The sequence below is a fragment of the Zingiber officinale genome, chromosome 4B (assembly GCF_018446385.1).
Source record: "Zingiber officinale cultivar Zhangliang chromosome 4B, Zo_v1.1, whole genome shotgun sequence".
In the NCBI taxonomy this organism is placed as follows: domain Eukaryota; kingdom Viridiplantae; phylum Streptophyta; class Magnoliopsida; order Zingiberales; family Zingiberaceae; genus Zingiber; species Zingiber officinale.
Window position 1 is genome coordinate 50,861,063 of NC_055993.1, and position 60,948 is coordinate 50,922,010.

Below are 60,948 nucleotides of genomic sequence, written 5' to 3' on the forward strand. Positions count from 1 at the left end.
TTCGAATCCAATCTTTTACTTTTGGAATCGATGAGATGATGAAAATAACTTTGGATTGTAGAACAGAGGAGAGAACGTGTAGTATTGGGCACATTTCTCCTTTGAAAAGGGAAAGAAACCACCTTAAATAGTATTGGGCACGGGCCTAGCAAGTCCCGTGCCACGATCGTGTGGCATCCACATGGCCACCCTCTGGTTGGCCTATGGTAAGGTGGCACGGTCATGTGGATTCACACGGCCGTGTATTACTTTGCCTCTAGAAAATCCACACGGTCGTGTGGAATCCACATTGCCATATTGTGGGTCATGTGGAATCTACACGTCCAGATTATGGGTCGTGTGGAATCCATACGGCCAGATTATGGGCCATGTGGATTTATTTGTAAGCATAATTGTGGAGTAACCTAGGTATAGGCTAAGCATAAGTCCTTGTGCACAGTGCAATGAGTGACCTAAGCTTTTCAAGTTTCAATCTCTCGTGTTCCCAACGATAGACATTTACCTGCCACACTTGGTTCATATTTTTTAATCTACCCAAGGTCTCAAAGGCGTACTCGACATAAAGAGAAATATAACATTTATTTCTCTAATAACCTAACTCGGTCTCAAAGGAGTAACTTGTTAGTTTCTACTTGTGAAACTATTTTTTATATCCCTTAATTTTTTTCCTCAAAATAATTACATTATGCAACACTTGAATTTTTTTTTTTTTTTTGCGGTGCCTTAAATGTAGCACTAGCAACCATAGAGATATTTTGATTTTTCTAAGCAAGCTTTCATGATATAAGCATCATCTAGTAACCAAAATATAGTCTAAAAAATCACCATAGAAACTCAAGTACTAAACAGATAGGATGAATCATGACTATTTGAAATATATCTACTATTCAAGTTTAAGTGAAATGAAGGTAAGATCCTTAAGGTTAGGTCAAAACTCAAATCTATATCCTTACAATACTTAGTTCACTTCATACTACTAAAGATAGAGAAAAGAGATACACTAAACATACTAGAACTATCTCCACAACAACATGAATGAAGAAATGAATGTGCTAACCATTTTGTTATTAGACAAGTCAACAGTAATGTGAGGATTGATATTCTCAACATGCCACAAAATAATTTTAAAAAGACAGTTGATCCTATCTGAAGGCGATGAGATGGCACACTAGCTCTGGCGATTGAGGGATGGCAAGCTTCATAAGATCTGAAGGAACTCCTTGGTGACCCTGCACATACACTCAGACGATCCAACAAAGCATTAGTGACCAAGGACCGAAGTGGGAATCCCTGGCTTGGTCCTCCAATTCTCAAGTTAGTTCCTCGCTTGAATGTGGGAGAAGAAGAAAAACAGTAACAGAAAAATGGCAGGAAGTATAGTTTCAGATGCAAATGCTTGTGTTTGTGTACCTTGTCAATGGAGAATATTCCCCTATTTACACCACCTCACATAACCTCCATGATCGTGAGGTGGTCTCTGATTTGTTAGAGTTTTTTAGAAGATGAGAAAAGTACAACCTGAACTTCATGTAATAATTCTTTGAGGAATCTTTTTTCTACCCCAGATGTATCCTCTTTGTCGCTTATGACTTGAATCCTTGATATGATGGCATATGCAAAAGAGTATATCATTGTAATCGCTTAAAGAACAAAGAAGCTTTGAGAGAATATTTCCCGACAGATTTGTCAGACTGTCATAAAGTTGTTGACTGCTTGTCTATTTAGATATATACCGGCTGATTATTAAGCCTAAATATATACCGGTTGATCATTAAGCTCGTCGTAACTTGAGAATACCCCCTTCTTCTTCTGTTGAATATATCTTGGTCAGTCATGCATTAAGAGTACCTTCTGTTAAATATATCTCAGTCGATCATGCATTACGTGTGTCTTCTGTTGAATATATCTCGGCTAGTCATGTATTAGGAATACCTTCTGCTAAATATATCTCGGTCGGTTATGCATTAAGAGTACCTTATGTTGAATATATATCGACTTGTCATGCATTAAGAATACCTTCTGCTGAATATATCTCGACCGATCTTTGCCTGCTTGAGTATATATAAAGAACATTATGTTTAATTGGCCCTTATCTTGTCGATCATATTTTAGAGTCCTGCCGAGTTAAGCCTCTTTAACTCCGACTGACCTTTTCTGACTAAACGAATACATTAGACCTAACATCTTGTGTTCAGTCAGTTTTTATCCGACCTTCATATGATACGGACTTGATAGGTTAGGTCTAGTCGGACTTATGCCCACCCGAGTACATACATAGAACCTTATATTCAATCAACCTTTACACGACTATTCATATATTGAAGGTTCGAAAAGGATACAAGCCTTTAAGCTCGTCCAAATTTATATACATTCGAGCATATGCATGGAAGCCTTCATTCAGTCAACCTAATCATATGTCATAGACTAAATAAGGCTAAATGCCTTTAGGCCTAGCCAGATTTATATCTGTTCGGGCATATGCATGGAAGTCTTCATTCGGTTGACTTGATCATATATCATAGACTAAATAAGGCTAAATACCTTTAGTCCTAGCTGGATTTATGTTCATCCAGATATATGCATGGAAGCCTTCATTCGGTCAGCCTGGGCATATACAGAGAAACTTATATTCAATTGGTCTTCGCCTGGCCAATCGTATGCTATATCTTAGATAAGGCTAAGTATCTTGACACCCGGTTGGTCCTTCCCCTCCTGGTATATACATAACCTTATGCTCGACCGGGTCTAGGCGCCCCTCTTCTTGGCTTTAACTGCCACGTCACTCAAAATACTCGCTCATTATAAACCTTATGCTCGCTCGGCCAGGTTTAAGTTCTATTTGGGCCACAGGCTCAGCGTCAGAGACTCCTGAGTCGCTCGGCCTAGTTTGAGTTATATTTGGGACACGGTCTCAGTGTAAAAGGCCCCTTAGCCGCTCGGTCTAGTTTGAGTTATATTTGAGCTACAGACTCAGTGTTAGAGACTCCCGTGCTACCCATTAGGGGTCGAGCGGTCTTCACTGGTCTTGGACCAGCTTATCGGATCCCTTATCTCCCCCACTCGGGGTCAAGCGATCTCACTGGTCTTGGGCCAGCTTATTGGACTTCTTATCTCTCCCGTTCAGGGTCGAGTGGCCTTTACTATTGGTCCCTTTGGAGGCCGGCAAGAGGGGAGGGGTGAATTGCACTACAAAAATAAACACAAACCTTTCTCAGATTTTCAACTTAATAACAGACACTTGTAATAAAAGAAACAGAGACTAAATAAAGAAATCAGACACAAGAGATTTACTTAGTTTGCAATCAGAGGATTGCTAATTCAAGATGAATACGGTGCACTATATGATGATCATCTTCGGGTGGAGTAGCCTCTTTACAACATTGAGAGTACAGACAGAAAAGTAAAGCACTAAGAAACTGATTACAAGTGAGTTGAATGATTAATGCTATATTTATAGCACTGGTCGGGGCACCCTGAAGGGTCCCGGGCACCCTGGGGGATAAAATGTAATCCCCCAACGTTCAGATCGAGTCAAAACTCGATCTGGTCAAAATCCACTTCCGAGCGCCCGGAATGGTTCCGAGTGCCCGGACCACTTAAGTCAACCCAGTTGACTTTTTGTGGTCCGGTTCAGCTCGTATCGGTCCGAGTCTTGTGTTCCGACTCTGCTAGCTTGGGTGATCTTGGCCATCCGGAATAGGGCTCACCTGAACCCAGGTTCCGGCCTTCTCATCGAGCAGCCTTCCTCCCCGGTTTCTTGTCCCTCGAACGTCGCGTACGTTCTTCTCGCCCACCGGTGTACTCTTCACCGGTCACCTCGTCCCTCGGTTGCACCGAGCCCGTCGGCTCTCTCCCGTGCTGTCCTTCTCGTTAGTCGCGCCTTTCGCTCGACTTCCTGTGCTCCTAAGCTCCTACACACTTAAACACAAGGGTTAAAACAAATAGGACCTAGCTTAACTTGTTTAATCACATCAAAACTCCTTGGGGTTCCAACATTTACTAGTCTTGGAGCAAGCTTATTGGATTCTTTATCTCCCCCGTTCGGGGTCGAGTGGTCTTCACTGGTCTTAGACCAGCTTAACGAATTCCTTATCTCCCCCGTTCATAGTCGAGCTGTCTTCATTGGTCTTATACTAGTTTATCGGATCCCTTATCTCCCCGTTCATGGTCGAGCAGTTACCACTGATCTCAGACCATCTTGTTGAGTTATATATCTCCCCCGTTCAGGGTTGAGTTGTCTCCATGGGTCTCGGACCAGAGTATCTCATGGGGTCTACTCCCGCTCGGCTCACAACTTTCGCTTTCGCGTGCCTTCAATTTCATGGGCTGAGCTCCCATTCAGAGCCGCTCGACTCATGACTTTCGATTTCATATGCCTTCAATTTCACAGGTTATGCTCTCATTCAGTTCTTGGGTTCTACGCCCACTTGGCTCATGACTTTTGCTTCTATGCTCCTTTGATCTGATGGGCTATGTGCTCGTTCAATTCGTGGGATCCATATGTGCTCGACAGTGGGTCAATCATTTGCACTACATCGTCTCCACATTCGTTCGGTCGCCTAATCAGCAGTTGCCCAATCGTTCATTTGACATTCGTATGCTCGACATCACTCGAAATTCACTCAATCGCCTGCTTGGCATTCGCTCGGTACTTGTTTTTCTCACCACTCTACACTGCTACCATTCCTCACGCGATACCACTATTATCTCAACTGTTTACGTGGCATTATATGATGGGTTTAGCGATTTGACTCTACTATCAGGAGCAATTTAGCCTTTACGATAGACTATCTAGTCAGTCGGACTAGCGTCTCCTTTTACTAGACTTGAAGGGGAGGCTTGTGATGCGGATGTATTGAGGGGGTCCAAGGTAATTAGAAAAAAGGATGAGCGTATTTTAGTCATTCTATTATTTAAGACTTTAAGTGGGGGAAAGGAGGCACTGCAGATGGAAGACTTCTTCTTCGTCCTTCTACTACCACAAGGGTGGAAGGTGGGTGGCCGCCCATGCCGCCTCCGGCGTCATTCCCTACGGTCGTCGCCCCTCACAGGGCTAGCTCGTCCTACCTTCTCTAGGCTTACGCTCACTTTTGTCGCCTCACTGCCTCCCATCTCATCGTCTCCTCCTCAGCCAAGGAGGCTGCCGCTAAGCGGCCCCTCTTCTCCCTCTCCTTGCACTGTAGCCTCATTCATCGGCCATCGCCATGCCCCTCGATGCCTCTTTCGACTCCTCACGCCACTACTGCCATACAAACCCATGCGAGGATGCCTCCACTTGTTTTCTCTCTCTCTCATCTGCAACCTGGTTGCAGCCAGTTGGTGCTCGTCGTCTCTTTCATTGCTCACTAGATGCTTCACCATCTCCTCCCTACATACGTGCAACCACTTCCACTATCAGATAGACCTTCGGACGCCAACACCGAACTAGGTCGTCACCTCCCCCTCTCTATGTGCCAGTAGCACATGCTCCACTTCCCTTTATCTCTAAGTTCATCGGCACTCCAACAACCACCCTTCAATAGTTGTCGTCGGCTACTCTCGACCCGTTCCGATGCTGGGGGCATCACTGTCGCACTCTACATTCGTTATCATCGCGTTATAGCTGGTTGCTATCTTCGGCCATAGTCGGTCGCTACATTGCCGCCTCAGCCGGACACTACCTGCGTTTCTCCGTTCGTCGCTGGTACGACCGAGCACGCTAGCGCAAGATCAGTCTTGAGCCACAACTGTCCCCCATCATCATAGGCGGCCTCCGATTTGTGCTATTGTACATTTCTGACGCCGATTCGATATTCGATCCACCTGACCTGAGTATTCGACACTGATCTAGCCTTCGAGCCACCGCTATGTTCCGGCCATCAAGCCGCTATTTCGTTCTCTCCATGTTGTTGTTGTGTTTTGACCTACGCCATTGTTACTATCCGGCTCTGTATCATTGTCATATCTCGACCTACGTGTCGATATCATATCTCGGTCTATATGTCGATGTCATGTTTTGGATCTGTGCCATCTTCTGGATCCATAAGCTGTCAGACTTCTGTTATTTGGATTTTCTCTCAGAGACAAAGCAAAAACATGATTGAATTCCCTACCAGCAAATAACATAGTCTCATGGGAACAATGTGAACATATATTTTTGAAAAAGTTCTTCTCTCCAAACAAAATAGCTCACATGATGAATTTGATTGCTAGCTTCTAACATAATGCGACTAAATCTTTGTATGAAGCTTGGGATAGGTTTAAAGGGATGTTCAGGCTATGTCCCCATCATGGTTTAGAGAAGTGGCTTTGGATACATACTTTTTATAATGACATCAACTATCAAACTAAGGTTCTTTGGACTCCGCAGCAGGTGGAGCACTGACAAACAAAGGATTAGATGAAGCCAAAGAGATTATCGAAAATATAACACCAAACCATCATCAATGGGCTTCGGAGAGAAATGGGAATCTAGTTAAAGCAGTTGGAAAGTATGAGGTTGATGCAATAAGTTTAATCTCTATAAATCTTGATGCCCTCACAAAGAAGTTTGATACCATGAAAGTTAATCCAATGAATGCTCTTTCTACTACTTGTGAATAATGCAGAAGTTTTGAACATAACATGGAAAGTTGCCCACTTGGAGCCATCACTGTGCAATTGACCTAGATTAAACAAGTCAATGCCATAAGTAACTTCCAACAAAGAAAAATAATCTGTATTTCGACACCTACAATCCTAAATGAAGGAATTACCCTAACTTCTCATATAGAAGCAACCAAGAGCAAGGGCAACCAACGCGATATCAACAAGGTAATCAACCATCAAGAATAGAGAAACTCCTTGAGGAGATACTTGCAAATCAAGGAGAAATGAAGAATGATATCAAGCAACTGAATGCAAGGATGGGCAATACTGAAAAGCACTTGAAAATGCTTGATACTCAAATTGCACAAGTTGCAAGTTCATCCTCAAGGATACTCGAAAACTTTCCAAGAAAGCCAGAACAAAATTCAGTGGAACATTGTAACAGAATCGAGTAAAGAAGCGGACAGATCTTGGTAAGGCCCCAAGTGACTGCTAAGGATAAAGGGATAGAATATAATGAAAAATCGTCTTCTTCTAGTTCTTCTGATGGGGTTGTTCGAAAGGAAGAGGAGATTATTACACTGGTTAAAGGGCATCCATCGAAAAGAAATGTGCCACTGATCCCTTTCCCTCAAAGGATCCCAAAAGCATTGAAAGACGTTGAATTTGATAAGTTTTTAGAAAAGATCAAGGAGATATACATTGACATCCCTCTCTTGGATGTCTTGCAATAGATGCCAAAGTTTATAAAGTTCATGAAGGAGATCATCTCTAACAAAAGAAAAAAAAGAGAAAGATTTGAGACTATTGCCTTGATAGAAGAATGTAGCACTTTGATCTTGGATACACTTCCTCTAAAGTTTAAAGACCTAGGAAGTTTCTCTATACCATGTAAAATTGGTACCACTGTTATTGGTAGAGATTTCTGTGACCTTGGTGCTAGAGTGAGTCTTATTTCATAATCCATGTGCATGAGGTTAGGATTTAATAATCTCATATTAACTACTATGGTGCTATAATTAATTGACAGTACCTATAGATATCCTATGAGCATAATAGAAGATGTGTTAGTGGAAGTAGGGGGTCTCACTTTCCCTATAGACTTCATGGCCTTGGACATGGAGGAGGGGACTTGAAGTTTCCACTAATTATTGAAAGACCTTTCCTTGCCATAGCAGACACAGTAATTGATGTAAAGGATGATAAGTTATCTTTAGGTATTGCTAAGGACAAATTAGAATTTGTTTTTTCCAAGAGATCTTCTGAAGTTTTAGCAGCGAAGAGTCTAGATGAAAAAGTTCACCATCACTTGTTAGAGAGATTGCCAGATGAAGCACTAGATCTAGGGGGGAAAAGAAAAACAACCCAACTCCCAAAATGAGAAATATATCATTCTAGCATGGGACCAAATGAAGGAGAGGTCAAATACATTTTGTTTTGATTAAGGGGAGCATTGCCCCTTCAAGGCAAGAGCCCCTAGTTGAGCCAATTGGGGTCGAGATCATGACCTTAAATAAACACTTCTTGGGAAGCAATCCAAGAGTTCTTTTAGTCATATTATTCTATTTTATTTATTTTTTATTATATGAGATTTTAATTCATGTTATTCTTCTATATTTTTGGAATTTTTGCTCTCCATAAGCTGGTCACAAGCTTTTACGTGGCATGGAAACTCCAGAGGAGAAGAAATACGAGGAAAACTATATCGGGAGTGAAAAGAAGCAATATTGCAGACCTCGTGGTGCCTCCTGAAAAAAATATGGGTCGTGTCATTCGATACAATCGTGTGAGGCACCACCAAACCATACATGACATGGTTGCGACAATTGACACGACTGTGTTGGTCATCGCCAAAGAATACATGGGCAGGCTGTGTCATTTGACATGACCGCGTCGGTCCAGAGTCGAGGGATATATACCCTCACACGACCGCCTCGCCTTACAGCACGGGCGTGTGACATAATTCCTCTTCTTCTTTCTCTCTTACATAACTTCTTCTCCTCCACCTCTTTCCCTAACCCTCTTGTCCTATAGATCTAGAAATCTTTGAGATATTCTCTTCTTTCTCTTCCAATTCTCAAGCTTTCTCCACCTACGACTCATTCTAGATCTAGATCTAGACCTCCACACACTCTTCCAAGAACAACACTCTCCTCTAGACTCAAGGCATCATATATGGAATCGTGAAAAGATTGAAGAAGGGAGGTGGATTTGGAGACAGAAACGGAAACGATGATCGTGGTAAGGGCAAGGAAAAGAAATCTGACAAAGGTAAGGGGAGGGCTACATCCAAAGACAAAGAGAAGCAAGAGGCACACACCGAAAGTAACAAAAATAATTATGGTATTATTTTTAAGAATATCATGCAAAAATCTAGATTTGATAATCTCATGTCTCGTAAACTTGTTTATATTCGCTATCTTGATATTATTACCATGGACGTTTTAGGGATTAGGGAAGACATAGGTTGGTTACTTAGTGCTTTAGGTTGGGAGGATATTGTGTACATAAGTCACCCCACCTACCCTCGCCTTGTCCTATAATTCTTAACTTCAATATAGACTCATTTTATTTTTGATGATGATCATGACAGCAGGATTAGCTTTAGATTAATAAACCAAGACCATCTATGGACTCTTTTGGATTTAACGAATGTTTTAACTTGCCTAGCGAGCTTTCGTACATTTAACTACCGATTTAACAATAATTATTTTTGGAACCAACTCACAGATTTAGGTGAAGCCTATGACCCTTTATGATCAAAAGCTTCTCACATTCAAAACCCTGTCTTTCAATACCTTCATGGAATTATGAGCAAAATGGTGTTCGGCAGGGCTAAGAGTGATGGGGTCATAAGAAATTTTGAGCATTACTAATTTTTTGGCCATGTTGAGTAAAATGGACTTTGATTCAGGATTTCATTTTTTGCAGTCGCTTGTTACATTCGGGAAGGCATCTTCGGGCATTATAGTTTTTGGCAAGTTAATAACTCAAATTGTCTTATCCTTAGAATGTGAACTATTTGTCTTAGAGGTTGTTCATGAAAATGACAAAATTGATATTGATAGATGTTTGGCCATGAAAATGATAATTCGAGATAAGAATGGTTTTGCTTTTTCTAAGAGGAATGAATTTCCACTCTCTCTACCTTGCCCCGACCAAACCTTTGTTTGCGACCCCACCAATTGGGTAATAAAGGGCATAACACCTAAACATGCTTTGACCCTCGAGGAACACCTTTATCCCTCGTCCTCTAGATACCCAAAGTCGGTTGGTCAGTCTGATCCGGGGAGATACTCTTTTGCCTATAGTGACCTCGGGTATTCTAAATTTGATTTTCATATTTTTTACGCCTCTTTGAAAACTCTTCACGAGAGGCAACAGTCCACCCATCACTTATTAGAAGGTCATTGTATAATGACGGTGGACTAGTTTCAAGTACATGATCACTTCCAAGTGACGAGAGACTTTTAGGGGAAAGTAGTTGAATTTGTTACGGACTACTATAATGAGCGTGATATAATATAGGAATTTAGGGACGACATGGATATTACTAGACAGTAGGTTGCCACACTTTATTACTATCATGAGTAGATAGGCAACACACCTCAAGTCCATAGATTTCATCCTAGGCGTCGCTCACCAGATCCCAAAGATCAGCCCCCTATGCCTTATCCTCCTCCTTTTTGTTGACCAAGACATGACCCACCACCACCTCCTTATTGATTTTATTGGGTCAATGAAATATCCAAGTCAGGGGTGAGTTGTACCACTATATATATTTGGTTCATTACAATTTTATTACATTTTGATTTCATTAGGTCCTTGTAGTTTGATTTAGTTTGTTTTTAGCCTAATTTCATTATAGAAAATATCATTTCACATTACCACTGACTTGTTCTCAATGTAGAAATTCTAGCACATTTATTCTTCATTCATGTATTCAATACATAGTGTTAGTATGCTTAGTGAATAATTTTTCTCTATCTTTAATAGCAAGAAGTGAGGATTCTGGTTATTCAAAACATTCGAGTGTTGACATAGTTTTAGGATCTCTCTTCACTTTACCAAGTTTGGATAGTAGAGAACTTTGTAAATAGTCATGATTTATAGAACTTGTTAGTATTTGTGTCCTAAGTGTTGGTGCAATATCCCTCAGGTCAAGGGTGACCTGGTTAACCAAGCTGAGTCTTGGTTAGGGTTTAGATGTTTGACAATAAGATATTGTTTGAAGAAGAGTCAAGTAGGTCAAGGTTGACTGGATACTTGACTGGGAAGTCCTAACTGGCAAGTTAGGCAGAAGGAAATCCTGGTGAGTGAAGCCAGGTGAAAGTCCTAGTGAGTGAAGCTAGGCAGAAGGAAATCCTGGTGAGTGAAGCCAGGTGAAAGTCCTAGTGAGTGAAGCTAGGCAGAAGGAAATCCTGGTGAGTGAAGCCAGGTGAAAGTCCTAGTGAGTGAAGCTAGGCAGATGGAAAACCCTAGTGAGTGAAGCTAGGTGAAAGTCCTGGTGAGTGAAGCCAGGCAAGGGAAAATCCAGATGGATCAAGGATGATCGGACATCTGGTGTTGGGAAGTCCAAGTAGGTCAAAGGATTGACTGGATACTTGGCAAGGAAGAAAATCCATATGGGTCAAGGTTGACCAGACATCTGGTGGAAGTTCAAGTAGGTCAAGGGAGTGACCGGATACTTGGCACGACGAGAAAAAGTCCAAGTGGGTCAAAGGGATTGACCGGAAACTTGGTGGGGAGTCCTGGCAGGTCAAGGGAGTGACCAGATGCTAGGCATGATGTACCAACAGGTCAAGGTTGACCGGATATTGGTTAGGGAGGTTCGGGACTTGGTTTTGGGCAAAAACCAAGTGCTGGATCGATCCGTGGATCGATCCAGGCTCTGGATCGATCAGTGGATCGATCCAGGCTCTGGATCGATCAGTGGATCGATCCAGGCTCTGGATCGATCAGTGGATCGATCCAGATTCTTCCCAGCGAACAGAAAGCTTCTGGATCGATCCGTGGATCGATCCAGAGGTCCCGATCGATCAGCCGATCGATCGGGACGATGCTGCTTCGCGCGACAAGCGCTGGATCGATCCGTGGATCGATCCAGACGCTATTTCCAGAGCACAGAGGCGCTCTGGATCGATCCGTGGATCGATCCAAAGCCTCCCCGATCGATTCAGAACATTTGAATCGATCGGGATCCGACCGTTGGCGTCGATAAAGGCCGCAGGCGCTCGATTCCTTCGGTATCACTTCTCCGATTCACTTCAGCTCTTCGCCAGCTTCTCCACAGCTCTCTACAAGCACGTGATCGCCAGTTCTTGAAGGATCTTGGAGGCTTTCCAAGTCAAGAGGCGGATCCATTGCAAGAGGAAGAAACTAGGGTTAGGGTTTGCACTCATTGTAAGCTTGTAAGCTTCTATTTCTTGTACTCATTCCCTCTCTTCTTGTATTGAGTCTTGTAGGGCTTCTCCGCCTTTGGTAGTTACCATAAAGGAGAGTTTATTTAGTGGAGGGTGTGTGTGTGGTGTGGATCCTTGGATTAGTCACCTCCTTTGGAGGTGGATACCAAGTAAAATCCTAGTGTTAGCGTGTTGGTGTTTGTTTCTGTATTTTCCGCTGCACATCTTTGAAGAAACAAGCAACGCCAAGCACCGAGCGAACGCGACGAGCTATTCACCCCCCCCCCCTCTAGCTACTTTTGGTCCTAACAAGTGGTATCAGAGCGAGGCCACTCTTCACCGGAATCATCGCCGGAAGGGTCAAGCTCAACAAGAAAAGCTAGAGGGTGAAGAAGTTGGAGCAAATTCATCAAAGTCAAAGAATTTAAGAAGCTCAACTTCAAGATGCAATTCCAAGATGGACTTAGATTTGACACAAGGGTGGCTCCACCATACACATCTACAAGCTTCGATTCTTGGAAATCAAGAATCGAAAACTTTCTTATGATGGAGATAGAGCAATGGTTTGCTCTTACGGAAGGCTTCGAAGCTCCAATAAATTCCAAGGGCAAAGCTCTAAAGAAAAGCAAATGGAGCCCGGAGCAAGTCCAAAGGTGCGAGGCCAATGACAAAGTGACCAAGCTTTTGGTCAATCTATTGCCAAGCACCATCCTTTGCAAAATTGGAGAATTTGAAGATGCAAGGGAATTATGGAGCAAATTGGCCAAGCTTCATGAAGAGATCCCCTCCACTGCACAAGATCAAGAGGAATCCAAAGAGGGCGACTCATTGGAGCAAGACCAAGAGGAGGACTCCGAGGTTGAGAGATGCTCAACCTCCGAAGAAGAGGAAATTCAAGAAGCTTCATCCTCAAGGGAATGCAACGAAGGGAACAAGGAGGGAGCATACTCCTTGTTTCACATTCAAGATGATGAAGCCTCCACCTCTAGGATTGAGGGGGAGCAACCCTTGGTGACACCGGATCAAGAAGAAGGAGAAGCTTCTACATCCGGGTCAAGAGAAGAAGAGGAGGAAGAAGCTTCTACCTCCACAAGTCAAGAAAGATCAAATGGAGAAGCTTCTACATCCGGAACAAGTGTCATCCCTACACAAAAAGGTATAAATATGTCAATTAATAATAAAAATCATATAATATGTTTTGAGTGTAGGGAAAGTGGGCACTACAAGAGCAAGTGTCCCAAGTTGGCCAAAAAGAAGGGCCAAGTGGCACAAAAGGGCAAGGTGAAGCCCAAGGAGACCATCCCCGGAACAAAGAAGAGCAAGGAGCACATTGTGTGCTTTTTGTGCCAACAAAAGGGGCATTACCGTAGTCAATGCCCCAAGGGGAAGAAGATGGTCAACACTCAAGGAGGCACTAGTCAAGGGGGAGCCTCCAAGGTAAAGAAGAAGGTATCTTTTATTGAGCCTACTCCTTTACATTATGGTAAAAAGCATGGTAGTTCTAACTTTTATCATTTTAATGCAATTTACCATAAGAATAGAAAGCATGAGGGCTTTAAGGAAAAGCATGTGGCCCTACATGCTAAGACTACTACACCTAAGGTTAGGAATGTAGGTAAAAATCTAGGCAATAACTCTAAGGATTTTAGATACAAGCCTAGAAACCAAAATGCTCATGGACTTAATGAAAAACCAAAATCTAAGGACTTAATGATAGAAAATCAAGTCTTGAGGTCAAGACTTGACAAAATGGAAAAGACCCTAAAAAGGATGGAAAATATCCTAAAAGGGCAAAATGAGCAAAACCTAGGGCTAGGAAAATCAAAGTCATCCAATAGCCATAGAGGTTTGGGATACAAACCAAAGGCTAAGAAGGATGTGTCTAGTTATCATAGGGTTCCATATAGTTATGGAACAAACCCTAGGTCTAGTGGTCAAGTCAAGAATACTAGGGAAGTCATCCCTAAGAGTATTTTTGCAACCAAAGTGACTAAGACTTCTAAGAAGTCTAAGAAAGTCACTAACAAGGTCACAAGGGAGGCTATCCCTAGGGTTGACCTAGAAAATGTAACCAAGGCTTCTAAGAAGCCCAACAAGGTCACTAGGAAGGTATCTAGGGAAGTTATCCCTAGTGAGTACCTAGAGCATCCAAGGAGCACCAATAGGTGTTGGGTTCCTAGGAGCATCTTCTCTACCCCATAAATGGGTTAGAGAGTGTCAACTCCAATTAGAAGGGTAGTTAACCCAACTTTGAGGAAATTGACACTCAAGGAGCATTTTCAAGGTTTTTGTTAACCTTTGAAAATGAAATGGAACTATTATTTACTCCTTGAAAGAGTAAAATGTGCCTAGTGGTGAAAATTTGATTTTAATCTTAAAAGGCACATATTGGGAAATTCATAAGAGCTACCAAGTTGGGATTTTGGTATGTTCTTAGGAAATTTAAGGCAATCCGGGCCTTAACTTTAAAGTGCTACTCTTGTGGAAAAATGAAATATGCCAACATTTGAGGAATATGCTTAATTTCAATTGGCATAAATTAATCAAGGGAATTAGAAATGCCAATTTAGGTTTTGGCGCTTTCTTGACGCACTTAAGGGCAATCTAGGTTTAAGTTGTAAGTTTAGCTAAAGTTTTAAGGATACTTAGATAGTTAATCTAGGTATATTTTATTTATGCTAAATCTTGCCATGATTGTTTGCGCATCATATGCCATGACATCATGTCTACTTTTGCATTCATGACTTATTATGAAAAATACAAAAATACCATGTCATGACATTCATACATCATGTAGTTATAGGATATTTACTTTTGAAAAATTATTTCCTTTTGATGTATGCCATAACATTATCATGCATTAGTTTAATTTCTTGTAATTAAGGATAAATGGCATTTAACAACACTTATTAACAAGTGACATCCTAGGTGGATGTCTAATATCTTTGAAATGCCTAGATAGATATGCATGATCCCTAGAATAGGGCAAAACCAAAATCTTACATCTCACAAGGACTATAAGATGACTTGTATGTGTTTTAGTGCACATTAGATACAAGTGAGATGTTAGGAAGATGAACAAAACTCAAAATGTTGATTTAGTGCATTTTTTTTGAGTTTTAGGTTCATCAAAACACATAGATATGTGTTTTCCCATCATTGGGAAAGCTAATGTACAAGTCATGTGCATCAAGCCCAAGGAACATGGTGGGATATTGGTTTTGAAAATGTTTTCAAAATGATTTTGGAAAACCTTGGTGAAGGCTATCTTTTGATAGTAATCACCATTGAATAGTTAGACACAAACTTGAAGAAAACACTAAAGTTTTTGCAAGTTTTCAAGTTTGTGTCAATCTTTGAAAATATGATGTATTTTCATAGAAAACTATTTTTCCATGGTAGTATATGCCCTAAACAATGTCTACACGAAATTTCATAATTTTTGGATTTTTGTAGAATTTTCTAGGGGTTTCTGAAGTTGACTGAAATGGAATTTCAGCAACTATCAGAGCTCTGATCGATCCATGGATCGATTCAGAAGGCATTTCCCGCGAGCAGAAGCTCGCTGGATCGATCAGCCGATCGATCCAGGTATCCTGAATCGATCCATGGATCGATTCAGAAGGCTATTCTCGCGAGCAGTAGCTCGCTAGATCGATCAGCCGATCGATCCACACGTCCTGAATCGATCAGTGGATCGATTCAGCCAGGTTCAATCGATTGGAACCCAACTCCAATCGATCCAAGTTGCTGATTTTGGCTGAGAAAGCCTGATTTCAGCACTTTGAACTTATTTTAGTCTAGGTAACCTTTCCAAACCCCTAAAAATACATTTGTATACATAAAAGGGGTGTTTTCATGTGAAAACAAGGATGGATTGGTTAAGAAAGGCTAAGTTGAAGTTTAGGTTGAGGTTTGTTTCAAATTTTGAACATTTGAACCTCAAAACTTCTAAATCTGGGTTTCCTAAAGGTTTAGGGATTCCAAGTCATTGTTGGTGCAATGACAGAAGTTACCACCATGTCTTTAGGGGGAGGGACTCTTTAAAGACATAAAAATTATTTTTCATGAACCTTGGAAGGTGGTTAACCTTCTGTTGTGAACTTGCTCAAGGTTGAGCATTTAAACTTGAAATGGGGGTAAATGGGGAGTGGATATCCTCATCATTTCAAGTGGCAACTCAAGTGGTTGAAAATGCTCAAGGTTGGGTATTTGTCAACATTGAGTGAGAAGTTAAGGATAATGAAGGGTATGGGACCTTCAATATTGAGTTGATCACATGAGTGAAATTGTGATCACGATGAGCAACTCTTCAGGGGGAGAGTCTTCAACAAATGGAGTTGTTGAAGTGCGCCCAAAATTGGAGCATGGGTTGATGTTTTTTTGTAGTGGGTTGATGTGTGCCAATAGGGGGAGAATGAAAGGAAGTAAGTTAGGTTTTCATTACCTAGAGGGAGTTTGCCCTCTTAGGGGGATAATGAAAAGCTTAATTTATGGGTTCATTACCTAGTGGCATGAAGAAGGAGGCTATAGGATTAGCCTAACTTACATGTGGGATTGTAAGTGTTATTGTGGTATTGTCAAACATCAAAAAGGGGGAGATTGTTGGTGCAATATCCCTCAGGTCAAGGGTGACCTGGTTAACCAAGCTGAGTCTTGGTTAGGGTTTAGATGTTTGACAATAAGATATTGTTTGAAGAAGAGTCAAGTAGGTCAAGGTTGACTGGATACTTGACTGGGAAGTCCTAACTGGCAAGTTAGGCAGAAGGAAATCCTGGTGAGTGAAGCCAGGTGAAAGTCCTAGTGAGTGAAGCTAGGCAGAAGGAAATCCTGGTGAGTGAAGCCAGGTGAAAGTCCTAGTGAGTGAAGCTAGGCAGAAGGAAATCCTGGTGAGTGAAGCCAGGTGAAAGTCCTGGTGAGTGAAGCCAGGCAAGGAAGGAAATCCAGATGGATCAAGGATGATCGGACATCTGGTGTTGGGAAGTCCAAGTAGGTCAAAGGATTGACTGGATACTTGGCAAGAGGAAGTCCGATGGGTCAAGGTTGACCAGACATCTGGTGGAAGTCCAAGTAGGTCAATGGAGTGACCGGATACTTGGCACGACGAGTAAAAGTCCAAGTGGGTCAAAGGGATTGACCGGACACTTGGTGGGGAGTCCTGGCAGGTCAAGGGAGTGACCAGATGCGAGGCATGATGTACCAACAGGTCAAGGTTGACCGGATGTTGGTTAGGGAGGTTTGGGACTTGGTTTTGGGCAAAAACCAAGTGCTGGATCGATCCGTGGATCGATCCAGGCTCTGGATCGATCAGTGGATCGATCCAGATTCTTCCCAGCGAACAGAAAGCTTCTGGATCGATCCGTGGATCGATCCAGAGGTCCCGATCGATCGGGACGATGCTGCTTCGCGCGACAAGCGCTGGATCGATCCGTGGATCGATCCAGACGCTATTTCCAGAGCACAGAGGCGCTCTGGATCGATCCGTGGATCGATCCAAAGCCTCCCCGATCGATTCAGAACATTTGAATCGATCGGGATCCGACCGTTGGCATCGATAAAGGCCGCAGGCGCTCGATTCCTTCGGCATCACTTCTCCGATTCACTTCAGCTCTTCGCCAGCTTCTCCATAGCTCTCTACAAGCACGTGATCGCCAGTTCTTGAAGGATCTTGGAGGCTTTCCAAGTCAAGAGGCGGATCCATTGCAAGAGGAAGAAACTAGGGTTAGGGTTTGCACTCATTGTAAGCTTGTAAGCTTCTATTTCTTGTACTCTTTCCCTCTCTTCTTGTATTGAGTCTTGTAGGGCTTCTCCGCCTTTGGTAGTTACCATAAAGGAGAGTTTATTTAGTGGAGGGTGTGTGTGTGGTGTGGATCCTTGGATTAGTCACCTCCTTTGGAGGTGGATACCAAGTAAAATCCTAGTGTTAGCGTGTTGGTGTTTGTTTCTGTATTTTCCGCTGCACATCTTTGAAGAAACAAGCAACGCCAAGCACCGAGCGAACGCGACGAGCTATTCACCCCCCCTCTAGCTACTTTTGGTCCTAACACTAAGGCGATCTCTCGAACTATATTTTGGTTAGTAATGTGGCTCAAATCAATTTAGCTCATTTGAAAAAAAAAAATCATATCCCTATATTTGCATGTATATACACTTACATTTGTGTTAGTGCTTCACTCCTAAGAGCACCAAAAGAAATTGAATTTAATATGGGATTAAAAATAGTTATCGTGAGTGGAATCTAGTACTTTATCTCTTTGAGACTGAGTTAGATTATTGGAAAAATAAATACTAAGATTCTAACTTCAGAGCATGCCTTTGAGAACTTAGATAGTTTAAGAGGGATGAACCAAGCGTGTGGTAGATAAGTGCCTATTGTCATAATTACAAAGAAATCAATTAGATGATGATTTGACTAGGCATGGAGTTTGAAAGTTGAATAACTTTGGTCACTCATTGCACCAAGCACGGAGAACTACCTCTTAGGCCACACTCAAGATACTTTGATATCATGCTCACCAATAGTACTATTTAATAGTTAGATTAAGTCATTAGGGATTATGATGTGCTACATTGATACATAAGTTTAGATTGCATATTTTTACTTAAGAACAAACAAAAGTTTAAGTCTGAGGTGTGATATGTGTCGGTTATATAGGCATTTAGACCATTATTTATGCACATTCATTTGCACTTTTTGTATTTAATTTATGTTATCACACTCCTTTTTCCTTATTTTATTAGCATGTTACTTGTTTTGTTCGAAGACTTGCTCTTTTCATATTCTTATTGACAGGGCATGATTAGGAGCAAAATTGGACAAAGAACGCGTGATAGAGGGCTTCCAAAACTCAACTATGGGTGGGTCATGCCTTGAGGCACGGGCATGCCATGCATCTAGAAATTCACATGGGTAGGTCGTGCCAATTGGCATGAACATGCCTTTCTCACAAGAGCTCACATGGGCAGGTCGTGTCTATTGACACGGTCATGCCCCCTATTCTAGGAAGCCACACAGGTAGGTTGTGCCTAATGGCACAGCCGTGTCACCTAAAGTCATATCCTATACGGCTTGGCCCTGCCTACCAAGCATGGTCGTTCCTTATGATCCACCACCTACACGGGGAGGTCATGTCAAATGACACGATCATGTACTCCTAAGGCAGGGGTAACACGACCCTGTGTCTATAAAAGTATAAGGATTTTCTCTCTCAAGGGGAGTCCAAGATGGAATAACCGTTAGAGTTCTTTGGTAACTATGAACATTTCGAAACCGTTTTTGACTATCCACTCTTCTCTAGAAGCAAAGAATTGAATCTTTAAGACTTCACACTTATCTTGGTTAAGAGTTTCTATTCCTTTCTCTCTGTTTTTGTTGTAGAATGCTTTTAAAATTGTCTTTGTATCTTGTTTATTTGATTATGAAGTAGATTCCCTTAGTTCTAGGACCAAAGGAGTAATTGTAATGTGACTTGATGTAAAACTCTATGGATATGCCCTTACTTTGCTTCAATGACAAGTTTATATTTGGTTCTTATTTGATTAAATGCATGTGTAAATCTTCATTGCTAATTTAGGTTGTTTAATAGAATGGATGTATGGATTAGTTGTCGCATAGCGGGAATTCTTAAGATTATATGCCCGGTGGTCCTTATGTGACAAAGGGTAACCATTAAACCGAACATCTTGTAGATTTTCTCGAAATGGAAGCCAAATATATGCAAGGAGGAACCTAATTCATCTTAAAGGATTTTCCCAATTCATGCTACTAAGGGTCCTTAGGTGACAATAGGGTAACCATTAAATTGGACTTTCTATGCTATCCTACCTACTTATCAGCATTGGGTATCAATGGGAAAGCACTCCGATAAGACCATCATGGGTATCATCAGTAATTACTTAGATTCCTTGCGAAGCATAAACTTGGGAGAATAGGCAATTAACAATTTATATTTCATTAAGAAACATCATATGAAACCGATATCCGAGAACTTTCTTCCAAAGATGGATTTACCCCAAACAATTCTTCCTCTAGACCTTACTTCCTCACTCTTCTTAGCTTCTATTCTTCCTTAATTTAGTTTGCAAACCAACACCCTTTTCGTTAGTCTAGACAATCTGTTTAGTAACATCCCTAGTGTTTACCATTAGTCCCTGAGGATCGATATTTTTATTACTTCACGATTATTCCATGCACTTGTGGACATCAACAATATGCCCCTCTGCTGACTTTATTTCCAACTTACCCCTCAGATTTGTTTCAACTACACTCGCTTTGTCTCAATTGTAGTCTCCTTTAATTACCTGAGATCCTCTCCTCATGAGGGACCATTCCCAACCTTTAGGTTTATCTTTTAGAGTGACCCTCAGGTTATAGTGATTTCTGTCGCATCCTTGTCATCACTTTGGTTGATACATCTTTAGGATGAGGATCTACTGTAGGGTGACTAGTTGGAGGACAAAGACCTCTTTTCATAATAACAAGTAATTTTTCATTTTGTTTATCTAACTTCAAATTCTGGAGGGTAAAGATTTAGATTAATTTTTCATTTTCAATGCCATCCCGACATCCAACCACTTTAGTCGAGAGGGAGACTAAGGTTTGGATTCTTACAAATGAAGATTTCAGATGGTCGAGAAATGCTAGATGAATGGTGTGACAACAACAGAGCTTCAATCAAAGGATGAGACATTGAGGGAAAATAAGAAGAGAACGAAAACACTACTATAGTTGGAGCTTTGGCCAAGAGGTAGATTAGGGTTTGGATTTTAGGCATTTGAGTTTTCACCAAGAAAAGCTCTGGTTGCTGGGGAAAATGGCAATGACCATAATAGACATTGTCATAATTTTTCCTACTCATGTTTTAAAGGTGCTTTGGTTGCATAGGATGGTTTGGATGAGTATGTGATTAACGCATGAAGTAAAAGAGAGGTATAATAGAAATTATATACATATTTTTGATAAATGTGAAATTTGGAAACACAATTTAAGTATTAGGAAAAATTAATTATGTGGTATACTAAATTATCATATTTTATAAGTAAATACATATGATACAGGTTATGATAGGTCGACCTATCAAATGAAGGAGTCATGATCGGGAAGGATAGGAGAGGTATATAGCCAATGTACCTTCGCGCGCTCGGTCAGGCAAAGTCCAACCGAGCGTAAATGTACTTAGCCTTATAGAAGCATGTAGTATATTACCGGTCGAGTGAAGGCCGAGCGAGCACCAAGGTGCCTTCACGCGCTCGATCAGGCAAGCCTGACTGAGCATAAAGGTACTTAGCCTTATAGAAGCTCGTAGTATATTATCGGCCTTAGTGAAGGTTGAGCGAGCACCAAGGTGCCTTTACGAACTCGATCAGGCAAAGCCCGACCGAGCGTAAAGGCACTTAACCTTATAGAAGTTTGTAGTATATTACTGGTCGAGTGAAGGCCGAGTGAACACCAATGTGCCTTCACGTGCTCGATCAGGCAAAGCCTGATTGAGTATAAAGGTACTTAGCCTTATAGAAGCTCATAGTATATTAACGGTCGAATGAAATCTGAGCGAGCACTAAGGTGCCTTCACGCACTCGGTCAGGCAAAACCTGACCGAGCGTAAAGGTATTTAGCCTTATAAAAGCTCATAGTACATTGTCGACCGAGTGAACGTCGAGTGAGCACCCATGTATATTACCGGCCGAGTGAAAGCTGAGCAAGCACCCATATGCTTGTACGCGCTCGATCAGGCAAAACCCGACCGAGCGTAAAGATACTTAGCCTTATAAAAGTTTGTAGTATATTACCGGTCAAGGGAAGGCCGAGCGAACATTGATATGCTCACATGCGCTTGGATAGGCAATGTCCGATCGAGCGTAAAGACATTTAGCTTTAAGAAAAAAATTTAGTATATCATCGGCCGATTGAAAGCCTAGCAAACACCAGTGTGTGTATATGTGCACGGCCGAGTACAACCCGACTGAGCGTAAGGGCACTCAGCCTTATAAAGTGCATAAACATTCTCGACCGAAACATGCTTAGCAGAAGATATTCTCAATATATACACGACCGACTTGAGCGATCGATCGACACATGCTTAACTGAAGCATATAAGTATGACAGCCTGGTAAACTTGGTGGGAAATATCTTCTAGAAGTTTCTTCAGTTATAATAATGTGTTCATATGCATATATCATCATAAATATGTAACGCACGCCCCTCCTGCTAGTAGGGCGGGGTTACATTCATCACAAGGGGGGCATACATGCATATTAATATTTCATTTTCTAAAGTAACACAGCGGAAGTATTATGAAGTCATGCGAAACATTAACATAAATAAACTTGGTTCATGTCAATATAATATAACATAAACAGGTCTTTTATTTGTCTTAGCTGAGCCACCACCACACACATCTCTTGCCTCTCCTGCGGCTCCCCTAGTTTATCCATTCTTTGCCTTTATCTGCGGTACAAGGAAAGTAAGCTATAAGCACACAGGCTTAGTAATATCCTTTCCTACTCACAAAAACGTATTTCATATCATAATGACATAAGCATATAACAATGGAAACATAAACATCTAACTTCATATCATGTAAACATAGCATCATAACATATCATCTCATAAAGAACACCATGCTATATCATATCATAAATCATAAGAGCATCATGTCATATAAATCATGGGAGCATATCATATCATAAAGAAATATCATGATGTATCATATCATAAAATAAAAGAAAGCATTATGTCATATAAATCATGAGAGTATATCATATCATAAAGAAATATCATGATGTATCATATCATCAAATAAAAGAACATCATGTCATATGAAACATAAGAGCATATCATGCGGGATGTCTTTTAAAACATGTGTCATGTTATGTGCAAGATGTCTTAAAACATATCATATAGTACTTGAACATAATATCATCATGAGGGCTCGGCTTGTACCACATACATACATAAATGCGCGCAATCCCTAGGACAGGGTAGCTAGCCCACAACCTACTAGGGAACTAGGTTCGTACTACGACCGTCGACCTAGGGGCGTACTAAGGAGCTCATCCCTTTTACTAGACCCGTTCATAGACCGTCGGCCTAGGGGCGCTTATGGAGCCCACCCTTGGTACAAGCCATACAAAGTAAAATAGCATATCATGATTCATGTCATAACATAGCATATCATATCTTGTCATATCATGAAGAGTACTCTTAGTCCCCAAGGGGAAGCAACTCTTAGGCCTTCACTTGTCATATCATAAAGAGTGCTCTTAATGCCAACAAAAAGGGAAGCAACTCTTAGGCCTTTGCTTGTCATATCATAAAGCATGCATACTTGAGCACATATCACATTATAAGAGACATTATCATGCATGGATCATAATCATACATAAATGAACATATTACTTGTCATATCATAAAGTATGCATACTTGAGCATTTAGCACATCATAAGAGACATTATCATGCATGGTTCATAGGCATACATAAATGAACACATCACCTATCATAGAACAATATAATCATGCATGAGATCATTAACTAACATCTCTTAATTCATAACGTAGCATGTGAGGCACATAATGATTCATAATTGGATCTCAATCACCAAATTCTATAGGGAGGCCGAAACCTTCAAGGTATTGCCCTAGGGTACAAGCAACATAAAAGCATATGAACCCTAAATCAATTTCATAGCATTTATCATAAAGAACATCATGAGCATATTTAGTTAGGTTCTAAGCTTCCTAGGTCTTTTAACCTACTTATGGCCGAAACATTGTAAAGCATGAACCTAGGTTACAAGTGGCACAAAAGCATATGAACCCTAAACCAATTTCATATCATATACTTTAAGGAACATCATGAGTATGTTTTGTTTAGGTTCCAAGCTTCCTAGATATTTAAATCTTGTTCTGGCCGAATATTAAGGAGCATGAAACTAAGTTCTAAACAACATACAAGCATGAGAATATCATGTTAACTTCATATTATATCATAAGGAAAGTCATAAGCATGTTAAATCAATTTTGAAACTTTCCTAGGCTCCTAATCCCATCATGGCCGAAAGTTCAAAGGGTATGAACTTAAACTTTAAACAACATACAAGTATAAGAATCTTATGTTAACTTCATATCATATCATAAGGAAAGTCATAAGCATGTTAAACCAATTTTTTAAGCTTTCCTAGGTCTTAATTCTCATCATGGCCGAAAATTCATGAAGAAGGAAATTAAGCTCTAACCAACATACAAGCATGAATATCAAGCTAACTTCATATCATATCATAAGAGAATTCATGAGTATGCTAGATTAAATTTTAAGCTTCCTTGGACCCTAAAATTGATCATGGTCGAAACATAAGGAGGCATGCATCTAGGTTTCAAGCAACATTCAAACATGATAACCCTAAGTTAGCTTTATATCATGTCATAAGAAGAGTCATGAGCATGTTGGAGTAAGTCTTAAGCTCTCCTAGGTCTTAACTCTCATTATGGCCGAAGCCCTAAGGTGCCACATATCAAGGTTCCAAACAACCTACAAGCATGAACCCTAAGAAGTCTTCCTACTCTTTTCATAAGAAAAGTCATGAGCATGATAGCTTGAAATTTTAAACACTTCTAGGTCTTCATTTCTATCATGGCCGAAACCCTAATTCCCTAAGGTGGCATGCATTTAGGTTCCAATTAACATACAAGTGTGAAAACACTAAGTGCTCTTCATAACATATTAATAAGCAAGTCATGATCATGGTAGACTAAATTTTTAACCTCTCTTAGTAAATTTCTCTATCATGGGCGAACACTTCATGAGCATGTATTTAGGTTTAAAACAACATACAAGCATAAAACACCAAATTAATCTCTTATCGTAGGGTACATATCATAAAGACATAGTGAGCATGTTTAGTTTAGGTCTTAAGCCTTCCTAATCCTTTATTCATACTTTGCCCGAAAGTTCAAGAGCATGTATCTAGGTTTTAGGTAAGCATACAAGCATAAGAAACATTCACTAATTCCTATACTAGGGCATATATCATAAGAACATAGTGAGCATGCTTAGTTAGGTCTTAAACTTCTCTAAATCCTTTATTCAAGTCTTGGCCGAAAGTTTCAAGAAGTGATCCTAAATTTTTAAGCATTCTAACCTCATGGAAAACACGTAAACAACTTGTACCACAAGTGAGGGGATACTTAAAACTTGTTGCTTGTTTTTCCTAAGGAAGATGGTACCCTTGTGAAGAGGAAGAAGAAATTTCTCTTCTTAGTTCTTCTCTTTTCTTCTCTTGCTTGTAAGGAATAGATCTTGAGGACTCCTTCTTGTGAATTAGTTTTTCTTAGCAATAAAAACCTTAGCTTGGATTTTCAGAAATGAGAGAGGGAGAGGTTTAGGTCTCGGTGGAGAAGGAAGAAGGAGAAGGAAGATGGAGGAAGAATTAACCAACTTTCTTTCCCTTCTCTTCTCTCATTTCTATTTATTCCTAATTAGAATAAAACATGTCCCCATTCATCCCCTTAACTCCTCTATCTCCTCACTCTCTTAATTCCCACGAAAATAGAGAAAAAGAAGGAAGAAAGGCAACATGTCTTTTGTTTGCTTCTTTTCTTAACCAAGAGAAAGGGGAGGTAAGCTACTTGATTTTCTCTTGTTCCCTTACTTAATTATATTCTCTCCTTTAACTACAATTTCCATTCTTTTCTATTCACATATCATTCATTACTCTAGTGGTTACCATACACCAATTTAACGTTATCATTTGTGGGAGGTTCAAGGTTCAAACCTTAACATCTCTTTCTTTTTATTTCATTTTGGTTTCTATTTCCATTTCTCTTTTTCCTTTTATCCTAAAAGAAAAATACCCATAGGTAATAGCTTATTATTTCGTGGGTGTTATAAAATATGAGTCACAAACGATAAAAGAGGTACATTTGGGGTACCAAAAAGATTTCTTAAAAAGATTATTGCATGAAGCTCAAGAGATGACTTCAATCTCTTAACAAACTCTAACAAACTGGGGGTTACTTCATGACTACAGAGGTTACATAAGGTAGTATAAAAAGGGGAATCCTCTCCGTTGGCAAGGTATGCAAGTTCTAGCAACTAAACTCTATTTCAAAGTGCTTCAGTTACTGTTCTTCTTCTTATTATTCTTCCACTCTTGAGAGAGAAACTGACTTGAGCATCCGAGAGCCTAGCCAGGGATCCCCACCCCGATCTTAAGTCACTAACGCTTTGTTGGTTTGTCTCACTATGCGCAGGATCGTGGAGAGGTTCTTCCAAATCTTTAGAAAGTCATTTTCATCAAGGATCATCATTCGTCGGAGCTAATGTACCATCTCGTAGATTTCATACATGATCAAATTTGACGCTGTCTGTGGGAATTATTCACCTGAATCTGAAGCTATGAAGATGAAGGAAGCTGGAAAACTTAACACCATTACTATATCACAGGTGGATCTGGATTTGCTCATCCAGGCCAAAGCGCAAAAGCTTTTTCAACAACATCAAGCCATCACTAAAGGTACGATGCTAGGAGCTCCACATCCTGTTATATCAACAACTGCTTATCCAAGGGAAAGAGGAGTGGAAGAAATTGATCCGATTCATCTATTCCCTGCTCCTCTCTCCCCGGTGTGATACCCTAAAGTATTCTTCCATACCCCCTTGGAATAAGGAGGTCGAAAGGAATTTTCCCAAGAATTCTCTGGAGAAGCATTGGTACGTGATAAGCACAAAGGGAAGATAGTAGCTAGTGATAGCTCTCCGGAACGGATCATCACTCCATTCTCTCAGCGGGTGCTAGATGATCTGCTTCCAAAGCATTATCAGAATCTAAATATCAGAGAATATTCAGGAACAATTGATCCCGAGAACCATCTATTGAAATTTGAAAGTGTCGCTTTACTTCAACAATTTTCTGATAGCGTTAAGTGCTGAATGTTTCTTACTACATTTGGAGGAGCGGCATAAATATGGTTCAAGCGAGGTATTTCTACATCATTTTTCTAGTAATCGGAGGTATCACAAAACCATTTAGAGTCTTTTTTTTAATCAAACAAGAACCTAAAGAATCTATCAGAGCTTATACTAAAAGATTCAACCAAGTGGCCATCGATGTCCCTATGGCCACCACGGAGATCTTGGTAAGCGTCTTCTCTGAGGGGCTTAACGATAATGATTTCTTTAAAGATTTAGTTAGGAACCCTCCTACCAATTTTGATATATTAATTGAATGAGCTTCGGAGTTCATCAATGTGGAGGAAGCTCAAGTTGCCCGGAGGAAGGATACTACCACCTCTACGCCGGTTCCTACTGTAGTACGTCTAGGGGGACTTGCCAAGCCTCCTAAAGGACCTCGGGCGGATCTACATCATCGTCACCCAGACCCTCGACCTCAAGCAGTATAGCATGTGGAGGCTCATCCACATTTCTCTCAAAGGTGGTACACGTATTATTTGACAAACACTCACAACACGGAGAATTATTTTACTTTGAAGAATCAGCAGGCAAGTAACACTCATTATCGTCGGCGTTCCCCAGTTCCAAATCATAGGTGATATCCATGATAGAACAGTCCTCTCAAAATTGAGTATCAGCCTAGTGAGTCACAGGTGGGAATTTTACCCCTCCCAATAGGACAAACTTAAGTGCCGGATCAAATACGACAAGAACAACCGTCAACTCAGTAAGAAGAAAATCACAACAATGCTACACGAGGGTAATATAAATATGATAGCTGGAGGACCCACTATGGTGATTCCAATCGGGTGAGGAAGTCATGCGCTCAGTGATTAGTGATACATGCCATCGGATGCAGTGCCGAGAAGGCTACGGGACCGAAAATTAGTTTTGGGCCCAAAGATCTAGTAGGGGTAGAGGTGCCCCATGATGATGCACTAATAATCAAGGTTGTTATAACCAATTATAATATTTCTCGTACTTTTATTGATATCGACAAGTCTGTTAACATTATATTTAAACAAACTTTTGATCAACTGTAGATAGACCTAAGTGAGCTTCAGCCTATGGTTACTCCATTATATGGGTTTACAGGTAATGAAGTACAACCACTGGTCAAATAAAATTAGTCATATCTTTAGAGAATGAACCCCTTATGTGAACACATCGATCATCCTTCATGGTGGTGGATGCTCCATCAACATATAATATTATATTGGGTCGACCGACCTTGAATGAGTTCAGGATGGTCGTTTCTACTTTTTGCTAGAAGATTAAATTCCCTGTTGATGACCAAGTGGGCGAGGTCAAGGGAGATCAAGTAATGGCACGCAAATGCTATGTGGAAGTGGTTAGGATGGAGGCTAATGCCGTCGGAAGGTACAAAGGATGGAGATTAATGTCATCCATGAAAAGTCGCCCATCCTCATATATAAGGAAAAGGAAGAGGTGCAAATACAAGTTGGTCGACCGAAATCTACTACTCACATTGCGTCTGATCTCACTCCTGAACTCAAAGAGGACCTGGTAAAATGCCTGATGAAGAATAGTGATGTGCCCGCATGGACACCCAAGGAGGTAAAAGGAGTGACACCAACAGTTATAGAGCACACCCTTCATGTGTATCCTGATGCTCGACCGGTCAAGAAAAAGAAGAGAGACTTTGGAGCTGATCAGAATAAAATTATCAAGGAAGAAGTGGACAAGCTATTGGATGCTGGATATATTCGGGAAGTACAATTCTCGAGTTGGTTGGCTAACATAGTCTTGGTTTCCAAACCAGGGAACAAGTAGAGAGTTTGCATTGATTTTTGGGATCTCAATAAAGCTTGGCCAAAAGATTATTATCCTTTACCTCATATAGATCAAGTGGTGGATTCCACTACTGGGTGTGAATTTATCAGTATGCTGGACGCGTATCAAGGATATCATCAGGTCCCACTCGCTAAAGAAGACTAGGAAAATGTTAGCTTTATAATTGTTGAAGGTACTTATTGTTATAATGTTATGCCTTTTGATCTAAAAAATGCAAGAGCTACTTATCAGTGACTTATGAACAAGGTTTTCAGAAACAGATTGGAAGAAACATAGAAGTATATGTGGATGATATCCTTATTAAATCTATATGAGCTTCTAGTTTATGTGCTGATATAGAAGAAACTTGTAGGACCCTGAGGAGGTATGAACTCAAGCTCAATCCCAACAAATGTTTGTTTGGGGCCAAGAGTAGGAAGTTCCTGGAATACATGGTGACCAAGCAAGAAATAAAAACCAATTCTAGCAAAGTAAAAGCATTGCAAGACATGGCTCCACCACGGAACCTCAAGGAAGCCCAAAGATTGTCAGGAAGGATTACTCCTTGTCTCGCTTCATCTCTCGGTCAGTTGATAGGAGTCTTCCCTTCTTCAAAATACTCCAACGAGCAACTAAATTTCAATGGGATGAGGACTGCAGCAAGACGTTTGAATAGTTGAAAGAATATTTGTCTACTCTCTCTGTATTAGCTGCAGTAGTAGGAGAGACCTTGTGAATGTACTTATTAGCCAACGAATATGCTGTTGGTTATGTATTAGTGAGATAGGAAGAAAAAGAACAGTTACATGTATATTTTTTGAGTCGTTTATTAAAAGGAGCAGAGTGCCGATATACGACATTCGAAAAGTTGACTTATGAATTGGTTTTAGTAGCTCGAAGATTGCGTTGCGCCCTTATTTTCTGTCACACCCGATTATAGTATTGACTAATAGCACTCTAGGTTGGGTACTCATTACCCAGAGGCATCTGGAAGGTTAATCAAGTGGACGACCAAGCTTAGTGAATATGATATACAGTATTAGCCTCGGATGACCATCAAGGCTCAAGTTTTGGCGGATTTCATAATAGAAATACCAAGTCCAGAAATAGAGGAAACTTGGATCATCTATGTGGATGAATCTTCTACTCGACAAGGTAGTGGAGTAGGGATTCTGCTTATAACATCTAGAGAAGATCGAATACAACTATCTTTTAGATTAAATTATAGAGCCACTAACAATGAGGCTGAATATGAAGCATTGATAGCAGGTTTGCAGGCTGCTAAGCATGTGGGAGCTACTCGTGTGGTGATTCATTCTGATTCCTAATTGGAAGCACAGCAATTAACAGGAAACTTTGGAATTAGCAATGAACGGCTCAAGTTATATATAGAGACATTTGACAAATTAAAAGTTGAATTTCATGAAATATAAAGAAAATCCCTCGAGCAGATAATCAAGTAGCAGATGAATTAGCTAAATTAGTTTCGGCAATTATACCTTGGGATTTAGATAGACCAGTAGAACAAACATTATTAATATCTTGTATTGAGCAACAAGCCAATCTAGAAATCCAGAGTGATTGGAGAACACCTATCATTCTATTTTTACGGCAAGGAATTCTTCCTAATGATGCGGAACAAGATAGAGTATTCAAGAAAAGGGCCTAACTAGGGATCCCCACCCCGATCTTAGGTCACTAACGCTTTGTTAGTTTGTCTCACTGTATGCAGGATCATGGAGGGATTCTTCCAAATCTTCAGAAGGTCATTTTCATGAAGGATCATCGATTGCCGAAGCTAGCACACCATCTCGCAGATTTCAAACAGGATCAACATACATTAATAGTTAATTATTTATTATGCATCTATTTTAAATAAAATAGTACTCTTATATCATAATTAAATGTTTACCATGCATATATTAAAACTAAAGGAATGCACCCACATTATAATTATTTTTTTTATCCAATTACTATAATTAAACAAAGACATTTATTACAACTAAAAAAAATACTTTGCTAAAATGAAAACAACACACCTACCCCTATCCTCTATATATATATATATATTCCTTTTTCACTCTCCTTTTCTCTGGAATCTTGTGGGGCCGGGGCTAGGGGGCCACTAGGGTGGCGGTTCCACCTTTTGTCACTTTTTCACTCTCCTCTTACACCCCTCCTCACTAACAGGAGTCTGCCCTCCTCATCTTTGCCCAAATCGCTTATGTCCTCGCCGATGACACCTCCTTCATTGGCTCTCACCTCCCCACCCTTCACACTCTCCTCCTCGTCGCCCTCTCCACCCTTCCTCTCTCGTTACACTGTCTGTAATTGTGAGTCAACCTTGTCACTTGCTTGGAGTCTACTGCTGATCATAACCGCCTAGCTGGTCTCCTCCCTCCCATGATGCAAACCCTTATCGAGTCTCTCAACTCTGGTAACGAAGCTACCGCTCAGGAGGCCCTCGAGCTCCTTGTCGAACTTGCAGGTGTAGAGTTATAGTTCCTTCGTCGTCAGATTGGCGATGTTGGAGCCATGATGTAGATTGTTGAGGTAGATGGACTCGAGGAGGGTACATGACACTTGGCTATTGAGTTTATCATCAATAACATCGGATTCCGGCTGTAATCGCGTCGGATCGCGGTTGGAATCCAACAACAATTGAGCTAGATCGCGACTGGAATCCATGTCGCGATCCTCCAAGGGTTCACCTTCTCCCAGGCTATAGTTAGGATGGGTCCAGGCAGCCGGAGGCTGTCTGTGGTGGGTAGGTGACTAGCGGTAGGCGAAGAGGGGTGGTGAGCACGACACAAGTAATTTTGGCGAGAAAAAAGAAAAAAAATAAATAAAAGAGAAAAAAAAATTATATTTTTAAAAATAAAAAATTGATATGGACCCGACATGAGAGTAGTCCATAACAATCCGTAAAAAATTATCCGTAACATAACAATTCTCTTCGTATATAATTAGATCTGTCAGACGGGTGGCGGGACGGGTCAGTCCGTAGCGGGACGGGTCAGTCCGTAGCGGGACGGGTTTGGCGGGCCAACCCATGGACCCATCAATTTTTTTAAAAAAAAATTTAAAAAATATTTCATATCTTCAATATTTGGCAATATTTTTACTTCAGAAAGATTCCATCAATCAAATATATCCATAAACATGTATTTTAAATATAAATGGGCACAAATAATTCTGAAATGAAAAATATTATTTTTATTTTAAAATTATAATAAAAGATAATTAATTGATATAAAACTTAGTTTACACGTGTTCTCAATCCGCATGCCAACCTAAGCCGGTCACGGGTAGACCCATACGGATTGCGGGCGTAGACGGGTCGGCTCACAACGACTTTGAGTAGATAAACTTCTAATTCAATCCGTTTAAATTATTTAACGGGACGGACCAACTCGACGGGTCGAATTCAATCATTAAAAATATTTTAAAATTTTTGTTGGTCAAAATTGGACGGGTCGAATTCAATCATTAAAAATATTTTAAAATTTTTGTTGGTCAAAATTGGACGGGTCGAATTCAATCATTAAAAATATTTTAAAATTTTTGTTGGTCAAAATTGATACAACGATCCGGGGTGATTTCCGTGACTTAAAAATATTGACCGTCCCAACCTTCGAGAATAGTTGGTTCAAAGTTCATCCCGGAGTAGCGTTCGCATCGGTCTCCCTCACAGACGTCACGTTAAAGCGAACACCCGATTGAACACCTCCACGTTCTTTGACCGATGGCGACCTAAAAATTTGTCTACGAGGTCAAAATTTTTGGTGTGAAATAGGAAGGAATTCGTCGGTGCGCTCGACTTGTCGGAAGCAGCGCTACGCAAGACCCACCCACCGGAAAACCACGTACTTGACGCAGTGTTGAGGAGGTGCCATCGAGCGAAAAGTTTGCTGCTTGTCGACCGGGGGTTTTCAGGGATCGGAGCTTAATATCAGAGAGATCCGTGGGGAGAAATTCAGGTAACCTTCGGGTTTCGGCCAAGTGACTAATTTGGGGGGCAGTGATTAACTTGAGCTGCGGCCGCACATACACGGAGAAATCTCGTTTTTTTAGCGATCTCATTGGTAGCTTGAAATAGATATGAATTTGGTGTTCCGTGTAGGATTGGCACCTCATTTGTGAATTGGGGAGTTCTGCAAGGAGTATTGGTTTGAAGAAACTGAACTGCGACGAAATAGACGATTGGGGAGTTCGCATTCAGCAAAGACATTGACTTGAGCTTGTTTGTTATGATATAGAATGACACCTAAGAGTTTATTGTTGCGAGTTGATGAGGCGATTAAGGCTATTGGATTAGGATATGACATAACGTCAGATATTCGTTTGAAGCACTGCAAGGACTCATCAAATTTAAGTTTGATTGAGCTTGACGATACTGAGATTCACGATGTCGTTCTTCCTGGTGGCTTGACTATTTCAGGTGTTCCTAAATCCATAAAATGTGACAAAGGAGAGAGGATACGATTCAAGTCAGACGTTCTGTCATTTCAACAGGTATGCTTCTGTTGAGTTTATCTTTTGGGTAAATCATTCTATCCAGTGTCCAGATCGTAAGCTTAAACTCGTTTATGCTAATTTAGAGTTGAAGATCTCTGGTTAGTTGGTTGATGCGCTTTGAGCTTACAAAGTTTTACTATTTTACCTGAGATTTTAACTTTGCAACTAGTTCATCCTTCTACTATTAGCATTAGCTATTCAACAACTATATCCTTCCCAAAAAAGTATATACTGTTTTCATGTAGCTGTTGTTTTTTATTTTTTATCTAATGCTGATTTGGAAGCCTGATTTGCTGATTCTAAGTGCTTGTTTACTGGGTGGTTTCTATTGGCAGGGAGAGGAGAGCTCCTACTTCAAGGAGTTCTCTCTTGTTTACCCCACTCAATACAGAATAAAAATTCTTTTTCATGGAGTGATATTTTCTTGAAATTATGTCCACCCAGAATCGTGCACAAGACACTAAAGTAGTGGAAAAAGGACAAAATACCATGTTCACCCTTCATATCTAGTACCGGATTCCCAGTGCGGTGAGACTGTGGTTCATCATCAACTTGTAGGCGCCTTACAAACACTATTAAGGTGGAGAAAAGGATGCGCAACCAATGTGTACCAAATGATGAAGTCACACTAAGTGGAGAGGGGTGAGCAGGTCATTGGCTAGGAACGTTGGGTTGTCAACATGCACATTAAATGATGCAGCTGTAGTAGATAGAGGTGAAGTGAGCTGCCAATGTCAAGCAACATTGGGAGCAAGTTGGGTCTTTGACATTACGCAAAGCTATGAGAAAGGTAGGCTGCAAGGGTAACCTCAGGTAGTGTCGACGTTGGCCTGAGCTGGGAGAGAAGCAGGCTACTAAAGTAACCTCGGGGGTCATTGATGTTAAGCAGAGTTGACATTAGGGTGATTGTGAATTCGACGAGGGTAACCTTGCCCCTCCTATTTCCTCTCCTCCTTGTCCGCAAAGGCAAGGTAAACATGTTGAATGGATTCCTTCCCTTTCTCTTCTTTTTCCCTCTCCTCTCCACCATGTGGGGTAAACAAAGTCTAAGAGTTTGCATTCCAAGTGTGATTCCCAAATAAGTTTTAAGTATCGATCATATAAATGAACAAATTAAGAGAAAGAAGTTGATTTAACCTACAACAAAATAGAGGAAAATAGGTTTGCTGAAAAGGTAATTGGCATTTTTGGAATTTACTTTTATTAGAAATAAATAATATGATGTATTCTCTTATGAATTAGCTACTAGTATCATAAAAATGATAGTAAGAATAATTTGTTTTTATTCTATCCTTGAATAATCAATTCAGCCTAGTAGCTATATATATGTTCGTTTTTGTGATGATATAATATAATACAATAATTTTCCTTCTCAACTTGGTATTACAATATCTCCTTAGCGGAGGCTATGAGTTTGATATAATGGCATTACTTCTCTTCTCTTAACCCCATAAAAGGTATAACATTCTCTCCTAGTCTCCTCTGACTCAATCATTTTGTCATGCTACCTATTTTTTCTCGCTTCTATCTATCTTACCCAAATCTTATAAGTAAGATGGATAGCTATGAAATTCATGTTGGTGTTTCTAAATATATTGATTTGGAATATTAATGAAAATCATTGTTTGAAATCTTGTAGCATTCTAGGCGGCATGATTGAAATATATTATTATAATAAATTATTGAAACTCAAAACTATTTGACACACATCGTCTTTTGTATTACTGTGTCAATCATATCAATGAGTATTTTGTTATGTCAACATTTGTCACCCCTTGCCATTGTACTACACAATTCAAGATTAGATGAATTAAGATAATATTTTTTTTTAGCTTGTTCATAAAAGAAAACGTCAAAACTATACTTTCTAGATGGAACTCAAAGTGTGAACTTAAGTATATGTATTTGCCTTATCATCTTTCTCCTTTTATGCCAAGCGACATGATCAAAATATATTATTATGATAAATTATCGAAACTCAATACATATTTGGCACACATTGTCTTTTGTGCCGATGTGTCAATCGTATCAATGAGTATTGTGTTATGTCAACATTTGTCACCCCTTGCCATCATAGATTAGATGAATTAAGATAATATGTTTTTTTTGTAGCTTGTTCATAAAAGATAACGTTAAAACTATACTATTCTAGATGGGACTCAAAGTGTGAACTTAAGTATGTATTTGCCTTATCATCTTTGTCCTTTTTTCTTACATCTCTAACTCGTGACTAAGACCATATATTGGAACATTTAACTCGTGACTAAGACCATATATTGGAACATCGACACCAAAACAATATCGCTTTAGTCAAGGACCAAAACTTTGACATGATTCAAGTTTTAAACCTTGATAAAGATATAACAACGATAATAATAATAATCAAACCTTATTCTACAAAGTGGGGTCCGTTATATAGAGATCCTCCTACGCCAATGAGTTCTATCTCCTACGATATCATCATTTATATTTAAATAAATTTTATCCTTTTGTTAACCAATTTTTTATCTTCCTCGTTTAATGTGCAGATTTATCATAGTTTTACATATGTCCTTATCATCTTAAATGCGTCTCTTAGAATTTTCCCTCAACAGGCACAACTCTAGCTTTCTCTTGAATATTCTCACTTTGTATTTTGTTCATCCTCATATACTCACACAACCACTTTAACATCCTTATCTCTGTGACTCTCATCTTCTACCCATGTGTTAGAGTAATAGCCTAACATTCAGCTCGTCTAATGGTTATTTTGTCGATATTCCCTTTAAGTTTTAGAGGTACCTTATGATAAAAAAGAACATCTAATGTTTTTTTCCATTTCAACTATCTTGTTTGTATTCTATATTAGACATCTCTCTCCCTTTTGTAAAAACGATTCTTAGATATGTCCAATGAGTTTATCCATAATTAATGTAAAAAGATAAATAATTAGAGTTGATCCTTGATGTAGAAACATTTAGGTTAATCTTCCTTGAGTGTTCACTCTTATCATTATATTCTCATACATAACATTAATTATTTGAATATATGTTACGCTAACACTTTTCTTTTCTAGAATTCGTTACATAATTTCTCTTAAGATTTTGTCATAACATTTTTATAGGTTGTCTAATACCATATGTAAGTCTGGCTTCTTTTCCTGCTACGTTTCAATTAGTTGTTGATGAAGATATCATTTATAAATAATAAATGTGTGATCCAAATGGAGAGGAGCTTCTAGAAGTCTTGTGTAATCCTTATGTGCTTCATAGGCTAATTGTTTTTGAATTGTGATGCGGTCTGCTATATTATGAACAATAGTATTGAGCTATTAAGATCAAAATATTTAAATGGTTAATGAGAATGCTTAGTGGTGTGCGAAGTTATTAAAAAAGATGCAAGGAGAAAAATATTAATCTTAAAGAGCAAGTAGGTGTATCTCTAATATATAATAAAATGGAACAAAGAATATTTTGTGTAGTGAAATTGTAAGAAGTAGAGGGGAACCCCAAAAATTAGTTAATGAAACAAAAATTGATTTGATCCATTAAGTATTATGATATGCCCTTGCATAAAACTTAATGGAGGATAAGATTTATGTTTTTGTTTCACAGATAATTGAGGAGCACATGACTTGAGGGTGATGATCATGATCAAAATTAATATAAATTATTTGAAAAATATAAATAGCATATATATCATAAAATATATCTAGACAATCTTATTTTTTTCTATGAAAAATTGTCATAATTGATTTTTTTCTTTAAAAAAATTTGCACAAAGAATATAATAGTAGGAGGTTTTGAACTTGGGACCAATTGGTTAAATGATGATAACCTTAACCACTGCACTAAAACAATATATTGATATCTATGTTTAAAATAGGAATGTAAAAATAAAAAACCAGTTTTACTAGTTCCAATCTTTTTCCATTTTTCTTGGTTTTTTTTCCTAATGTTCAGGTTTGTGGGTTGAATCATATGGAATTGACATTTGGTTCAATTGGGTGAATTGATTGATTGATTTTGTCCACTTTTTAGAAACAATAAATGGAGCAAACCATTTTGGGCAGATGATATGCTTTATGTCATCATGTATGTCTGTTGATGATTTAATGTATTGACTCCTTGCTATATTGAATATAGGCAATCATTGCTAACCATGCAGACTTTGTAAGTTTCGTGTTGATTTTTTTTTTTTCACATCTTTCAAACTTTCTTCATGGTATTTCTTTTTCTCGCATCTTGTGCTTGAGTGTGTTCAACTTCATAAAACTAGTCTGTTGCTCCATTTTTTATTCCCTCCTTTGCGCTTGTAAACAATTTGTATACGGACTTCTTTCACTCCCTCTCTATACTTTCTCCATTGGGAACTTACTTGATTTCAAGTTGGACCCTTTGTGGTTGAGTGATGCAATGCCAAGAAATCCTATTTACTGAAGTATTCCTATAGAAGAAAATCAATGTTCAGTCTCAAATAGTTGAGTAACAAATTGTTATTATTGTTCTATCCTCAATTATTGTTTCCTGTTCAAGAAACCCTTTAAACTATCTATTATATTGACACTTGTTATGTGACTTCGTTTTCCTCGTATCCTCTTGTGGATCATGGTTCATTTACTTAATCAAGGTGAAAATGAACCATAAAGCCAACCATGTGTGAATTTGATGTTGGGCTTTGATACTATATGAAGTATGATATGAATGATACAAATATAATGTCTTTGAGTACCTGTCATACCATGTGGTTGGTGCACTAGGTGGATTGAGACTCTTAGGATTTGGCACCTGTGTTGCTCTGTTAGTTCAGGCTCTACATCTGGTTGTGCATGGTATATATGTGATTCGTACAAATGGAGCACATCGTGCATGTTAACCTTTGTTGGTGTGGGCCATTCCATCAAAGAAAAGGGCCCAATCTCATATTTGATGGTTTGTGTGGCAACAACTTTGCTTCGTAGACAAGTTTCCTAGCCATTGCAAAGACTTAGCAAGAATGGTTAGGAGCAGTAAAGGGATGCAATTCACTATGCTGGGGCAGATTGTCCCCTTCTCGTGGAAACTTGAGAAAGAAAGAGTTTTGCTATTGGTCTACCCTTTCTTACTTTGAATCAATTCTCATTTTGAATGAGGCGAATCAAGAATGAAATGCAGAAATATGGGAAGGGGGAGTGGTTTTTATTTAATTTACAGTAAGGGATGCTTACCCTACTTAAGTACCCTTAGGCATTTGTAGCACCTAGAAGCTTGAAGATGAGCTCCAAGGGACACTCTCATTATCCATACCTTCTTTGCACCTAAAACAGTTAGGAAAACATATAGATTTATTCATATGGCGCTTAACAATATGCATGGTAAAAGTGGGACAAAAATGTGTGCAAAATCATTCTGAAAAAAAAGCATTCAGTATTTGCAATGCAACACCAAATTGAATACTCAAATCTCATAGAACGTCAAAATAAAATTGATAAAGCAAACAAGGACAACTATCTCACGTAGAGAAAGATGATCTCACATCGAGAATTAAAGGGAAATTTATTAATTGAAAAAGTGTTCTAATAGATGAGATCATAACCTCTTTTATAAATTGACAATAATACTCATGCTTCATAAGAATAATGACTCAGTGTATTCTAATAAAATCCTAATTAATTTTTGATAAAAATAAAAAGAGCATCCCTAATTATTCATATCTATAAAAGACCATCCCAAATGTTTTGTCAACCTCGACCCACTCAAGACTTCAATGGGCACTTGCATACTTGACACATTATTAGTATAATATAGGTCTAACTTTAAATCTTTGCCAACCTTATCAAATCACTATTGCACCAACAAAATCTTGTTTTTTTTTTGATGTTTAGTCATCCATTCAAAGTCAAGACAAAAACTTAAAGTACAAATATTCAAACTTCTTAAGTAGAAGAATTTAAAGTGAAAAAATTAGAAGATGCCAAAAAAAAACTCTTTAACTTTGGACTCCTTAAATCTTTCCTCCTTTGTCACACATATATATATAATTCTTAACTCCCCCTAAGGAAAAATTCCTACAAAATACAAATTTTTGAAAATTAATAAGAAAAACTATGAAATTCTTGGCATTCGATTGATTAGGAGTTGACTTGCTCCAATATCACTCGAATGGGACCGGCAACTAAAAAAATCCCTGTAGCCAACTTAGAAAATTCATTAAAAAATATCTGTAAGTTAAAAATTTCTAAAATTGTGAATACATTTGTTTAGTCATTCTCTATTAGAGAACTTTATTTTAGTAACAATATACTTTAGTTTGCATAATTGATATTTTTGTCAAAATGAAACATAAAAATAAACAAACAAAATGTATTTATCATTTTAGATGGCATGCATTTATAATTAACACCATGCAAAAACTAAACTCAATATACATCAAATTAATGCACTATCAGTATCCATGTTTAATATGTCAATATCCATGTAAGCATTATCCACTACATAAAATATGAGTCAAGGTCACAAAGTCAAAATATACACTACTTTAGGGCACCCCTAATTTAATCTTGTGATGGGGGTTGCTATCCTAAGTTCCACCTCTTCATCATATTGTAGATCTCATCCAGTTTCAACTAGACACTCTAAAGATCTAGTCTTTCCTCAGATATGTGTCCGTCAGTCAAACATAATGAGTTGTGGTTGTCGTGCTATCTGGTCTGCCTCCTCTTCCTCCTCCTTGCGGTTAGTCATCTCCCTGGCTTCCATATGACCTCCCTATCTCTGGTTGTCATCCTTGCCAAAGAGACTTGGGGAACTCCAATCTGATTAGTGATTATAATGTGGAGATAGAGGTTGTAGGATGTTCTAGGTAATGCCTATATACCACAAGATGAAGTGATATAGTGATGATATGCCCATAAGGCATATATACGTTTCCCTTAATGAAACTTGAATAATAGATGACGGACCTAAAAGGTGTAATGTAATATCTAGGTCCATCCCGTGCTCTAAAGCATAAATCATTAAGAGGTGAGACAACCTCTCTTTGGCTAGAACTTTAGCAGTGAGAGTTATAGAATGCGTTATTTGATGCAGAAAGTTTAGAAGAAAAGACATAAGTGCCAGGGGGCTTATGACCATGGAAATAATGGTTGTATAAAGAGTTGAAAGTGTTATCATCAAAGGGCTCAGAGAACGACTCATCAATATCAGGAAAACAGATAAATGAGCAATCAAATTCCTTGCATTCCATGAATTCTAAAGTCTATGCATCTTTCTATCAGCTCGGTTGCATGTTGTAGAAATATTTGCACAAATAGATTGATAGTCTCGAGTATTGTAGACTATCTTTTGCAACTGATATCATACAACGATATCAATGATATGATGACAAAATTTGATAAAGAGTACGATGTTCAAGTATTGAGTACTGATTAATTTAAAGACCTTATCTTGAAATCTCTTTCAAGGATCCTTGGAAGGGAATCTTGAGTTTGTGTCTTGTATTAGTTATATGAGATGAACCTTCGCGACTCTTCCAACTTGACACATGAAAGAATGCAAGCACAAAACCAAGAAAATTAGGATTAGTGTTCAGTTGAGAAGAAAAATAATTGATTTTTTTTTTTGAGTTAGATTGTGCATTATCTAGGCTATATATGATTCATATTTGAGTTTAGGCTCCGATAAGAAATCGAGTGTGGGAAGGTTGGTTTAGGGTTTTGAGCTCGAGAGATTGGAGAATATGGTAGAGGGGCCAACTTCGAAACCTAGGTTGTTTAATGCGCAACTCATAATTTTTTGAGCGACACTTGTTTTAATTATTGTGCAGTCGACTAATAAGGTCCAATCAAGTGATTACTTTAAGTAGTTGACCTTTAAAGGATAAAAGGATTAATTCGAGAATCAGTCAACTAAACTAATGTTTCAATTGGTTGACTGATTGATTTTATTTTGTTTATTGTTAGTGAACAAAAGCTTAGGCCAATAGATTTTTTTTAATGCTTGTATCTTCCATCTGTTTTAAAAGACTTAAATAGGTTTGATCATCATAGAAATATGCGACCATGAATAAATATTAATATAAATCCATCCACTTAATATGCCGTCAATTAGGATAGAATTATCCTATCTTAATGACACACCCAAAATACTCTTTAAGAGTAAGATAAAACATCTTTTGAAACCCAATACTGGTTGGGTCCAATTGGATTTATTAAATATACTTTGGGTATCCATTTGCTATATGTTTCTTATTTTTTGTTAGAGTTCTAGAAATAATAGAAGTGTGAGCATTTTTTACTGTTTCATATCTAGTCCAGTCTTATTATAATTTAGCCTTTGACTATTTATGATCATACTAAGAAATTTTTACCTTTTTCTAAAGATATTAATTCTTTTAGTTGAGATATACGGTCTTCATTTTTAGTTTAAGTTCCTTGAATCCTAGATTTATGTGATGAACAATTCATTGCTTTTATTATTTTTCTATGCTATGTATTTCTATTTTTAGATCTAAGCAATGAGTTAAAAACGGCTTACATAAAGCAATGACGGCCGGAGATGGAGATGACAAAGGGAATCCCCTTTCGTCTCTTCTCTTCGGTAGATGGAGATGGTCTCCGAAGATGGAGATGGATCGGAGGGTGGAACGGAATGAAGGAGATGATAGAGGGAATCCCCTTTCGTCTCTCCTCTTGAGGTGTGCAGTGGAGAGGATGGGGAAGAAGCTTGCCCTAGATCTGGAATTGGTTGCTCCTCCAAGTGAATTTTTTCCCTTTTATTCGAGCCGCGTCACGCCAGGGCCGTGCTAGGAAGCATGACCAGATTGTGCTTCACCCTGGGGGAAGGCTCTAATCGAGTTTCGGGGAGCAAAAGAGTGGGACACGACAGACTAATGTGCTCCGAGCTCCTCTTTTGACCCAGTTGGCACTCTCTTTTGATTCCCTACAAAACAAAGTTCAAAATTTAAGAAATAATGCCCTAAATGTAGAGAAATTGAAATGAAGCTCTAAATTAACCCTTGCACGTAAAATACAATATGGATCAACATTTAAGCATACATGAGGATTAAAACGTCAAGTAGAAGAGCTAAAATAATGTGTCAAAGTGGTTGTTATCAATTCTCCATCAGTATTCTCCAACAATGCTAGTTGGCCTTTCCATGTAGGTAAGTTTTTCTTGTCTTTAGATGATTTTGATGATGAGGAATCATCCCACGCGGCCTTGAGTGTTTTTTTTTCTTTCCTTTCTCCTCTTGGTGGTTGAGTTTTGGGTTTTCGCTTTTGTAGTGTCCCTTCCTATTACACTCAAAACACATATGAGCCTTCTCGCTTGATGAGCTGCCTTCTTTGGATCTTTAAACATTATTTTTAACATCCCTCTTGCTCATGTATTTGCTCTTTTGCATCACCTTTCTTGCAAAATGAGCCATCTCGCTTGATGAGTCTTCACCACCGTCATGTTCGGTGGATGAATCTGACTTTTGCTCATTCTTTTTACCTTTAATCAAAATAATAGCTTTCTTTTGGGCTTCCTCAACGTTAGCCTATTCATGTAATTTCATTTCATAGACAAATCTATCTAATTTAATGATTGATAGATCCTTCGATATATGCATCTACCATTGCTGATTCATAAGGTAGTTCTAGGAAAATATTTTAGTGCATAGCTGATGAGATCCTTGTTCTTAATGTGTTCATCCATTGTGTGTAGCCCATTGACTATCTTTTTGAATCATTCATGCATGTGACTGACCCCTTAATCAACGAAACAAGGTAGATTCGTGGATATGGATTGCTCAGGCCAATCAAACCTATATAATAAATTGTAATTAGTCCAAATTAATCAATTATTTCTCGATATCACCATGCAACCTTTCACTAATTTCTTACCCTTAATTGGCTAATACTGTGGTGAACAACAACACTTGCTGCAATGAACAATAACAATAACACAACACATTGTGTGTGATGAACAACAACAGTATTTGTTGCTATGCGTACATCAGAAGGAGATAGAGGAGGGGAAGAAAAGAATCGAGAAAGAAAAAAATAGCTGGATGGAGGTGCAACGATGATAAAGAAAAAAATAGCATCACAAATGCAGTGGTTGCAAGAAGTAGGAAGAGAGTAAGGAAAAGGAAAATGACCCACTTAGAGGTGGATGGAAGAAGCCAACACCTGTCGGTGGTTGTTTACGGGAAAAAGAGGAAGAAGAAGAGTTGTTGTATTGGTTAGAAGGAGAGGAAAAAAAAAGCTGTTGGTGCTAGACTTGTGCTAGAAGAAGAAGGGGAGAAGGAGAAGAACAAAGAGAGAGATGAGAGAGGAGATTGGAGAAAAATATTGGCAAGTGGAATAAGTGCTTGAGGAGAAAATCATGAGAGGAAAGAGGAGAGAAACTAATTTCTTAAAAATTTTCTATTTCGTTTTAAATTGACTAAATCAGTTTATTCCATTTAAAATTTAGTCTGGCCATAAATTGGCCAAATTAAACCCATATTGACCCCGATTTGAACCCACACAACTCTAATTTCCGTGTTTATCAGATATCAGAACCTACTTCAAATTGATTCCTGAATTCCATTTTTAATGATTTGATTTATTTTGCCAATTCAAAATTTTAGAAAAAAAATATTTGTTAATAGAGAATGCGGCATCCAAGTTAATACAAAATATTGCTTTGTGTATAAACGGGTGGGGGTGATGAATAGAAGAATAGAAAAACTGGATTAAAATATGAGCATCAAACTTGGGATGAAAAGAACATAGTGAGTATAGTCGTGAAAGAAGATGTGATTAATGCAGCAGAGAGATAAATATGAGCACAACAAAAATAGTAAAGATAAAAATTGTAAAGAATAAGTACACAATTATTTTAGGTGGTTCAACAATCCCATGCACTCCTACTCCACGGTGTATATACCTTTCACAAATTCACTCATTTTATCCTTCACATAAATCTTATAGTGGTGGAGGAACCTTTACAAAAAGCCATTTACAATAAAAAATAAACAGTAGAAAAAGAGTGAGAATGTTAAGCGCAAAATTGAACAAAAATGAATAAAATAATGAACAACAAAATTTAAAAGTGAAGGCAACAACATTCTTCCACTTTTCTCTTAAGTTAGTGTTTTCTAATAGCAACAATATTTTTTTAGGATTAAAATTTAAAAATCTTTGCTAAATTGCAAAATATTAAAGCAAATCTTATTTTAGGGAGTTGCATGAAATAATTGCCTTGTTGATTGGGTATCGTGGTTATGAGAGGCGGTGTGATTGAGTCCCTAAGGAGGTGCCAACAATGAGGGGCTGGAGTATTCTAATGCTTTTAAAGTAAGAAGACAATGATAGAGGTGGAGGACCAAGCTTCTGCTATGATGATGGTAGTAGTGGTGGAGGGTGAGGTGAGTTTGTTGGGAGGATGGATGGAGGAGATTGTAGTTACCATGACTGTTGTGGGTGCCATAACAAGCATGCAAGAACTCAATCCTACCCTACAAATGGTAGTGACTAGTGAGATGGATGAGGTGGAGCGTTAAGCAGAAAAACCAACATAGGTGTGACAATATGTTGGAGGAGCAACAAGCATTGCGACAGGTGGCTATGGATCTACTTCATTTTTAAAATTTTTTATTAATAGATAATTTACTTTTCCTTTATCAGTTGCTGATTTCTTTGAGTTGAATATCTTTTTTGACAAATCTCTCTCTCTCTCTCTCTCTCTCTCTCTGTGTTTAATGGATGGAATCCGTTGCTAAAATTAATTAACTAAAAATTCAAGGAGTAATCTTTTTCATGCAGATGAGATTGGCTTGTGATGTTGACTAGGTGACCTTTTGTCGATGTCAATTCAAGAAGCGTCTTTGAAAGGTTGGTTTGATTCAGTTGATTTAGGTGCTCATATCTAGTTCATTGAATGGTGAAGGGGTCAATGCTGTATGGAGATGAGAAGAGGGTGTAGAAACCCTATCAAAGGAGAGTAGTTGGAGTTGTGGATGAGAAGAGGGTCAACGATATACATAGTGAACAAAGAAGTAACTAATAGCGAAACTGAACCACAAACCATTAGAATTTGATATCAATCGGTGCAATACCAAATTAACTCACGAAGACATTGGGACAAAATTGATAAAACAATCAAGGATAACTATCTCATATAGAGAATAAAAGGAAAAACTTATTAACTAAAAAACTATTTTAATCTCATTCTTCATAAAATAATGACTTAGTTTATTGGAAAGAAAATTTTGATTGTCTTTTTTTTCTATAAGGTTAAACAACTTTTATACTCTTAACTATTTTTGTAGAAAAATAACAAATAATAACTTTAAATAGAATTTGGATATTCAGATTGAAACAAATTATATATGTAACTCGCATACTATTAAGTTGAAAGAAATTTTGACTAAGAACATGAAACTAGTCTCATTTTCTTTTTCAATTATTAAATTTTAGCTGCTTAAAACCTGTAATTTCATAGTGATAAAATTCTTAAAAGGGGGAACCTAGTGCATGAAGCTCCTGCTAATGTGGGGTTCCGGACTACATTGGGTCAATTGTACACAGTTGGCATTACAAGAGGTTGTTTTCATGACTCGAACCCATGACTACAAATTGACACGACAACAACTTTGCCTTTGCGCCAAGACTTCCCTTCACAATGATAAAATTCTCAAACAACTAAAAGTACCACATCAAGAAAATCAAATATAAGTTGATTAGCAACAATTATTAATTGAAAATTTTACATTGCCTTCCAATTCTCGTCTGTTTGCAACTTGATAAAAATCAGTTTTGATATCTTTTTGAGGCCTAGGACTTATGGAAAGCTGGCCAAGCTTGCAGAAATCACAAGTTGATAGATTATACACAATTTGATAGGGTAAACACGAAAATCAAATCATAAAAAAGTGAATATTACAATTTTTGAAGGAAATAATTGACAATATGTGATTTTTATGAGAGAAATAGTATGGTTGCTTGAATAATGGAGATTATGTCTGCGAGAATGTATAAAATAAATTCATGCTGCGATGTTGGTCTACATGTTTCATACTTTATGTTTATACGAGTTGACACCAATCCAATACCTTTTTAGATTATTACTGAAATCAAGATGTGGAACCTTGATCTTACTGAGGATATTGTTTATATGAGTTGTCACCATTTCAGTACCATTTGGGATTAGTACCAAAACCAAGATGTGGAGCCTTGATCTAAGGATATTTTTGTACATCTTTACTGTTTGTATCCAGTTTTCATATGAAACACATTCTGGTTGTGTTAGCTGAAGATGCATTTTGATTAACTTTAGCCTTCTTTGGTTATCTCTTACTTTTCTGTTGAATTTTCTGCAGATGTCTGAGCAATTCAACCAGGAACTATCATTATCTGGTAAAATACCATCTGGTCTCTTCAACAATATGTTTGACTTTACTGGTTGTTGGCAGAAAGATGCAGCAAATACAAAAACATTGGCATTTGATGGATGGTTTATTACCCTATATGCTTTTGCATTATCAAAATCTCAGATTGTACTTCTTGATCATGTTAAGCATGAAGTTCCATCAACATGGGACCCTGCTGCTTTGGCAAGGTTAGACGTGTTCAGTTGCATATAAATATCCAAAGGAAAAAAATCTTTATTTTTCTTTTAGATACAATTTTCAGGCACATGTTCTTTTGACACAAATCTAACTACTTATTGTTCTATTAGATCACCCTCCAGTAGTTATGCACTTAAAATTAACTTATCAACATCCCTTCATGAGTATTGTTAGTTTTTGTTTTGAAATAACTCATTCACCTGGACACAACTTAGAATTTTCTCCTGGGTCATAGTTCCAATTTCAAGGCAAGTATTGATTTTAATATTTCAATCCACTGAGTTGCTAATATCAAATGAAAATAGCAGAAAGCTTAAACTTGATTTCCATTATCTTTCTTAGGAGATATGACATCCTTTTTCTTTTCTTGAAGGTTTATTGAAAGATTTGGCACTCATATTGTAATTGGTGTTAAGATGGGAGGAAAGGATGTAATCTATATTCGACAACAACATTCATCCAACCTTCAACATTTTGAAGTTCAAAAGATGTTGAAAGATTTGGCAGATATGAGATTTCAAGAGACTTCAAGAGAATATGACATGTCTTCTAAAGAAACCTATGGGAAAGTTAAGGTGTTCATCTCACTTCTTGATATACTCTTTTTATGTTCTAATTATTGAAAACACATAACTAAGGTTGGTCAACTATTTTAACTTAAGTACCATCCTTTGATAATTCAAGGAAATCCTTTATAGAGCAATATGTAATAATGAAAAACATGCATTTCAGTAGCTTCATGAACTTTTAGAATTAAGAATTGCACTAGAACATCTGCTTATTCATAGCTTTTCTACTATCTAGTCTCTAGGTCCCTGATCTTACATTGACTGTAAATTTGTAACTAGAATTGGAAATAATTATATAAAGTATACATCCTTTTAAACAAAATCTTAATAGAATACCAAATTCTTCCTCTTAGATTGTTATCAAAATTAGTGTACTAAGATTCAACCATAATAAATTTAACCTTTAAAGAGATATGAGCATAAATGAAATACTTAACAAAATTAAACAAAATACAATTGACCTTGGAGGCATGCATCATAATGTTGCACTAGCTACGAAGAGTCTCTAAAGAAGAGTCTCTAAAAGTATAGCCGATTTCTTCTCCATTTTGCATGATTGTAAATGAAGCTTCATTTGATCAACACACTTGTTTGTCCAAAGAAATAAATCACAAAATTTTGGGAAGCATATGAGAGAGAGGAAGGATTTTTTTTCTTTTTTTTTTTAAAACAATCAAAATTTCCTTTCCACCATGATATCAAATGAAGATAATAGCATGGAGATAAATAGGACCAAAAGTTAACGTTGGTGATTCATCAAATTGGATGTTAACTTCTCAATCTTAACTTCAATTAAGGCTTTGAATTATTCAATGACGTGGATAATTCATGAATATGATTTCATCCAACGTTAAATCATATTTCTATATTTATATTTAATTTTAATTAAAATATTGGTAACAGTCTAAGATGGAGATCAAGTCCTATCAAGTCCTTGGATGCTATAAAGTATTGTTGTTCCGATTATAGCCACCAGACATGGTAGATGTTTCTGAGTTTAGCTAGTTTGTTGCCCCAACAAAAGCAGATAAATGTCAGCTTGTTTGTTGTAAGTGAATCACTGATCTCAACAAAAGAGAATTAAGAAAAATAAGAAAACATTTGGCTATAAGGATCATGATTAGTCTTTGTTTGTCACGCCCCGGGGAAGTCCCTGTCCGAAGAAATTTCGGCAGCACCTCCCCTGTACAGGTGACAATCTGAAACATTTCTACAAACACAATATACATCAGCCATAAGCGCCTGGAACATACACACAACCACGCAGTTTATATGCAGCCTACTCGGCTGATACCACAAAAATATAACCACGCAGTTATATGTAAATCTAACAGCCTACTCGGCTGTACCAAAACCAATCACAGCGGAAATCCAATAGACAACACATACAACTATAAACGAAGACTGCTAGCCGGCTAGGCTTACACCACACAACAACACAACACTCCGGAAACAAAACCGGAACACAAAGCCAAATACACACATATCATATACCAAGATAAAACTAAACAAAAATACGGAGACTAGTCTTCTAAGGTGACGTGGGGACCGGCAGGTAGGATACTCCAAGCGACTCCATAAACAACCTGGTACCTAAAAAAAATAATATCCACGGGGGTGAGTTCAACAACTCAGCGGGTAACAACTGATATGCATAATAAAGAAAATAACAACCAGCACTAATCATGCGTACAGTCTCCTGATACAAGAAGGGTAAATGCAACTGAAATAGGCAGGAGAAAAATTAACCGGGACGATAAGTACAGAGTGTCGTCGCCGATCGAAGTGTCATAAATCTTATATGCATGTCAATCATATGCATCCGTATAAATGCATCAGTAAATGCGTGAAACACACAATAAATGCATCGTCGTATGATGCAAATGTCATGGTCACCCTGACGCCCTAGTCGACCATCTCACATCTGATGGTGAGACCGAGTGGATAAGGCTGATAATTGTACACTCTGCCATCACTTGAGTGACCGAGTGGACGGGATCTTGTCGGAGTACACTTATCCTCCTACCCCAAATCGTAAATGGGAGCTCGATGCTCGTCTCTCGGTACACGATGGCGAGGGAGGAATCTCTGCACGGCTACGTCACACTACCCGTGGCGGACCAGCGGAGCAAACAGAGTCCAATCACGGCTACCACTTGCTACACTAAACCGGCTAAACAGAGCAGCGCCGCTACCAGCCGAGTCACCGGACCAAGCGGAGCTAAACAACATAAGCGCCACACATGCGATATACCACTAACCCATGGTGGTGGTGTGTATGAATACGTATGGCGGCGATGTGCTCGACAATAATGGAGCAGACTATCGCACAGCATGCAATCATGCGAGATGATGCATGACACTAAACATTGCAATATCCTGAATAGCATAGCAATATCCATATATAAATATAAAGTGTGTACCATAGGACAATGAATCAAATCAAAGGTATACAAATCAGATAAGGTACCAAAAACCCTAGGTCCTGAACATAATATATAACATGAATGTGTCACTACCCCTATAAGCATGTATAATCAGATAAGTACTAACATGATGTGCATAACAAATAAACAAACAAGCATATAACAGATCGGGTAGTGATCAACCGAAGCAAATAAGAAACACAATCATTGCTATTTGTTAAAAACATTACTATGCATATCAAATGACATTAAAGTCAAAGTACCCGCCTCCAATAAAGGGATCGTATCCGGTCCAAATTCGACGTCAAGATGCTCGTCTCGCGTCAAAGTCCTGTGTCATCAATATATATACTTTTATTTAGCTAACATTCAAAGGAATGGCTAAATAAAATCCTTAAGGCTAAATTAGGGTAAAACCCTAATCAACCTAACCATCGAGTATAATTCATCTACAACAAAAATGATCATACCTAACTAATATCAAATTCGAAACATGACTATAATTTACCATGTATCAAAACGTACCTAAATCACTCCATAACCAATGATGTATGTAACAATTCATACCTAAAACAACATGTATTAAGAGCGTGCCAACTCAATCCATACACCAAAACCCTTACCTTACTGCTGCTGGACCAAGATTAGCTACTGGATGGTATTTCTGCCGGAAGAAGTAGCTGCTGGAAAGTGGCTGCTGGACCCAAGAACAAACAACAACACAAGGTTACCCTCGCAATCAGTGATCCACTAAACCCTACACCTGCGGACCAGGTCAGAAGGGAAATCAAGAGTGCAACCAAGTGTTACAACCAACTCACCTTGTTGGCTCGACAGTAAGGAACTAGGGCAGAGGGGATTCTGGCCGAAACAGAGGAGAGAAACCTAGGGCACGCGGCTGGAGGCTAAGGCACAGGTGAAATCGGCCGCCGACGCTAGGGCACAGGCGATAGCAGCGCTAGTTCGAACCTGGTGGCCGGCGCTCGGACTCGAGCTCTATGGCAGTGGAGCAAGGTGGCACTCGGTCGGCGTCGGCTGTGGGATCTTCACGGCAAGGGGCGACGGCAGAGGCAAGGAAGTGGCGTCGGGGCTGGCTAGGGCATGAGCACAGAGAGGGGAAAATCGGCAGATGGGAGGAGGAGGAAGAGAAGTGTCGGCTTCTCTCTTGGTCACGGCTTAAGCACGCGGGAGGAGATGGAACCGCCGAGTGACGATTAGGGCACAGGAGGAGAAGAGAAGGCGCGGGGGGAGAGGGAAACGGCGACGGGAAGAGAGGAAAAGAGAAAAAGAAAATAAAAATAAAAATTTGACTTTTCCTCGCTAAAATGGGGTAGCCTAAACAGGCTTTCCCGGGACCCATTTTTATCCCCATAAACTCGTCCATACGGTCTCCGAAAAATTCCAGAAAAATTCCGAAAAATTCCCTTATCTTTATTCGTCATTTTTCGGTATTTTACATTGTTTACTGCTGTTGATGTAAAATAACTTGATCAGCTGATTGGATCTTCTGCACTAGAAATGTAGGAAGTCTTGTTTTATTGGGCTGGAAGCAAAAGAATGTGCAACTAGGGCAGTCATCCTTATGCTAACCATTGGATTGGATGGATGTTTTGGATGGCTGCTGCAGTTGTGCCACATTGGAGTACTCAAGGAATTTTTAAGTTGCAACCAAGAGCATCCAGACGACATCCAGACTAGATACTGCCACATGAAATCTTAGATTTGTCTATGGAGGGCTCTGATATAAAGTTGACGTGCTTGGAAGCATGGGATCGAGTCCATGATTTTCTAAAGGAGGATTGTTGTGCTGATTCTATGCCTACTAAACGTAGTAGATACTTTGAAGTTTGATAACTTTTCTTCATTATAATTGCACATAGATGTGAAATTGTTTGTGTTTAAGCATAGTTAGCCAAATTGGTCCCATATGGCTTGAGTTGGTTCATTATTAGTAATGGTTGATTTGATTTTGTCCATGAAAGTAAACTTCACTAAGATTGAGGAATTTTTTTTTAAAAAAAACAAGAGATTTAAAAGAAACTAACTAGAAATGTGTTAGATTATGTTAGAAAATTGAGAATAAAAATAGATGAAATCGAATCCATTGAAGTTTGGTTAAATTGAGAATGAAAATGGATGAAATCGAGCTAAAAATTGAGAAAATTAAGATGACTTTGAAAAACTTTATCGACCTAACCTTCCCTTTAATAGAACTTGCATAGGTAGGGGAGAGAGCCTTCATCACCTTAAATTGCTTAGCTTTGCAAGAAGGGACCTCCTATAAACTCAATCAACCACCATCATGATGAAAAAGGGGAAAACAGTAGTTCAAATGCATTGACGATACAAGGTACTTTCTAATCGGGATCTCCTTCGCATCGTGCTCAGCACATTCCCAGTAACTCCTTATTGGACTTTAATGATGAACGTGCACTACCTTGCAAGGAATCTCGATGTAAGTACTAAGCACTATTGATGAATTATTTTCGGAAATGGAGTTCCATGTCTCTAGGAACCCTGGGGTTAAATAGGAAGGAGCCTACAAGTCAAGGCACCTCTCACTTATTGGGAAAAGGCAAGAGAAGAAGAAGTTGTCATTCTTAAACACCAAAAAAATTCACTATGTTGGAGGATGATTATGAAGAGGCTTGCATGGCAAGAAGAAAATTTAAGAATAAAATGAATTTGAGCAAGAACTATTTACAGAAGTACTAAAGTAAGAAAAGGAAAAGAGGACAAAGGAAAAGATTTATCTGGTACTATAATTGCAAAAGGAGGGCTAATGTGAGGAACTAATGCCCCAAGATAAAGAAAGGAAAAATGGCACCACCTGAAAAACTAAGAGGAAGTTGTTGAAGGCCACTTGGGAAGAAGTGGCACCACTCGAAAGGACCAAGTAGATGCCCTTAAAGGCCATTTGGGACAATTCATCCTCTTCATCATCCGAAGAAGAAGTGGTAGTTAAGCATAGGGCAAGCTAGAATTTAATGGCAATTGACAATGGAGTGTCTTCATCCTCATTTAAAGAATAGAAGAAGAGGCCAAGTCTAGAGGAGCAAAAGGATATATCTTGGATGGCTTGGTGATTGAGGTAATTCCTCTTTTAAAATGAATTAGTAGAATTTATTAATTCTTTGAATTTTAATAAGTAGATAAATGTGAAAGTAAGAACAAGAAGTTCAAAAAGGAAATTTCTGTTGTTGATGATAGGCTTAGTTCATTAATCATGCAATGAGCGATTAAGAAATTAGAAGTAGAAAATGAAACTTTAAGGAATCAAGTTGGTACCTTGAGGTTAGTTTGGAAAAGTTTACTATATGTATAACTCCTTGAACGTGATCATAGGGAGCTAACATGTGAACTTTAGTAAAATGATTTAGGGTACAAAGCAACAAAGAGAGAAAAGGTTTATTGGTGCCTTGTTGCTAAGGGACAATCCAAGACTAAGACAATTAATAAGGAATGGGTACCAATATTTTGCGGAACCTGATTGTGCCTAACTTATATTAGGTGCCTAAGTCCCTAATCACTTATGGGAGTGTCTTATTGAATACAATGGTGGATTTCACTCAAAATCTATGTAAAATAGTTTACTTGATACATGGTGGAGTAGTATTACCTGATCACATAACAATTAGGAATACCTCTTTTTTACATCTCACACAAACTTAGGATGAACTTGATTTTTGGAAATTTCATTTTTGATAATACTATTTTGATAACCTTGGTTTACTGCTGTTTTAGACTTGGATTTCGAAACAAGGCTCTAAGAGTTGATACATAATTAAAGCTTTTGGAGCATTTTCATGTGTGTATCACAATTTAAAAATGTTTTTCATAAAAAAACTATTTTTCCATGATAGATATACATTAATAAACTTCATTGCAAAATTTCATAATTTTCAAAGGTTTATAGATTATTTTAATGAATTTTGGATTTTAGCATTGTTGTGTAATCATTGTGTTAGATAAACAATCGATTGGGGCTTAGATTTAGTTGACTTTGCTTGTGTTTAAAGTTTCGGTAATAAACATTTAGTTGAATTTGATCAAGTGTATCATTTGTATTCCATTTAGATCTGAGATTTGAGATTTGGGCTAGGAACACCACTTAACGATCAAATTATGAGTTTTTGGTCTATTAGTACAATCTTTTTTATGCATGGCAAAGGGGGAGAAGGGTGAATAGTTTAAGTTAGATTTTTTAAAAGTCATTCTCCTCTAGCGTTTTGCAAAATTCCTATCCTCTAGTGTTTGCAAAATTCCAAGCTCAAGGAGGAGTTTAGGTGTAAGAGAAACTTCAGTTAAGTCCCTAAATTTCATGCGTTTTACCTAACTTTTAACATATTATCAAACATTCAAAGGAGAGATTGTTAGCGCAATCAAGTTCTAAGTGATCGGGATCAATCATAGGTTTTAATGGTTTGTGCAAATAGTTTAAGTTAGGATCATTTTTGTATTTGATATGTGCATGAAGTTGTATAGGACTTAGATTGAGATACACATGGAAACTTGCGTGACCAAGGGAGTTAATGATACATCTATTGTTGTGAGAAATCTTGATGTCATCTAATTTACTCCCCTGCTTGTTATTACATGTGTATTTTTTATTGGATTTTTTTTGTTTATCATGTGCATCACATTAGATAGATTTATAAATTGCTACTTAAGTTGATTATTCGGGAAACAACCTCTTGTAAAAAGAAGGGTAATGCTACGTACAATGGATCATTCCCCGGGATCCCGCATGGCGGGAGCTTCGTGCCCTGGGCTACTCTTTTTACTTATGATGATTATTCAAGTCGTGTTATCTTTGGTGTTAATATGTTGATATTAGTCTTGTATTTTAGATATCACACATGTGTTTTTTTTAATAGATGCACCTCCGGTTAGAACATCATAAATGGATAGGTCTCTTGCGAATGTAGATTATATAGCATCTTTTTAATTCCAATGAGGCTTTTTGCCGATAAGGATGATCTCTGACCATATAATAGTGTATATTGGTCTTCTCACCTTGATTGTGCATTTTGGTTTGCTGACGAGTATGATGTCTTGAATGGGTTTTCTTTTGTAGTTATTCACATGTTGAAGTGCAATCACCACTCTCTATCACACAATGAGATTGCAAGAGTTTGTGCTCATTGAATGCATCTGAACATGTTCATCGATTGGTATACATTAATGTGAAATTGTTTCTTGTAGTTAGTAGTTATTTATTTTGTAGATCATTGCATGGTATATTTATTTATTTATTTATTCCCTTATATTCATTGTATTGCTTAACCTACTTTATTTTCCCTATTCACTTGCCACTCTAAGACCACAAGCGGAAGCTAATTTTTTTTAAAAAAATTATGTCTAGGTAGATAGGATATGCCTATTCATAGGTGGTGGCTTTGAGAACACTTCCCAGCATGTTACAAAGATTTTTAGGCATTATATTTCTGCTATTTTTTATTTCCTATCTTAGCACTAATAATTCTTTTTTATATTCTAGTTGTGCATGTTATTGTTTTTCTCACAAGTTATATCTAATAATGACAATTGGATTTTCTCGTAGTTCTTTTAATGATTTGTTTAGTTTTTCAAAGTGATAGGTTTTAAAAATACTCTATTAAAAACTTCTATATTTATTTCTTTTTAGAATGGTTTGTTGACTTATTAAGTGTTGGGGAAAATTGTTGCACAACCATTGTTGTTGTCAGATCATGTCTATGGCTTAGAAGACCACTTAGGGCATGATAACATTAATAGCCATCCGAATCTTTTGCGCAAAGAGAATTTAACCCCACAACACCACACTCAAAGGGCGTGATATTTATGGTCCTAAGATATATTGGATAAATATATAAACTAAAAATGAAATGTTTATCATAAGATTCAACTCTTTAACTTGTATTAATTTCTATTAAAGTTGCCTTGTGATTGTGGTAAACAACTACTATTAAAATTGCCTTATGATAGTGTCAAATATGTAATTTCCCATTGCAATGGTTGCTCTCCCCAATGTAGTTCATATTATAATAACAGAACATAATGTAATCATATAGTAATAGATTATAATTATTTTTTATAAGTATCAACATATAAATACTGAAGCTAGAAGGCTCCATGCCTATTAGTTTCATGTAGACAAGTGTGTTTGGTACATTTTGTAACAACTTGAGCTTTCAAGATAGGTGGTTGGTTAATCAATTCTAGCATCATTAGAGCAATATGTTTAAAGTCTAAATTCGACATATCCAAATGAATAAAGTAGGCTTATACCTCTATGTCATGATGGGTATGAGGGGGTTTGTTGAGACTAAGAGATTCCAGCCTATTAGTCCCACATGAACAAGCTCGGTGATCCATTAAATAAATTGGTCCTTTCTTAACAATATAATCAATGTATTGAAGATATAATACATATATAGTAGCTATAAACAATCTAGGTTTGGGGATTAGTTATTAGTTAATCTTTAAAAGTATAAACAATATATATTGTATCATATGCATATTAACATATACTTTTTTAGTGCAAGTCATTTTTTGATATCATATATAGGCTATAGCACATATAATATTTGATAATATTAAGGTAAAATAATATATTATTTAGGAATTTATTGAATATATTTATATTGTTTTTTAAATTCAAATGCACCATCATAATTAGTCATATAGCTAAGTGAACAACTTATGACATTATTTTTAATCTCCAATAACACTATTTTTGTTTTGATATACTGAAATTTAGAATTCTTGGATTTCTTTAGATAGAAAAATACTTTGTTTCTCATTTTGTTTATTGCATTGATGTGAAAAATAGGGGAACATTATGAACTAATCATGCTCTTCTTTGCTTCATTCTTCTTGATCTTAGAGAACTTTTGAGATATTGCTTCATTCTCTTTTTCAAATAAACTATGACGACTAGGGATGGAAGTCCACTTACCATGAGGTAACCAAGATCTATAGCAACAATAGATAACTCAAGATGAGCAAGGGATGTTCAATGAAAAAGTACAACGAGCATATTGAATTACTTATCAAATCAACAACAACAAAAAATACAAGTAAAAACAAAAACCATGCTCAACACATTGAGAATCTCTAAGCAACCTTAGATACTAGTTTAAACCAAATAGACTTAGGAATCAACTTCTATTGCAAAAGTTGAGGCCAAGAAAAACGAGAAGTAAGCACAATTTGTTTTTTTTTTTTTTTGGTGTGCATCAAAGATATGTGCAAATATTAACATACAAATCAACTAGGATGGAGAAGCAACTCGAGTATCAATTTTCATTTTTTGAAAACAAACCCTGCCAGTGTTAATTCCCACATGATCACATGTATATAATAAGGATGAATATGATTTAATTAATTTCCAATAGTCTTGTTCTTTTGGAACCTGTTCACTAATTTGGTTTTATTTTAATTATCTTATTTAAATAGCTATAATGACCTAAGTAATAAATAATGTTTTTATATATTTAATTCATGCACACAAATATATGTGAATCCAGAGATAGATTTACACACCAAATATACACTAGGAAAAGACTTAAATTAAATATGATAATACCACAAAACCTAAGAATTAATTGTCCAATTACTCTAATACAACCAAGTTAAAGAATCTAACTCTCTCCACTAACAAACAATTATTAATTGTCATTCTAATTCAAGAACACATAAATATAACATGGCCAAGCTTTTACCTCAATAATGTGCCAGTCTAATTTAAAAACACTAACAAATATTAGAACAAATCTAATATAAAAATATAATATGACCAAGCTTTACCTCGAAATTTTTTCCTCAGTCAATGGAACAAAGTAGTTTCTTTGATAATATAAAATAAATGAACCATTTAAACCTAATTTTAAATTAATTTTTGCCTAATCCTAATTATTAAAATATTAATTTAACCTAATAATAAAAATTTATAGTAATCCAATTTTATAAAAATATTTTTAAATTAATATGTTTTATATTTTAAAAGTATCAAAATTGTATTGACATGATATGATGCCGAAACTATATTGTTTCGGTCAAATCAAAATTTCGATACCGCTCGAAATTTTAAACTATCCTCTCTAATTTCAAAGGGTCAATCTCAACAAATCATGAATGAAGCAATGGTACAAGAAATGAATCAGATATATGAGTTGCTAAGGAGGGTAATTTATTACCTTCCATTTTTCTTTCTTTTTTTTTGGATAGTAAAAGTTGTATATCATGTATGAAAATGTAAAAAATGAGGCTTTAGGGTTACTCATGTATGATGAAGTAGACACTATACATGGAGTTACACACTCTTGATGAAGTTTATTACCTTCCAATTTCCTTGTATGGAGAGGTAATGTTGGAAAAGGGAAACATCGATAAGAGAGAGGGGGAAAGGTTGGGAGGGAAGGGGTGGTGATAATGGCGTAAGCATGCATGTGGTTGGGTGCTGAATGCGTGTGACGCTAGAGATAAGCAATAGGGAAGAAGAGAGAGAGGGACCAGAAGGAAGGGGCATTGGAGACAAGGGGTGGCGATAGTGGCACAAACATACATGGGGTTTGGCACATGAAAGTAGTGCAGTGGCACTGTGTGAATGCAACGTCAAGTGCAGGCAACATGAAAGAAGAGAGGGAAGAAGATTTGAAGGGAATGGATTGTGGTGCTGCTAGGGTGCTTAGATAGTGGCTAGGAGGGTGAGGTGTTTGACACAGTGAATAGGGAAGGAGAGAAAATGGAGAAAGAAACAGATGGAACAGGGGAAAAGATGGATGGTGGTGACGTCGCACATAGAGAGGAGAAGAGGGGGATTAATCAGAGAGAGAAAGAGGACATATATAACCTTCAGGCTCTAAAAAAAAATATTAATCTAACCTAACGCAACTAAACCAAACTATTCCAAACTAAAAGTTTGGTTTGGCCTAAACTGGCCAAAGCAAATCCAAATTGACTCTACCTGCAGACCCTAATCACCATACCTACACGATAGGGTCCATCCGAACCCAACCCGATTTCAACTTGACTCCAAAACCTAATTTGTTGTTCGGCCCTAGTTAATTCATCTTCTAAAATTGTTTTAAAAAAATTAAGTGAAAATTTAAATGGGTCAAAATTTGATATCTAACATGAACATTTTCTATTTTTCTTAGAAGTAGGGGAATTCACCCTCAAGCAATGTAAGAACAAAATGAGGATAAAGACACGTGGATATGGCCTCTAGGACATCAGCAAAAAGAGATGTCTTTTTTGCTTTTACTTATTCTGATCCTTGGACTCTGCAACCAAATATTCCTCCTACATTGGCTTAACATTTTTGTTATTGCTTTTCTGATTCTCATCAATCTTAGTTCTCTGCCTTTTGAGTCTCTTCCTCTTTTTGTTGATATCACTTCTGCTGTTGTTTGTCTACTTTCTTTTATTTTTCATTTTAACTTCTTTTCCCCTAGGTGTTGCTTCTACACTTCCATTTTTGACCTGCCTATGCAAATACTAATGCATCACTATATCAAACATTAAACTTGTTTTTTAGACTAGTTTCTGCTCATTCATGCAAAACTATGCCCCATTGCTTCATTTTTGAAACTTGTCTTGTACAAATTATTGGATTTATGGTCTTTGCACTTAGATACCTAGATTGAGCAATATATTTTAGTATCAAGTATTGGATTTATGGGTCCCAGCTCTTTCTAGTATTATTGATTTAGCTTTGATACCCAATTATTGGATTTCTGCCTGGTGCAGTTTGAAATGAGAGAGCAACCACTTAGATTTTTAAATATCGGTCCATCAAGCGCTAACTACACAAAAGAGGTATGACAATTGTGTTAACCCTTTGTGAAATATTTCTAAAATACTTTAGTTATATTTCTTGGATCGTCTGTTAGATTTTGTTTTAAATTTTAGGACATTGTGATAATGCCAAAAAGAAGAGGTGGAAAAGATGCTTGGGATTTATCTCATATTGAGTGGTTGAACACTGTTCATTCTGAACCTGATGTTATTTCAATGTCCTTTCTGCCAATTACTTCCCTTTTGAATGGGGTTCCTGGAAGTGGTTTCCTAAACCATGCCATCAATCTGTACCTTCGATGTAAGTTTTTTTTTTCTACTGTACTATATCAGATATATTTATTTCCAAAATAAACTTATGGGTCAATGAGCCATTACTTTTGTCTGAACATGTTATAATTGTTATTCAACCCTGTTTTCTTCTTATAAGGTAATTTAGCAGCTTGTCTCTAAGCATATAAGAGAATATTTATTCATTGATTTGACATTGCTCCAATTTTATGTTTCTGGCTTATAAGATTCTTTTTATGAGTGCTTATGTAAAATTAATGTCACAATTGAAATTCCGCTTTCTTCTTTTGACATTTTGCAAAGTCACCTTGGTGAACCCTGATAGTTTATCCATAATGTTTACAACACTTACCTTAAATACTTGTGAATTAAATTCTTAAGTCAACTCTTAGATGGATGCTCAAGTATTGAAACTCATTGAAACAACAATAGTGGCCCAGAACTACATGTTGAGAGTTCATGGTCTTATAGTGTATTAAGATAGGACTAAATTGAGATTTAATTGGGAAATTCAAAATTATTGGCTGAAATGGAAGGTTCCTCACTATTTGATGCAACACCAAAGATTCGACTGAGAGAGAACACTTATGAAGAGATATCAAAACCTTTTTAAAACCGTAATTGATAAAACTATGGGGTTATATTTCTTTTTTAGACCCAATAATAGCTAGACTCGATTCTACATAGACTAAGTTTTCTAAGAAAAAGATAATTTTTATTAAAAAACAATTAAATCACGATGAAGTCACGGGTGACCTTGAAGTCATGGGTTCGAGTTGCGGAAGCATTTGTTTTTGCAAAATGCAAGGTAAGGCCATGTACAATAGATCTAATGTGGTCCACTCCTTTCCCGAGTTGTATTGGTTGGAGTTTCGTCCACCGGACTGCCCTTTAAAAGACAATTAAATCAAGATTTGACAATGATCCAGTTTATTTTATTTGAGCACTTTATTTTAAACTTATCCTTTATAGCAGGCATAACTATTTAATTCTAATGCTTGTTATGCCTTTCTACGATTTTCTCTGCTCTTTAAAAGGCAATTAAATCAAGACTTGACAATGATCCAGTTTACTTTATTTTAAACTTATCCT

General features: G+C 37.8%; 1 protein-coding gene and 1 non-coding gene across 2 annotated transcripts; one reads left to right on the forward strand and one right to left on the reverse strand.

The window, feature by feature from the left end:
- Positions 1 to 6,170: 6,170 nt before the first annotated feature.
- On the reverse strand, positions 6,171 to 6,276 carry LOC121978848. The gene has a single exon (XR_006111187.1). It is a non-coding gene; the product is annotated as a small nucleolar RNA R71 (small nucleolar RNA).
- Positions 6,277 to 32,361: 26,085 nt separating this feature from the next.
- LOC121978248 (MACPF domain-containing protein At4g24290-like) lies at positions 32,362 to 60,018 on the forward strand. The gene is made up of 6 exons (XM_042530618.1): positions 32,362 to 33,227; positions 46,539 to 46,777; positions 47,161 to 47,362; positions 59,518 to 59,586; positions 59,680 to 59,866; positions 59,996 to 60,018. The coding sequence occupies exons 1-6, from the start codon at positions 32,973 to 32,975 to the stop codon at positions 60,016 to 60,018; spliced, it is 975 nt and encodes a 324-aa protein (XP_042386552.1). The 5' UTR covers positions 32,362 to 32,972.
- Positions 60,019 to 60,948: the final 930 nt, after the last annotated feature.

Excerpts from the sequence above, each read along its gene's own strand:
- LOC121978248 (XM_042530618.1), top strand. The coding sequence starts at position 32,973 with ATGACACCTAAGAGTTTATTGTTGCGAGTTGATGAGGCGATTAAGGCT. Across the intron at positions 33,228-46,538 it reads ACGTTCTGTCATTTCAACAG|ATGTCTGAGCAATTCAACCA; the intron begins GTATGCTTCTGT and ends AATTTTCTGCAG. Across the intron at positions 46,778-47,160 it reads GACCCTGCTGCTTTGGCAAG|GTTTATTGAAAGATTTGGCA; the intron begins GTTAGACGTGTT and ends CTTTTCTTGAAG.